At 34.9% G+C, this 66661-nt stretch overlaps 1 protein-coding gene across 4 annotated transcripts; it reads right to left on the bottom strand.

The window, feature by feature from the left end:
• Positions 1–6305: 6305 nt before the first annotated feature.
• LOC148939600 (uncharacterized) lies at positions 6306–55616 on the bottom strand. 4 transcript variants are annotated; one of them, XM_089106740.1, is made up of 2 exons: positions 55542–55616; positions 6306–7776 (listed from the first exon to the last, which is right to left on the bottom strand). In XM_089106740.1, exon 2 carries the CDS (start codon positions 7732–7734, stop codon positions 6730–6732), a length of 1005 nt encoding a protein of 334 aa, XP_088962866.1. In that variant the 5' UTR covers positions 7735–7776; positions 55542–55616; the 3' UTR covers positions 6306–6729. The 4 variants fall into 4 exon arrangements, with proteins under 4 accessions (XP_088962866.1, XP_088962867.1, XP_088962863.1 ...); XM_089106741.1 differs by lacking the exon at positions 55542–55616 and adding an exon at positions 52070–52141; XM_089106737.1 differs by lacking the exon at positions 55542–55616 and adding an exon at positions 36782–36917.
• Between the last annotated feature and the right edge of the window lie 11045 nt (positions 55617–66661).

The raw sequence follows: 66661 nt of genomic DNA, 5'->3' as shown, positions 1-66661 counted from the left end.
TTTTCATGCTAAATTTTTGTCTTTTTTTTTAAAGGAAGAATTGTGTAGAAATTTAATTCAAGAAACTATGAAAAAATTCTCAGTAAGTAACAATTTCTTTCTTGAAGTCAACTCTTGGATACACAATAACGGAATTTCATTCATTAAATTATTAAAAAATATTAACTAAGTAGCAAATTCTTTCTTGAATTCACTTGTTGAATAAACAAAAAGAAATTTCATTCAAGAAATTATGACAAAATTCTAAGTAAGTAACAAACTCTTTATTGTTATCACGAGGTAGATATACGATGTAGAAATTAAATTCAAGAAATTATGAAAGAATTCTCAGTCTAAGTAGCAAATTCTTTCTTGAATTCACCTGTTGGATAAACAAAAAGACATTTCGTTCAAGAAATTATGACAAAATTCTAAGTAAGTAACAAACTCTTTATTGTTTTCACGAGTTAGATAAACGATGTAGAAATTAATTTCAAGAAATTATGAAAAAACACACAGAGACGACAGACACAAAGAGACGACTCACACACAGAGAGGACAAACACACAGAAACGACACACACAGAGACGCCACATACACAAACACGACAAACAAACAGAGTCATAGTGAGAGAAATATCCAAAAAGTTGGGTTGATCTTGGTTCACTTAGAGTGGCGCGCCACTCTAAGTGAACCAAGATCAACCCAACTTTTTGGATATTTCTCTCACTATGACTCTGTTTGTTTGTCGTGTTTGTGTATGTGGCGTCTCTGTGTGTGTCGTTTCTGTGTGTTTGTCCTCTCTGGGTGTGAGTCGTCTCTTTGTGTCTGTCGTCTCTGTGTGTTTTTTCATAATTTCTTGAAATTAATTTCTACATCGTTTATCTAACTCGTGAAAACAATAAAGAGTTTGTTACTTACTTAGAATTTTGTCATAATTTCTTGAACGAAATGTCTTTTTGTTTATCCAACGGGTGAATTCAGAAAGAATTTGCTACTTAGACTGAGAATTTTTTCATAATTTCTTGAATTTAATTTCTACATCGTATATCTAACTCGTGAAAACAATAAAGAGTTTGTTACTTACTTAGAATTTTGTCATAATTTCTTGAATGAAATGTCTTTTTGTTTATTCAACAAGTGAATTCAAGAAAGAATTTACTACTTAGTTACAATTTTTTCATAATTTCTTGAATGAAATTCCCGTATTGTGTATCCAAGAGTTGACTTCAAGAAAGAAATTGTTACTTACTGAGAATTTTTTCATAATTTCTTGAATTAAATTTCTACACAATTCTTCCTTTAAAAAAAAGACAAAAATTTAGCATGAAAAAAAAATGCATTTTGGGTTTGGAAAATAATTCAGTTTATGTTAGGCATTTAAAGTAGTGTAAAACATTTTTTTTTTTCAATTAAATAAATATTTATATTTTCCGTTATTATCAAAATAAAATACTCATTGTTAGAAATTTAGATTTTTTAGAATGATTTTCAGCTCTTAAACTAAGGTAAGCAGCATAGATTCTAAATTGTTTTGGTTCTTCTTCTAAAGACTAAAAGCATCATTAGGCGAGCCCTACTCCCTATCTATGTACCCCATCCTTCCTGTCTGAGTATCTTGTAAAAGAAAACTTAAACCAACCATTTTGTGAATTAAAAACAAAAATGACAATTAGAATTTTTATCCACGCACTTATCGAAGACGAAAAAAGTCGTAATAGATTCTAAATTGTTTTGGTTCTTCTTCTTCTAAAGATTAAAAGCATCATTAGGCTACTATGATCTAAAAATATCACTGAAATACATTTTCCAGCAGTACATGGTAGCAAACTATAAGTAAGGAACAAACCGAAACTCTAAAAGGGAAGCTTTTGTAACAATTAATACATTAAAAGAATTAACATTTTATTCTAACCCCAAATTACCGATCGAGAGCTAAGCACTTTTTAAAAAACAACCATAAAAAGGTTAACTTATCTTTATAAAAAACACACCGTAAATGTGGACTGACCTGTAATTTTTTTCAAAAAACATTCCTAAAAAAAAAAAAAAGCCGCTGATCTTGATAAAAAGGAAGCTTTTGTAACAATTAATACATTAAAAGAATCAACATTTTATTCTAATCCCAAATTACCGATCGAAAGCGAAGCACTTTTTTCAAAAACATCTCTAAAAAGGCCCCCACTGATCTTGATCAAAATCGCACCTTAAATTTCAGTCTATAAGAGGTTTCAGCTCCTGAACAATAGGCTTCTAAGTGTATAAGTACCCTTAGTTTTAGTGTCAGTCTTAAGTAGTCAAAACTTTTTAAAAGAGGTAACCAAACAGTGTAAGGAAAGAATTTCTTCCTTAACTTAATGACAAGACAATTTCTTTTTATTATAATAATGAGAAAATTTTTACTCACCAGAAATTGCTTAGAATTATCCATTTTCTATGTAAATGTTTACAAAAATGTCTGTACTGTTAAGTTGAATAAACTATTCAGAACTGTTGAACAATCTACTCAAACTCCCTTAAAGCTCTTTTAAAAGATACAGAAACTACTTATTTAACACAAAAAATTTCCTTCCTCCATGCAACCCATCTCCCTCAAAACACTTTTCAGTCATTTCTCGTTAAATTGATCATATGCTCCAAAACATCACTTGTGTATTATACAGATGCAACTCAACCTTCCATGCAACCCATCTCCCTCAAAACACTTTTCAGTCATTTCTCGTTAAATTAACAATACGCTCCAAAACATCACTTGTGTATTATACAGTACATAATTACGGCATCTCCTCCAATTCGCAAATCCTATTACCCTTTTTTTTTGCAAAGATTAATCAAACACTTCCGATTGTAAAAGCATTAAAAAAATTTCCAATCACTAATTACCCCTTTTTTGCCACGACATCTCCTCCAATTCGCAAATTCCCTTACCCCTTTTTTTCGCAAAGGTTAATCAAACATCTCCGATTGTAAAAGCATTAAAAAATTTTCCAATCACTAATTACTCCTTTTTTGCAAATGCTAAAAAGACATGTATCATGAACTAGAAATCTAGGTCAGAAAAAACTGAAAGAGCGTAATGACCTGTAGAATAGAATTATTCGCAAATTCCCTTACCCCTTTTTTTCGCAAAGGTTAATCAAATATCTCCGATTGTAAAAGCATTAAAAAATTTTCCAATCACTAATTACTCCTTTTTTGCAAATGCTAAAAAGACATGTATCATGAACTAGAAATCTACGTCAGAAAAACTGAAAGAGTGTAATGACCTGTAGAAGTAGAATAGAAAAACCGGAAGGAACGTAAAGGCCGCAAATAAAACAGGATGGAAAATAAAGGACGCAAAATGGAAGGTAACATACTACTAGTGGTTCGGCAATAAACTAGCGCATGTGGCCTCATCGTACTGTGCCGTAGCTCCAGTCAACAAATCAGCATCAATAAATAAATAAAACCAAAACGAACAGAAATTACATTAAAATAACCGACTCAAACTCGAAATGAGCAGAAATTAACATAAATAGGGCTCAAAATTCCTATGCCTTCCATAGGCATAGTTTATAGAAAATATAATTTTCGTTTTACTGAAAAAAATAAGTGAATGTGCATTGTCATTTTAATATACATATGCTGATATTTATTCCTTAAAATCTTAATAATTTTTTAAATATTAAAGTTATAAAAGTCAAAACATTAAAAAAAAAAATTCAGTAAATTGCAAATTATGTTCTGGCCTCGGGAAGGCACAGAGTTTTGAGCCCTACTCATGTTAATTTCTGCTCGTTTTGAGTTTGACTCAGATATTTATTTTAAATTCTGTTCCTTTTGGGTTTCATTTTCTCATATTGTCTATGAGATACATATTGGGAAAATACAATTTATGTGTATGGGGGGGGGGGATACTGCCCTCCGATCACTTTAATTCTTAAAAAAGATACTAGAACTTCTGATTGCCAATCCAATGAGCCCCATTCAAATTTTATACGACCGTGTCTTCTATAAAAACCTTATATGCACCCAGGGCATAACTTACAACCCTTATCCCAAGGGCTGTGGGGGGGGGGGGATACGCCAACCCCAAAGACATAATTTCTGGACCTTTCAACTACGCTAAACAAAATGGCTGTCTCAAAATTTTGATCGGAATTGTTGGAGAAATGATATATGGGGGGGGGGATAAACTGACAATCCACGTTCATTTGTTTTTATTTTTTCAGTAAAAATTCAAAATCCTCAATCCCTTTGGCTATTAAAAAGGGCACTAGAACATCTGATATCTCTACTAATGAGCCTCCTCCAGTGTTTATACGACAACTATTTCCATAAATCCATATATGCCCTCGGGGCATAACCTACAATCCTTGCGCTGAGGGCTGGGGTGGTCATCCTCAAAGACATAATTTCCAGACACCTAAACTACGCTGAACAAAATGGCTATCTCAAAATTTTGATTCGATGGATTTTGGAAATTGATGGGCGTGGGAGGGGGGCTTTTTGCCCTCCAATCACATTTGACTATTTAAAAGGGCACTAATCCTCTCATTTTACATTTAAATTAGCCCTTTTTTGAAGTTTCTACGACAACTCCTTCTATACGAAGTGCCCTGGTCTAAAACCAAAAAAATAAAATTAAAAGAAAATAAAACAATAAAATAATACATTGCGCCAACATCGTTCTTTACATAGGTAGAACTGCCTATGATAGTCTTTTTCATGGAATTCTTTTTTTACATCTTGTTTTTTTTTCTATTAAACCATGATTTTTGATATATCTAGATACTCCAAAGAGGGGGGGGGGGGGTAATCTCCGGGGGGTATTTTCCAGGTTTTTTTCCGGGGGGTAAACGCCAGCCACCATTGAAACATACAATTTTGAATATCCTTTATTCGGCCATTTTTACCAAGAAGTAAGGTTTTTTCAGATGAAGTTTTTACAACAAATGTAACCAATTACAAAGCTATTTTATTCAAATATCTCAAATATAGTCAAAACTTATACAAAATACACAAAATTAAAGGAAGAAAGTCAAATCACTTTTCATATGACTACTTAAACTATATCAAGTTTCAATTATACTGAATTTTAATGTCAAATCATATTTCAGCATAGTCTGCAAATCAGACGAAAATATTTGGAGAAAAATTATTGAACAGATTGTATTTGATGGAAATACTAGGCAATTTTCATTTGGATTAAAAGGTACTAGTGCATTATATATAACACAGCCATGGGCGTAGGCAGCATATTGTCTAGAGGGGGGGGCAGTCAATAGTGTGATGGAGGGCCTTTTATCAACTGCTTTTCCAACCATCTGCTTTTTCAGCCATATCTAATGTAAATTTTAAGTTCTAGGGGGGCAGATACCCCCAGCTGCCCCCCTCCCTACGCCCATGAACACATCGCTATAGACTGTAGGCCTACAAGGAAAAACCAGACAAACGGATTTTGCAATCCAATAATGGATTGCAAAGCGTGATTTTTTACCGCGTTTACAATATTTAAACAGTTGTTTTTTTGTGGTTTAGGGGGGGGGGAGAAAGATACCTAGGTTAGGTTATATATTTAATATATGGTAAGCTTGAACCCCCCCCCTCCCATGATGTGCAAATATATAGCCCAAATTTGTTTCTAAACAATTATATTTTCATCCTATTTTATTTCATTAGCATTAACCGAACTTGACTTCTTTCGTATATAGCGCTGTATTATGTATAATGCACCAGTACCGATTAAAATTTGCATTCTCAATATTTGCAATTTTAAGCAAATTATGAAGATATTCAACACTTTAACTTATCACACTTAAGCTCAGCATAGCCATGTTACTGTATTACTATTTAGGCTCCAATTTCCTCAACATCATTACTAAATACAGTAATTAGTGTTATTAGTACTTAAAAGAGAAGTCTAATTTCTAAATTTTATCTTTTTCGAAGAAATACGACATTTTCATTGATTTTTCAATAAGGTACAGAATATCATTCCAAATGTTTTTGAAAAATGAAGATGACATCACAGTGGTTGAACCCTGATTAATCCACCAGTGGGGCATATGTCATCTATATAGGTCAGATATAGAAACTCGTACTTAGTTGATGCCTAAGAAAGCGTACAATGTTAGGTCTTTATTCTAATCCTATTTTCGAGCTAAATTGATTAAGAAGTATTTCGGATATTTAAATTTTACCCACTCGGAATGGCCACCTTCAATTTTGGTTTAACTAAATTCTATTCTTTTTCATTCCTACCAAATAGTGACTTAAATTGATGCATAAATTTTCCAATAGAGAGGGTCATTACTAGCTGATGTCTTGTCATTGAAATTTTATAAAACCGTATGTTACTTTTATATTAATTTAAGATTTTGTCATTTTTTTTTTAATTATTTCAATGAGATTGCCCTTAAAAAAGGAATTGTTAAAATCTGGAGGAGGGGGTAGATCCTCCTTCTATCAATTGGCATGTAATTCAAAGAAGGCAATTAGTAGCAAAACAAATACAAGCCACACACAAAGGTGTGTGGAAATGAAGCACTCATTTTTTTTTTTTTTTCACTTCCGAGGTATCGAATATACATTATATATCGATGTACGAAATCTGTCTTGGGATATCCTTTATATTCGTAATATCCCGTGCAGATGAAAAATAATAGTGGTAGAATCAGAAAAATATTCATAGAAATATATAAAATGAATCCACAAAGATAAAAGTATGATTAATAGCAAAAGATATACGAGCCACATAAAAAGGTATTATTTTGAAACTGAGCACCCAAAAAGATTTGTTTCACTTTTTTGGTACACAAAATATCTGCAAAAAGCATCGCTTTTAAAACAAAAATATTTGGTGTCCTTGAAACAATGCTCAAAGTGGTGCTTTCCCGTGCACTTCGATGAAAAATGATAAGGTGGCTCATTAATATACTTGCACGTTTCACAATAAGTTTTATGCCGGGACGATTTTAAATACAGATCATATTTTTCAACCTTCATTAAAGAGCTCCCAAATTTCTCTAGGACTAATTTCATTGTTTCAAATTCCTCTCCAAGCTTCAAATTTTTAAACAATATGAGAACTTGGGGCACTGGAAAGTTTTCCAAGTTAATCAGTGATAGGATTTTTAACGATGCATTGGATCTTTCTTTGGGATTCTCTGACGTCCAGGAGTATAATATGTTCAAAAAGCTTTCCCAACTCTCCATCTTTGATTGGTATAGCATATCACAACATATTTTCGAGAACTTCATAAAATCATCAACACTAAATGCATTGACAAAATTTGGTACGGCTTTTCCTTCTACAGCAACACACGCAAGTTCTTTTAGCGCTACCATCTTGGACTTTGGACTATCGGAAATTGAAAAATAAGCTTCAAGAAGTTTCAAATTTCCACATTGTTTGTATTCAACGATTAATTTTTCTGCAATATCATCCTTGATACCGAAAAAATCATATTTCTCAACAATATAATCAAATCCTTCCTTGTCAACTTTCTGGTAACCATGAACAGTCCCATTTTCATAATATTGTATGATAAATTGCATCGTTTCAAAATGAATGTCGTTTGCCACAACTAAGTTTGTTCTCTTCTCAATAAAGTCAGTTTCAAACATGCACTTGAAAACATCGCTTACTACTGTTAAAAGGGTTTTCTTAGCTTTAACATCGCCATCATTGCATCGTATAGTAACTATAGGACTGTCTGTATTTGTCAGTTTGTTTAAGAGTGCAATAAAAGTTGACGGAGATTCGTCCATTGTTTTCTCAGTTGAGTATTAGAAACTTGACAAACATGAACCCTATAAGAAAGAAGAAAATGACATTAAATATAGTTTGAACGTGTTATCTTTTCGAACGTTTTCATTAAAAATGCCTTATTTAGGCATTTTCGTTTAAAAAACATCCTCCCCCTCCCCATAGATATAAAATATGTTTCGGTACTTAAGTATTAAACATACTCTTTTAAATACTGCTAAAGAAGTCAAGTTTGGTTAATGCTAATGAAATAGAATAAAATAGGATGAATATATAATAGTTTAGAAACAAATTTGGGTTATATATTTGCACATTAGGGGGAGGGAGGGGGGGGGGGTAAAGCATACCATTTATTAAATACTTAACCTAACCTAACTTAGATGCCTTTTCCCTCCCCTAAACCCCTCCCCGAATTATGACCTATATTTATGACTTTTGTATTTTCTGACTGTTACCTGTTATGTTTTCGTTACAGTGGTAGGCCTAACTATGTGTTGTTATTGTATTATTTTGTTATTTTATTTTTTTTATACTAAGAAATGCGAATTCAGCCCACTAGGGTTTGTGATAGTTCTATTGGCAATAAATATCTATCTATCTATCTAAACCCCAAAAAATAACAGTTTAAATATTGTAAACGCAGTGAAAACCATGCTTTGCATTGCATGACTCTATAGCGGTCTCTTGAATTAACCTGTCTTTAGCGGTTTTTCGCGACTGGTTTCATTGCGTTATATAAAAGAGTACGTTTAATACTTAAGTACCTACATTTCAATCCCCCCCTAAATAGTTGCGAATTGACGCCAATGATCAAAGATAGCAAACAGCTCATCATCCATGTCTTCTGAAGACCACCTCTATGCCTTTTGAAGACAGAAACATAATTTACAGTTTATTGGAAAAAAACAGCAACAAATGAATGTGGATTGACAGTTCACTATACCTATACTGACATTTATTTCTTAAATTCTTGATAATTTTTCTATCCAGAGGTTAAAACATTTAAAATGTATTTTGTTTCCAGCAAAGTGCAAATCATGTTCTGGTCTTCAGAAGGCATGGGGGGGGGGTTGTCAGCCATACTCATGTTAAGTTCTGACGATTTTGAGTTTCACTCGGTTATGTATCGTAACTTCTGTTCGTTTTGGGTTTCATTTATTTATTGATGGTGATTTGTAATAGTTTTACGCTTGAAAGATCATTTGACTTTATTTCTGCTCATTTTTGATTAAATGGAGCTCTTTACTTTCCTTTGAAAAAATATTTTTTATGAAATTTTTAAAAAATTAATCTTTAAAAAGACCTTAGGAAATACAAAATTTTCGCACAAAAAATCTTTTTGTTAAGCAATTTTTAATTCAGCTACTTGTTTAACACCACCTTTTTAAGCAAAAATAACGCCCTGTCCTTGGAAGATTTAGCCCCACTCATATCTGTAGCAAAATCATTTGTTTTTTAAGTTTGGCTTGACTATTGAATGTAATCTTTGTTCATTTTGGGCTTCATTCATATTGAGAGTGATGTACATTCGTTTTAAGCTTTAACTATTACCTTATCTCTTATCTCTGCTTGTCTTAAGATCAATGCAGACGTATCAGTCTATTAATATTCTTTTCCTCAGTCAATGAGATTAATTATTCGCTGATTTTTCTTATCTTGTCCAATCATGTCTAACTGCATTTGATACGGTTGCTTGTAAAAAAATAGCGATGTTTTTACATATATGAGGTAGCACCTCCAATATATATCATGTTGTCTCTAACTTAACTCTCCCTTCGGATGAATTAAGTGGATCTGTTGCAATGGATTCTGAGCACACATTCAGCGATCACCTCGATTTTTCATTTAAATCGATTTTTCATTTAAATCACCTTCATTATTTTCCTAATAATAGGACAGATCCCCCGCAGTATTATTTTAAGATAAAGTGGGAATAGGACAGATCCTCCGCAGTATGGGAAAAGTAGATTAGATTCTCTATCAAGAAAGACTAGATGAGATACTAAAGAAAATTAAAGTGCCATTCCAGCTGTTACTCCATGGTGCAAGTGATGGCATTAGTCTTGATATATATGCTGCTAAAATTGCAAATATTATGAAGTGCGGGGAGGCAGCCTCCGTCTCAGTGGCAAAAGTGAGAAGAGGTACTCGTAAGTTTGGTTGGAGTCACGGTCACTGCCCAAGCACAGCTGAAAGACATTCCAAAACATGGCATCGTATTTGGCGTGATTGTGATGAACCAAGATCTGGTCTTCTGTTTCAGCTTTTCAGAAAGACAAAAAGGAACATATCTAGTTTTTCAGTGATCTTAAAACTGAGCGTGCCTCTGTCGAGGCTCTTAAAAGTCCAAACTTGATGTGGAAAAAGTATAGAAATATTAAAAAAAAAGGCTTAGCCTATTTTTTTATAAATAATAGGCTTAGCCTATTTTTTTACGTTTGTGCAATAGGCTTGACCTATTGCGCAAACGTAAAATATTCCTTGTTTCTAAACTTGACGTTGTGACGTTGAAATTCAGGCTTTAAATCATCGTAAATTTTCACCCGGTTTGGATTGCACACCCCACCACCTTGAAAACTTAAGTGAACTGCTGATTGAGGATCTGACACTTTTATTTCAAACTTACATTGATGCAGCTCAAGTACCTAATTCATTTGGTTCTAACGCGATAACGAATATTTTAAATAATGGAAAAATGCTAATATTGTAGCTGCCTTAATTGATTTATCCTGCCTTAATTGATACGTAAGTGTGTGGTAGATTATAGACAGTTTGGTTTCCTTAAGCACCTGAATTGTGCGTTGTCTCATCGCCTACTCAACTGAAACGTGTCCGCAGTAACGCTGAGACTTTGGGAAATCGTGTATATTTGTGTAGTGTGGATAAACAAGCAGCATTTGATATAGTACTTCGATCAAAAATATATTTGAATCGGCTTGATTTTGGAGTTACGCCCAAGATAGTTTTGTTACTTTTGTATTAGTATAGCCATAGTTATTTCAGGGTCAAACTTGAAAAGAGTTTTTTAACTGGGCCTATTCATCTTATTAGAGGAATCAGCTACAGTAGGGTTAAAAAGTAAAAACATTTATCCCCTCCCACCTCCACCCGGACAATTTATGTATACTCCCCAATAACAAAAACTACACGTAAACAACTAACAAATATCATAACTTTAAGACCTTTCCCCAGGACTTTTGGGGGGTCAAGTTATCTCAAAATATATAGTAATTGGATCTTTAAACTATGCTGAACAATATTACTATCTTAAAATTTTGATTGAACGCTTCAAAACAAAAAGGTCATGGAAGGGCGGCTAGCTGTCCTATAATTTTTTGTTCACTAAAAAAAACACTAAAACTTTTAATTTCCGTTTGAATGCGCCTTGTCCCAATATTCTAAGACCACTGGTTCGATGCGACTTCTCGTTGAAAAGCAAATAAACTCGCATCCATGATCTTTCTCCCCCCTCCCCCACACACACAAAACGAAGCTCTACATATTTGAAGATGGGAGCCTGAAACCTCTATACTAGGGTTCTATGATACAGGTCGCTTCCTGAGTGCCCATCCCCGGAGCGTCCGGTGTTACTGCGTCCACGACGAAGCGCCCACCGCTTGGAGAGCCCACCGCACTGAGTGTCCACTATACGGAGCGTCTACTCATCACAGGCTGTCATGGAGCGTCCATGATTTTAACTTCCCATACGGAGCGTCCAAAGTCGGAGCGTCCACATTTTTTTTTTACGAGATACCCTTAACCATAGCTAAGGGAACTTAGCAAAGATTCGACATAGGTCTCAGTGCTTCCACTTCTACGTATTTTGGTACTAGAATACTTATTTTCAGACTATTCTATATAGAATAGGCTGAAAATGGGCGGGGGTAGGGCTGGAGGATTTGGTTACGTGGGAGGATATTTCCATGGAGGATTTTTCCTTCGGGGAAGGACATTTCTATGAAGGGGGCGCCTGATTTCCCAGCATTATTTAAAAAATGATCAGAAATTAAGTAAAAAAAAACAAGTTTTTTCAACTGAAAGCAAGGAGCAACATTAAATTTTAAAACGAACAGAAATTATTACGTATATGAGAAGGTTCGTCCCCTAATCAATACCTCGCTTTTTACGCTAAAGTGTTTTAGTACTTTCAACAGAGCTATCTATTCTAATTAAACGACCTTTGTGTTCAGGGATTTGTGTATATCGCATATATTTTCAGGGAGGGGGACTGTAACTTACCCGTGCAAAATTTTCGACCATGTTGATCACAATGGTACACTTTTCATTTTGATCTAACGCCATTTTCGAGGGGTTTGAGGTTTTTCTTCGAAATCATCATAAATTTCTTTTCTGTAAACTTTGACTTTTAAGACGAACCGAAATAATAGTTAACATTCCTAAGTTTACTAGGCAGTTTTTTTCAAAATGCATTTTTAACTTTTGGTTACTATGGCCTGTGGCTCGCTCTTTACTAGGTTGCAGCTGCCGCTGCAACCATGATACCTTGCCGGGACATGCTCTAAAAATTAGCCTGGAAAATGACTGAAAAACAACAACAACGGATACCGATACCGATATTCCCGATACGGTACATGCGATACCAACACGCTCGATACCGATACACGCGATATCGATGAGCCCGATACCACACACAGCCCTTCCCCAGGAACTATGGAGGGCCATATCATTATCAAAACCATAAATATTGGACCTTTGAACTATGTTAAACAAAATGGCTATCTCAAAATTTTTATAGGACTAGTTTGGGGGGAGGGGGCCTGTAGGGAGGGAGGGCTACTTGCCCTCCAATCTTTTCGGTTACTTAAAAAGGGCACTTACAAACTTAATTATCTTTCAAATGAGCTATTACACACCTCTCTATGATGCTCTGGCCACCCCCTAGCCCTGGTAGGAAAAAAAAAGAAAAAAAAAGGAGACAGATCAGTGCTCCCATGCAAAAAAGTCATTTTCCTTGGTGTTCAAGGTAGGAGACTGTAATTATCCTAAAATAGGTTTTGGACCATGCTTATTACAATGGTGCACTTTTTATTCCGATTTGACGCCATTTTTAAGGGATTTCAGACTCTTTTTCGAAATCACCATAAATTTCTTTTCGTAATAAACTTTTACTTCTAAGATTAACCAAAACAATAGTTACCATTCCAGTCCGGGGCCACTAAAGCGTATCCCGTTTATTTTTAAGTTGAGGTGGTCAGAAAAACACAGTCAGTTTGACAATAGTTTTCGACTATATCAACCACGCTGAATCCGAATAAGGGCGGGGGCAAAGTTGGAGATCACGGCTTGATCTTGTAAAAGCAAAAAACACCCTTTATAGGCCTATAAAACGTGTACAGACTCTTTATTTTTTTTTCTAAGGTTGTACCATTCCGATTTAGTGGCGTGACATCTCATTTTGGCCCTAATATGGTCTTCTCATAGAATATATTAAATTTTTTCTTAAATCTTGTATAGCCCAGTCAAATTGTGTTAAGTCAAAATCTTGTGTTAAGTCAAATTGTATTTACAATGCTGACTGATTTTCAGTTTAGATTAGAATGGGACAGTGATAGTCTTCCTACAAATCCTAAGCCAAGAACCTGCCCTGGTCATCTTCAAAGATTGCCCTCTGTTAAGCCAACCTTTCAATATAGTTGTGAAACATTAAGGGATTGTGAGTGTTTGAAAACATTGTTTATGTCACGTGTGCAGTGGGCAAAAGCCCGGAAGCACTATCAACAACAAAAACAATTTTTTAAACACTGTTGCTGATTAAACTTGAGGTTGGTAGTGTGATTGAGAAGCTGTACTGTTAGGCTCGGGGCTTGAAGAAATCTTTAGCAAGGCCGGCATCTTACTCTCTGGGACTGCTAAAAAAGCTATGACTGGAAAACCCTATTACAGGTTTATGGAGGTTCACATCATCGTAGTATAGAGTATAGGCCTTGTATGGAGTATATTGGAATGCTCTTGAAAAGTATTACATTGAATCAGACAAAGAAGCATGTACTTTTGATGAGCTGTCAGATTTAATGTCTCCGTTCATGAATTGCGGAGGCTTCTTTGACAACCTACACAAACACTTGGAATCTATGAAGCCTCTGATGAACCAGTTCAACAAGTCATGTGACAAAAACCTTACAACAAGGTTTTGGATGGAGTACATGAATCTTGTACTGCTTCTTCTCCAGCTCTCGATGACAGAGCGTGGGGGAGACTGGGAATGTCATATTATGGGTGTAACCCTCATGTTGCCGTATGTGAAAGCTGCAGGGCATCATAAGTACACTGCATGCCTACTCCAGTATTTGAATGACATGAAAACCTTGCCACCTAGCTTGCATGATATGTTTGTCAAAGGACTATTCAACGTGAAGCGGAAAAATTGCTAGATGAATTGTTTCCCCAAATCATGCACTGGAATCACTCTCACCTTGAATAAAAATAAAAGGGAGGAATAAAGGGAATCACACTGAACTCAATGACAGTTGCCAAGTGGACTACCACCATACCATTCTGTGCTGAGGTTTCCTCTGCCTTTTATCGACTTGCTGGAATTGAGAGCATGAGTGAATTTGATGGTGAAAGAACCAAAAATGGAACTTTCGAGAAGCACCGAGATAAATTTGTCAGTAATTTGGTCGCTATTGTCGAAAACCATATTCATCCGTTTAGACGTGATGAGGAATCATTGGCGAACATCATTTCAAATCAAGTCACTGATAAAGCAGTGGCAAAAAGCCTTCAGAGTGCACATGCTAGTGGTTTAAAAGCATTGGAGAAATACTTCAATGGAAACCCCAACCCCTTTTCCAAGGTCAAAGTAAAGACTATTGATTGCGAAACAAAACAGGCCAAACGTTCAACGACCAAAACCGGTAGCAGCGTTTATGCTGAATTGGAAGCTGTTAAAGGGATTTTGGTTACTGTTGGCACTAGTCCAGAATCTACGCTTGAGATGCTAAGTAAGATCATGCCAAACGAACTTTTGTCCTACGCCCCAGCAATATTTGAAGCAGTAGCTAGTGAACGCATTAAACTTCGATCGGGTACGAAGTCAAGTTTTCTCGAGTTCATTCGCACCTCTGCAAGTTTAGAAAGTTGGCCTAGCGAAGTTCCGATTAACACGGTCACGGAAACTGGTTTGGTGGTGGATTTCATGCCGTTAATCCGGTCGCAAGTGCCAGACAAAACCGAAACCGTTGAGACATTGTCGAAACGAATCCTTGCAAGGCTCTTAAATCGACTCCCAAAATCAACAGCCGAGCTGCATATAGTAGCTGGTCGGTATGACGGAGTCTTCGGCCTTGTAAACATTTCCGGAAATCCTATTGTTCTAAAAGACAGTAGTAGATGTCATGAGCGGAGTGGAAATACAGTGACGAAGAGTTTTATCATTACGAAGAGCATGGTGCTAGAAAACTGGGATATTTTGCTTATGCAGTCAGAGAGTAACGCAAGACTTATCGAATGTATTTTTGAACTGTGGAGCCATGTGTCTTTCTGAATTAAGATTTACCATTTACTTCTCTGGTGGATTCAGTGACAGAATGTAGGTGCTAAAAAAGGTCCCATTCAAAATGACTTTAGATCCAAACCCGGACTACGAAGGTAACCTTTGCTGCGCACATGAAGAAGCAGACACGCGTGTTGCTCTCTATGTTGCCGAATGCTACAGAAATTGATGTTCCCAAGTAATTGTTGAAGCAAATGACACAGACATTGTCGTCGTTTTATTACAGAACTATCGCGAAATATTCCCCTGCAGGTGTGACCTAGGCTATGAGCCCGAGCTCTACGTTCAGTTCCGTGACAAAGTCTTTCCGATCCATAGAATTGTGAATAGAACATCGTGGGCTGTTGTAGAGTCAATAGGACTACTACATTGCATTAGTGGATGTGATACGGTCAGTTTTTTCCTTTTCGAAGGGCAAAAAAACATCTGCTACATCTGCTGTTAAATCACAGCTCATTCAAGAAATTGCTGATCTTACACTGAAAGTGAGGAGTGATATAAAAAAAATCATTATGTACGAACCCGAAATCTTGTGTATCTGTACGAAATTGGCTGTATCGGTATATAGCAAACAATAGTCCAAATTTGATTCTCTTATCCGAATTCATTTATTTCTCAGAAAAAAGAACTTGAACAGCTTACCCTGAACAGATGGTTCTTTCGTATATCACGTCAAGAGAGCTATACTTCAGTGGAGCATTATTCTTCAGACTGTGATTCCTGAGCCCTATGTCTTCAACCCGCTTGAATTTGGCTGGACCCATCACGACATTTTAGGAGTCAGTCCAGTGACTTCAGTACTGACCCCCCTGTCCTCCATATGTCAACAAGGCTTCAACATTTTGTTACTGTAAAACTGTGTGTGGAAAAAGTACCCTTGTTTGAGGATAAAGCCATGCGACATTCTTTGCGCATGTGGTGGGCGATGTGGTGCCGACAGCGACGATTCGGACGAGGATTAGCGGGATTTTGTTGGTATATTTGAGAAAAACGGTTGGGATGTGAGGGAATTGTATTTTGACAGGCTTTACCTGTAGCTTTACTAATTTTATTTCAACACAAGTATTTTTACATAGATGTACAGTACTTAAAAAAATAAACACTCTTTAATCATGTTACCGGTTTAAGCTTTCAGCTTCTGTCGAGCATGGTTCTTCCGTGTCCGCTTACTACCTTGCAAAGCCTCGTAGGTTCATTATAATCTGGATTTACAACTACATTTGGAAGAAAATCAGAATTTATAGCAAATTAAATACCATATAGCAACTAAAGTTGAAACACGATGACCAAGTCAACACTACCCTTGGACTTTGCGTCAAAATTTGTCATAAAAACATGTCCTGCAATACCATTTATCAAAAAAAAAACTTAGGCCTACAAATAAGTAATTAGCCTATAACAAACGTAGTTAAGATTAGGCTGCAAAGTAAAGTTCATATTCGGATTTGGCGTTAAATTCTAGCATAAAAGGTGTGTCACATCATCATTTTGGAAAAATTTATTTTTGCATATATTTTTTGGCCTACACTTTTTCAAAAAATCCTAGACGGCTTCACCGAACAGTTTAAGCTTTGAACTTTACGGCAATCTGAAGGTAAATACGAAAGGTAAATTCTGGAAAAGAATGAACAACAAAAAAATTATTAGAAAGGTCCGAGATACGTGGTTTAGTTGAAAATGAACCTTTGAATTTTGAGATTTTCGGGGAGTATTAATAAATATTAGCCTATAGCTCCTGGGCTATACAATATATCGAAAAAAATTTAACAGATTCTATGAGAAAACCATATTAGGACTAAAATGAGATGTCGCACCTCTAAATCGGAGTGGTACAACCTTAGAAAAAAATAAACTGTCAAAATAAAAAAGTTTTATAGGCCTAAAAAGAGAGTTTTTCGGAATTTACAAGGTCAAGCCGTGATCTCCAGCTTTGCCACCACCCATATTCGGATTCAGCGTTGTCTATATAGTCGGAAACTATTGTCAAACTGACTGTGTCTTTCTGACCACCTAGTTGTCACATTATAGCGGTATGGCTACCGGACTAATTCCTGATTCAGTGTCAAATGATAATTTGTTCTCACTATATAGTTTTTTCGAAAACACGTTTTTCAGCTTTTGATTACTATGGGCTTTGGTTTGCTCTTTACTAGGTTGCAGCTGTCGCTGCAACCATGATATTGTTACTCGGTATCTTCTTGATTTAGCTTGAGACCATGGTCGATTAATACACTTGGTATTAATGTTGTTCTTCTTACAAACAAAGTTGAAGATCTTGGGATGAACATCGCAGCTGTCCGACCACAGTTACACTCCGACTTCGAAGCAGCAATGATATCTAGATGTATTTCCTGGATCACAGCATAATGGTTGTTTTTTCCACTTTGCGCAGGCGACCTTTCGCAAGGTGCAGAAGCTGGGACTACAGTCGACGCATGCGAGGGCCAGGACCTTTTCTTCATTCTACAGGCAAGCTTTGGCCCTGGCTTTTCTTCCACAGTGTTGCATCCCCTTTGCGTTGATCGGATTGAAGGCGAACGCACCAAGTCTCTCGAGAATTCCTCTCTTTTTCAAAAATCGTACAAATTTTCTCTGACTCAATGAATTGTATATTTTTGGAAAAAGCCGTAAAAGTTAATTCTTATGGTGTAACAGTAGAAAGGGGGGTCCGACTCCGGGGCGACACCCCTGCTGCCACCTACAACTTTTTTTACATAATTTATGTCTGTTTTTATGGTTTTTGTCAGTGAGAATGAAAAAAACAGGAATTTTTTCACATTTATGGATGTTTCTTGGACAGTTATGTGTGTCGGTCAATTTATTTGATGTTTTTCATGGATGTCAACATCAATTCATGTCTGTTTTATGGTTTTTGTCAGTGGGAATAAAAAAACAGGAATTTTCTCACATTAATGTATGTCAACAGCAATTTATGTCTGTTTTATGGTTTTTGTCAGTGAGAATGGAAAAACAGAAACTTTCTCACTTTGATGGATTATTGAGTCTAACGGGGACAGGGTCAATGACAGTTCCTTCAAGATCTTGTTGTTGTTTTGGTCATATGTACGCAAGACCTAACGGAATAGGAAACAGTTAGATCCCGTGTTTTCTTCTCAGCCAATCAACGAGTCGGATACATCCCCCTTCTCAGCCAATCAGAGGCTTGCTTATACTTAATTTATTGATATATTAATTGGAACAAGGGAGAAAGGAAATGATATACTTTTGAAAACATTGCCAATGGATTCAATGTAGATGGCTCCCCCGCCATTCGAAAGAGGTAACGTCACAGAGCTACTCCTCTCCCCCTTCCTCCATCTTGAATTTATCCGTCGGCAGGGACGATCAGTTTCGTTTTAGCTGTGAGTGAGTCAAGTGACATTGGAAAACCATAAAAAATGTTCTATACATGTCCATTGTGCATGTACACTCTTGACAGTTGGACTTAATCTGAAAATTGTACAACTATTGATGACTAGAGTGAAAAGTGCAAATTATGTAATCCTTGTAAATTACATAGAGGCTATGCAATACAAATTAAAGGATGTAATTCATGTCTTGAGGAGGAGTGTGACTCTCACCCTAGAGGGCACCTGTGCTCAAAGTGTCACCATGATAAATATGATCAGTGGGAGAATACTTATCCCGCGATGATTGGAAAGAATCCTAAACGCGATTTTAGTTTATTTCTACGAGATTAGTATCGTTGTGGATTTAAATTATTTTGGGAAGAGGAATCTGGTCCACGATTCAACTGTTGGGCTAACAAGACAATTTGGTTTGTACGTCATCGTTGTGATGACACTGCCTACTATGACTATAAACCAAGTGATTTTTATTTGGCAGTAGCCGAATGTGATTCACCATTTGAAAACACTGTATGTGATATTGCTTCAAATAGACAGATTGAAACTCGTGAATTTCATAATATGAATGCAAATAGTATCATTGACTATACAAAGAGATATGACAAGAGTGAAGTTACATTGTACTGTAGGAAATGTGACCCTGACTTTGCAGTCAATCAAGATCAATATACAGTGAATCCAAATGATTTACCAACATTAATGGTTCACGACAGTTGCCTATACATCGAAGAAGAAGAAATCTAAAGTGAAGATTTAAAGACATTGTTGTATATATATATATATGCATTTTATTAATAAACAAATTCACAAATATTTTTTAAGCACTTTACTCTTAGGGAACTGAAATCAATACTATATAGGTCTGAGAGGATATTTTCCACTAGAAAGTCGTTCAGATATGGATTGTCACTATAAATGTGGAAAAACTTCTCGTAAGTATAACCGCGACATCCGAACAAAGAATATAGTAGTGCATGAAAGCCACAGCTTTTAGTCGTTAGATTCTGCACCCACTTCCGATTTTCAATAATAGTTTTCCCACTGCTCTCAATATAGTTGCTGATATGGGGTGTGTAAAATTTATAGGGTAGACCAAGAGGATCAAAAAATTCAATTGTTTTCACTGTTTGAAAGATGCACAGTCAATGACCCGTCAGTACAGTCGACGGACTGCTATTAACAATAACCAAGGTATTGTTGACACTTTGAATTTTTCTTAGAAAGTCCGAGGGTAGACAATAGGATTTGTACTGAGACATGTAGGAGTCCATATTAAATACATTGATTATTTGACTGGTGTTCATGGCGCCAAGTCTAGTAGAACACTGCCTTCGGGAGTGATCTCCCAATAGGTTTCATATTGATTTAGTGAGATTAGTGCAATACTCTCAGCCAATGGGTCGGCAAATGTACACTCTAAACGCACACTCTCCCGTACGTACTAAACTCATATCCTGTGTGCCAGACAAATCCAGAACAATGATACCATGTGTTTTAGGAAACATTTCTTCGGTTATACCATTTTCAAACAGTTTCGAATCATGATCTAGGGTTTGCATGGTCAACTCATACAATGTTTTATAGGATTTATCAAAAGATAAATTGTAGAGTGGGATACCATTTACTTTGCACACAAGAGATGAAAGTCCAAACATCTCGAATTTATGTGAGCATTCAGTCCATGATCCTATTGCACTGGCGCTGTTTACAAATGCCAAACGAGTTTTGACAGAATTTCGCCATTGATAAAGGATGAATCGGTGAAGGTGCGTGAGCCCAAGGCAATATGACGTTGATTGTTGATTGTATGAGGAACAAGTAGTTTAATGTTGTTACCATTGACTCTCAGTTTTTCCACTGCCAAAGCAACAGAACTCATGACCTGCTGTTTGCGTACATGAAGTATTGCTGAGGTGAGGGAGAGACTTACATCAGAATTGACAGCAAATTCTTTTCTCAATATAAAATTGGAGGGTGCAAGCATCAGTTTTATTTCCACTTTAACATTTGGCGGCAGCCATTGGGGTATATTAAATATTTCATGATATATTTTTCAAACTAGATGTAATTCACTAGTTGTAGCATTTTTAAGTTCATCTGTACTATTAGTATTAGTAATATATTCGTATCCATTGGAGATGCCTCTCAATTCCTTGTATGACTTGGGTGTCATCAGCATGAATTGCACATAGCTTGTATAATTTGAGAGATTGTTGCTTGTGCTCACCAGTGTGTCATTGATGTAGACACTAATTTGACGAAATAAATTATGTAATATACAATTTTCATAGGATATTCTATCGGCCCGAATTGGCAATGTATTATCAGTTTTCCGGACTTTCATTTGTAAAACTATAAATGTTGAAGACATGTCCACAAAGTAGTCTTTATTGGAATAAATTTGAAAGTGGATATTATCGGAGAGGGGTTGTTGTGGACAAAATTGTTCATAGTATCCATGCTTGACACTCACATCAACATTATCAACATTGAATAGATTCAATGAGGCGGGGATTGAAGGTTGAGAATCCTTATGTGGCAGGTAGGACATCTTAGGAGAAGAAATCTAGTTTCGATCTAACAATTTTCTTCCAGGGGCTTGTTCTTCTGTTTACAGCACGTGTCAGCTTTTTCCTTCTTTTCTTTGACAAGAGGGATGATGTCTTTCGTTTCCGACCTGAGTGAAGACTGATGAGTGATGCATTGTTACTCGACCTTTTTAAGCCTTTACCATTTTGTTTTAATTTCTCGCCAAGGGTTCGCGCACTGGACCTAAGATTTTCCCAAGCACTTTTTTTTTAAATCCTCGCCAGAGCCCCAATCGTATAGTGTAGAGGATGCAAAATCTGTCGCAGCCGGTACAAGATATTTTCTAGCCAGTGGTAGTGAAGAGCGAAACAGCTTAGCCAACCAACTGCCAAGACCGTAGCCAGACATTGACGAGCGACCTTTGTAATAGTCCATTCCATTGCCCTGTTGTCTTGGGCCAAGAGTATTAACATAGCCGTCAATAACAGGACAAGTGAATACCACTTTTCTATTAGACATCTTGTTGTTGAACGATGGGACGAAAATGGCATGTAATCACAGCCAAACCTTTTGAAATTGCTATGGGATCACCCAATTCAGTTCTTAGTGTTAATTGACAGAGTTCCAAATAGGAAGTGTTTACGGGAATATATTGAAGATGCTTTATATTGTAGTGGTGAATATGCTCTTGATTGGTTTTTCGTTCAAGAACTCGTAGGAGGGGAACATTTGAATTACCAACCCGAGATGTTTCCACAAATGAAGAGTAGAGAAATATACAGGTGTCCGTGGATAAGGCAGGCGGGTAGTCAGCAAAAATGAAATTAGTGTTTCCGGCACTTTTACCATTGATTATATTGAGCTTAAAGCCAAGAACATCCTTTAGGTTATCATAGAGAATAACCTTTTCACTGTCAATAGGTGAACTAATGTAGATCTTACCCTCCTCCTTTGAATAGTTGAAATGAAAAGCTCCTTTTTTACGTGCGGAAATTCTTTTATTAATAGAACGACATAAATCATTCATACAGGTGAGTTCCTCGTAGGGTAATTCAATATATGGATAATCCATCCAATTGATTTTTTGAATTTGTTCTTGATCACCAGAGGATGATGGTGGCGGCCAATCATAGGGTCTAATTTTTATTTCATATTTACGATCCTTTCTCAGGATGTCATAGGTATTTTTAGAATACAGTCGACAGGAGCCACTTCATACTTTCCATTGTTGTCGAATTTGATGGTGGGGAAGAGTTTCGTCCAAAAATCACTTGTTCTATTCAAGTCATTGTAGAGAGGTTGAGAAACATTGGACATTAAAGTCACATAGAAATCATTGGGTATTGTTAATATCTTCAGCACTGACCCAAGAATCAAGATCAGAGTTGTATCCTAGCCAGCGAAGAAGCAACTGTCTCTTGTCCCTACGAGTACGACTCTTTAATATCTTTTCAATTTGATAAATTTCACTAGTGTTTCTAACTTTTTGCAATTCATAGTCATAAAAACCGCCGAGAATCTCATCATCTTTGGTATCTCGCAAACGATAAGTTATGGGTTTGGTGTCTAGGATTTTGGACACTTTAAAAAGTTCGGTGCTCCATAAATAATTCCCCTTTTCAAAAATATTGGTGGTTCTATTAGTTCGAACAGTATCACCAACATTGAATTTCTTCTTCACATTTTTTCTTTTTCTTTTTCACCATTGGAATATTGCTTTAGAAAAGCATCAAATGTATTTTCACTGCAGTGAACATCCCGAGGGCTTGAGTTGGACAGAGATCGATGGGGTCGATGGTTGTATATCTGCATGATTTTATCTAAATCATAAATAAAAGCCGATGTATTTTTCAGGGTACAATATCTTGAAATTGATAGACGAATTGTTCTTATTAAGCGTTCAACCAATGTAGACTTTATCGGACGGTGACTCTGATAAAGTGATGTATTATATTTCAATAGAACATCTTACACAAGGGAATTAACAAATTCACCACCACGATCTGATTAAATTTTTCTATACCAATCCTGTTCAAGAATAGTTTCAATGGCCCGAGCAACTTCAACACCTCTCTTTGATCGCAGTGGAATTGCATAGGCACAGCGACTAAAGACACTGATTGCCACCAGAATATATTTGTAGGGTGCATTGTGACACAGTTGAACTGCATCTAAAGTTTAAAGATCCGTTTGCATTATATGCAGAGGGAAAAAGGCTTTAGTTTGGCGATATTGTTTGCCACAAAGCCTGTGATTCCGGTGTAGTGTATAACTCGGTTCATTCTCTAGATACTCTTTTGCATTTTTCAATGTGGTGCCGGAGACAGCTTTAGAAAGCGTTTTGGGAGAACTTAAACTTCCCGCTTCACCAATATTTTCATAAACACCTTTCAGAACTTCATCCATTTTGAATGCAAACACGTAGTGTAATGTCCACTCCCCTTTTGCACACTGGAGGATGAATCAATTCGTGTTCGCTTTTGACTAGCAGCTGCAGGTGTTTTAAAATCATTGTTGCTGCTGATAGTATTTTCAAATAATGAATCTTCTTCTTCTTTTTTATATGGCATTGATGTTGGCGTTGATGGAGGACTATATTCTCTTAGTTTCTTAAGAATTTATTTATTGCCAATAAGACTTTTGGGGAAGTTTGATACACTTAGCAAGGTATATAGATTATTGTCAAAGGATAGAAGTCCTTTACGATTCGTCACCATATCACAAACTAAATCAACCAGATTATAACATTTTGCTTGAATTATAATTTGTTTACCTGTGCTGTCAACCTGAACTTGATCACCACCAGTTTTCAGCATGACATATGATAATGCTCTTTTACTTTTTTCATGATAGGTGACCGGCAATAGGTTTCCAATTTTCGATAAAATTGAATTCAATTCTTTCTTCTTTGATGCTTCTGTAGAATCTTGAGGAGATGTTTCCTGTTTAGAGGGATCGGTGGCGACAGCGACGGTGGGTCTCTCACGATATGGTTTATGTTTGTCCACACGTCGCAATGCATCTTGAAGTAAAAGCAGTTTTTTGTCATCGGCAATATTCTCATCATTAATGAATTTGTTTAGATTGTCTTCAAAATGTTCGACGGGCGAGAGGACAAGTTCAAATGGTGTCAATTTACAGGGTTTTGCCATTCTCTAGAGAAAACTGTTTACAAGTCCTGCAATTATTGGCAGTAAAAGTGTGAAAAGGCTACCGCCCGCTTGAAGGAGCCGTTTTCTGTTATAATATTTTCCCTTGTTTTTACAAGCCAAGGCGCGTACAGTGGAACGATGTTGCTTTGTCTGTTGTCTAAAACCTTCTGGCAGTTGAAAATTGCCCTCGCTTAAATTTAAACAAAGTTCAAATATTAGATTAATGTAATCATTGTCCACACCATGTTTAAGTATGACTTTTCTAAGCAAGGCTTTTGAAGTGCTTAAAACGGAAAATAAATGCCGTTGTTCGTGTAGTTTCTTCAGTGTCAAAATGGCAACTAATAGCTTTTTCTACTGTTCACCGGAAGATATACTGTAATTTCATCGTTGAAAATGTCGGTGACTACACGTAGATCTTCGGGTGTGCTCTGATTAAGATCCAGCAAAAATAACCGTAGGGCTTGCTAGTCGCCTGAGTGTATGCTGACAACAGAACTTTTGGAGCGCCGGGTTATATCTGTTTATTGAGAGTTATTAGCGAGCTAGAATCACGAACGACACATTAGATAATATATATAGTACAAATTCAAAGCAAGGGTTCGCATACATTTGCTCTAATGAAAAAGATTGTAAAGAAATAGGGCTATGGAAATGTGGCCATGGTGGGAGCGAACGGTGAACAGTTGCAGCAGTTCCTGCGAGAACTCTTCAATGGATTCAGCCAAATCGTCAATAATCAACCAAGAGTTCGGTTCAATAATATTGAAAACATCAAGTCCCCGTATGAATTGTATTGGTATGGATATGGCAATAGCTTTTATTTGATCATAGGACTCCTGCCAAATACTATAGCAATAGTAGATTTTTTTCGGTTTTTCCAAAAATATTTTATCGCAATTCCGAATTATTCTAGTTAAAAGTGTTGTTTTCCCTGACATTGAGGGCCCACACAGAAACGACCTGAAGGGTGTTTTAAATTGATACATGTTGCTGCTGCTGCTGTTGACAACAGTTGGACTACAACTAACTGTAAATCATACGTGTCCAATGAATAAGTAGTAATAATTTCCCCTAGATCTATCTAGTACTGGTTAAAAACAAAAAAAAACAATATTTCATGGCAGCATTTATTTCGGCAACATGAAAACAAATATTTGTTCATCGTGAACTGCAACGATATGAATAACACTTGTTCAACAATAAAAACAACAATATTTCATGTCAGCATTTATTTCGACAACATGAAAACTCTTTGTTCAACATGAACAACAACATAAGAATAACACTTTATGTTCAACAAGAACCTGACAATATTTCATGGCAGTATTTATTTCGACAACATGAAAACTCTATTTGTTCAACATGAACAATGATAAAAATGACACTTATTGTCTTTAAACACTTTTTGTCCATGAAGAGCGACACTTATTGTCTTTAAACACTTTGTCCATCAACAACCACACTTTATTTACATTAGTAGCAAACACACACTTTTCTGTACAAAACATGAGCACTTGAAAAAAGCACTTGGAACATGAACTAGCACAGTTGAACATTACAGTGAATTTAAAGGTGGGGTCCCCCCCAGGGCCGCGGGGCCGAAAGCCGTTCGCTGGCGGGAGCCCCCACCCCCCTGGGCGGCCGCGGGCGGGACCCCCCAACCCCCCGGGAGTCGGCCGCGGGAAGGGCCCCCACCCCCCGGGAACCGCGAGGTGAAAAAAAAACAGTACCATAGTTGGCGTCACTGCTACTGGTTAGTGGTTGGTTAGTTAGTTGGGTCAATGGTGGTGGTGGTGGTGGTTAATTTATGAATGGGTTGGTGGTTAGTTGGTTAGTTGATTAGTCAGATTAGGTTAATTTATCCAGACCAAGTTGATTGCGATAGTCTATGCATTCAACTCGGTCTGAAATACGGTAGTGGCCATGAGGCAGGACACTCACACCATTCTCGAGCACATGGACTTTGTCGGATATACACGACTTTGCATTTTTTTCCACTCTCACAGTATAATTTCTATGCTGCAGAGAGTGAATTGCAAGCACTTGTGTTCTCGGCACTAGGCTACTTTCTACACAGTCTCTGTACACGCTCAAGTTGAAATTGCTCTTTACAAAGTGTGTAGGCACCCCTTTACATGCCTGCTTTTCATCTTCACTATGAGTTTTAACGCAATAAACTTTGGGACCCGGGAACACCCCCCTGGATATCAAATCACTCCCCGTCTCTGATTTTAACATTAATAGTTGGTTGGGGGCTTGACGTTTCACCAACTCGGGGTAGAGTGATGGATTCCAGTTGGTGAAATCCATCCTCGAGCTGATGTGTTTCCCCTTTTCTAAATCACTCAATAAATGTTCGACCCGATTTATCTTGAGCAGGAGATAATCTGTATCCCCATACTAAACTTGAGCCTTACACTCCCTGTGCTAGTGTACCTTACGCACATTATAAAAGAACGACAATATGAGTTTCTTTGAAATTCCAGGTTCTGAACTGCCGTCTGTTATATTCTTGCTCAGCACCACATTTCCCTTTCGCCTGTGTAGAAGAACCATGCCAGTCTCTATGCTCGTGAACGATGTAAAATTGGGATCGGCAATAATTCGTGCACACTCTAGAGCGTCAGTCACAACATCACAGCGAGATCTGTTACATACGCTTTCACACATTTTGCCAAACGCTGAATTTAGGATGAGTTTGTACGTTTCCTTCTCCACCTTTGAGTTTGCCCTAGAGCGTTTATCGACAAAAGTATCGATAAACGTTTTCAAGTATGGTCGCTGATTGAACTGCAGGACCCTGTGTATTTTGGAAATTTTGAAACCATTGTTTACCATCCAGTGCAAAAGTACATGGTGAACAACGATATTCTCCTTAGGGTCCAAGTCAGCAATCAGTTTCTGTTTAGAGGGAGTCCAGTGCATCCCCATATCCTCAGCCAATGATCGATTTTAGGGGCTCAGCGAGTCCCTGCTCACTGGCCGATTGATACAGGGAAAAACAAAATCTTTGACTGAATCGTGAAGCGCCAGCGGAATGTGACCGTCAATTTCAAAGAACCATCCTTGTGGCCCATTGTCCTCGACGGTGGTAATGTAGGGGAACTCACAAGGATTGTCAAGCCATTGATAGTTCCCACACGGCAAAGAGTAGTGAGACATTGCCGAGGGGTACAATTAGTTCATGTCCAAGAACACTGCATTTGACTTTGCACCGGTGCTTTGTCCGCTCGGATCGATTGACAAGACGCGGTCCCCATGAAAAACACACACCCCCCTCATTGAACGCTCTACAAAAAGGTGCTGATCTACATCTGTGATTAGGCCTATTTCCTCCCTACTAATTTTTAAAATCAAATCTATCACTAAATGGGGTGTGGAAAAATAATAGCCTAAATCTAACCCAAACTCTGAATAGATTTGGTCTGTGTTCTTACAGACTATATCCAACAGAGTTAAAATGTCACTGGCCAAGTACAGTCTACAATAATCCCACCCATTTTTACAATTCCCCATAGACCACACCTTCTTGGCAAACTCATACTCCTCGGCTGTGCATTCACTGCTGGTCAGTGAATTGTAAAAAGCTTCAATTGGAGGTAGTTTCACCTCGCTTAAGCGAGTGCCAGAACAGTAATAATCATATGATTATTACAGACTAATTTACTCGGAGTTTTCAATAGCTCTTTCCGTAATTTTATGTATTTGATAGGTATTTTTTTTTGCCGTTCATGATGATGCAAAGAGAAAAAAAATATCTTATCCAATTAAATTGATGAAGTGTCCATTATAACAAATAAATGGTCAATTGAATTTATCAAGTATTTTGGGCAATAGGTTGCATCAAAACTGGGCTGGGTAATTGTAGACAGAGAAAAGCCAAGACAGATAGTCCAAGTAACGTTTGCGGGGAAAGAAGACCCTGTTGAGGGGGTAACATGTTCGGCACGCTAGCAGTCCCAACCGTTTACATGATGTCCAAAAAAAAAATTATTAGATCATAAGTCGTTTCTCTCTCTCCCGTTGATTTTGAATTGAATTTATCAAGTATTTTGGGCAATAGGTTGCATCAAAACTGGGCTGGGTAATTGTAGACAGAGAATAGCCAAGACAGATAGTCCAAGTAACGTCTGCGGGTAAAGAAGACCCTGTTGAGGGGGTAACATGTTCGGCACGCTAGCAGTCCCAACCGTTTACATGATGTCCAAAAAAAATATTGTTAGATCATAAGTCGTTTCTCTCTCTCTCTCTCTAAGTTCCCCTACACAGGGATGTCTAGGACTCATTAGCTTAATTATTGTAAGCCGCGTGTATGTTCCGATTTCCAATACTGAACTTCAGATAAGGAAAATACAACAATTAAATGTTGGAAACCGTTAATTCAGACATTGTCAGAATGATTCCCATCGCTAAAATCATGGCGGCAAGTTGTAAGATTGAAAGCTATTTTAAAAATATTCAGTGCAAATTAGACAGTCCATATGTGCCAGATAGATAAATGAGATAATCTCTCTCTTAAAACTATGGAATATTCAATTGTGAAATGAATAGCATTCACAGAGTTTCAAATGGTGAGCATTAGCAGTAATTGACTGCACTTTTTAAGTGACCAAAAAGATTCGAGGGCAACTAGGCCCCCCCCTTTCAGCAATGTCATAAATAGCAATTATTATTTTTGGGGATATAACTTGTTTCGCTCTTACATAGAATTCCATTTTCCTAAATATCTATTGCTAATTTTGCAAACAATTCCGCTATTTTCAGAAATAAACACAGAATTACGTAAAGGCATTGAAATCCTAGACTTGGCCTAATCACTAATGATAGAACTAAACCGAAAAAGGGGTGAAACAGATCTATTTATATGCTTGTGCGGAGCTTTAAGCCAAAGATTAAAACAATAATATTCAATTGTGAAAAAATAGCATTCACAGAGTTTCAAAGGCGGTGATTATTAATTGACTAGAAAATTACCTAAAAATATTCGCTTATGAGATATCGAAGCGATAGCAACAGAGAAAATAGTATAGATTAGAAAAAAAGAGCAGTTTGACAAGCAAAAAAAATTACATTATATTTAGATATCTCCGAGGGAGGGGGGAGCAGAGAAAACAAGGGTTGGGGGCGAGGGGTTAATATTTTAATATCCCGCTGAGATACACTTTTACACAGTGTTGAAAAATAGTGAAAAGAAAAGACTAAAAAACATTGGAAGAAATAGATATATATTTCTATAATATAGGTAGGAAAAAAAGGCTCACATTTGCAAATCCTGGCTGCACTTGGGTGCCAGATAGTCCGGCTAGTGCGTGTTGGAGGGCGGACGGGCCGACGTCGTTAATTTCTTGCGCATATTGGGCTGCGGCTTGTACAGTAGGACCTGTGACGGTTCGGACTTGTGCTTTCGAGCCAGTGATGTCATGGGCTTGCACAGATGGCTGCACTTGGGCAGGCAGTGTGGAGCTGGGGGGTTTCGGCCAACGGCCATATCGAACAACTGTTGCAGATGTTTTACCTTGACCCCGTGCTTTCTTACTGGGAGGTGGGGCACATTCTTCACCATTGTCCTTAAAGAAGAGAAAAAATTTAGTATAGAAAATAATTTCATCCTTTTTTTTACAGAATGAAAATTAGTACTCCCTTCTACAGAATTTATTGTCAGACATAATTTGTCTAGAAAAGAATTTATCTCAAAGAAGCCCCCCCCTCCTTCACCCTTTTTCAGCAAAGCAGAAAGTAAAAATGCATATGGGTTTACCCTCTCATTGAGTTAATCTTGCGTTTTTTTTTGCAAGCGCAATGTAGATCAATAAAGAATATATCTTACTACCTTTTATTCAAATGCTATTATTAAAATCGCTAAAATATCAAAGAGAAATGGTTTGACACTGAAATAGAAAACAATTATGATAAAAACAATTATCTTTTCATTTCTATTTTGTCACCATTAAAAGCGTTAACCCATTCCCCAACAAATATCCTGGATTCAAATTGACCCTCTCCCCCTAAATTTTGGAAAATTAAGCCATCCCTAGGTTTACCCTCTCATTGAGTTAATCTTGCATAACTATTCAATAACCTATTTTAATTTTGTAGGAAATTTATTCCCCTTTTTTTCAGACATCATTGAAATGCGCACACAAGCTTAATTAAGAGTAATCTTTCTTTCCGCGGGAATGATGTTTATGTAAATCACCCCTCTTGTCGGATATTCACACACGGCTTTTACTGCAAAGGAGAGCCAGTTCATTTGATAATTTTAAACACATCAAGGGGAAAAGATAATTTTGAGTAATAACTTCAATTGAAAGAATTAAATGGAGATGAATGGTGGGAAAGGAGGGAGGGAGGATGAGGTTTACGTAATGGAAAAAAGTGTATATTTTCAAGCAATGTATAAAGAATTTTTTTGGGGGGGGGGGGGGAGGGCATTGACCTGAATATACTGGAGGGTGACCATGAAAAATAATTTTATTTTGAAAATAAAAAATGTACTAAATCAGAACTTACATGGTAAAATGAAGTTGCCAAGGCTTCTAATTCATCAATATTATCCATTCTAGTTGTTTGCACTGTGTCTAAATACTTTCTGATAATTTAATCACATTGCATGCCCGTTATATACGAAATCTCAAGGGTGAATTGTTACGTAACGGGGAAAATCATGCAAGCAAGCCTCTGATTGGCTGAGAAGGGGGATGTATCCGACTCGTTGATTGGCTGAGAAGGAAACACGGGATCTAACTGTTTCCTATTCCGTTAGGTCTTGCGTGCACATGACCAAAACAACAACAAGATCTTGAAGGAAGTGTCATTGACCCTGTCCCCGTTAGACTCAATAATCCATCAAAGTGAGAAAGTTCCTGTTTTTCCATTCTCACTGACAAAAGTGAGTTGTTTTGTTTCTGTTGTTTTTCTTTTCTCTCCACTGGCCACAGTCTCGTTTGTTTGTTTTTTTTTTAGAGATTTTTATCTGTTGGTTTTTTGTCATTGCTGGCCAGTTAGGCTTTAGATATTTAATTCGTAAATTGTAAGGGAAACAAATATACGCTTCTGTCAATTATTATTTGTATTTATTTAAAAAACATGCAAATCTATTAAATAAACAAATTTTAATTAGAACTAGAAAGAAGGGATAAGAGCGTCCTATAAAAATTAAAATAGGTTTACAGTTTGGTACTGAAATAGAAACAAAACAGAAAGATATAGCAAGCCGAATATCTTGCACTTACGTAAATAAGTTGCAAAAACAGAGTTGAGTTCCAAAGTCAAATATCTTAAATTCTTTCTAAAAATTTTTAATAAATAACCTTCCATCTGATATTTTTATAAGAATTAATGAAATGTCCATTAGATCTCTTCGCCATGATTTTCATTTGTCCAAGGTTCGTTTGTTTCACAAGTTTAATAAACTTTTGTTTGAGAATTTCCAAGATTCAGATGTTTTTTATCCTCGTCATTGTCTTGGTCCAGCAAATAAGAATTTGTCTTCTAAGCCTCTTAATATTCAACAGGAAGCCGTTTTGTCGAAGGGTTCTAAGTTTTGTTTTTCAAAACCAGTCCCCTATTCAAAAATAATTTCAAAGGTGGAGTCAGGAATTATTGCTTTTATAGATAAGGTTGATACTCCTCAAGAACTCAGAGCTGAGATCATAAGAAAACTAAACACCTTTAATATGAACTTCATTGGTAAAGACATTTCACAAAAAAATGACATTAAAATCCTTTCTGATTTGAAAAAGGATAAATTACTTACTATCACCAGAGCCGATAAGGGAAACACGATCGTAATTATGAACACTGAAGACTATAATAATCAAATGAAATCCATTATTTTGGACACTATTAAATACAAAAAAATTTATTTTGATCCTACAGATAAATATGTAAAATCAACAATAAAGGAATAAGAGTCAATTAAAAATAATTTTCACATTACCCCACAGTTTTATAACAAATATTATCCTAGGGGTTGTTCGGCACCCAAGATCTATGGTCTACCTAAGATTCATAAGACTGGATCCCCCCTCCGCCCCATTGTGTCAACTTATGTCACCTGTTTCAAAATTAGGAAAATGGTTGTCGGTAGCTTTGCGTCCACTTTTGGGAACACAAAAATCATATTTAAAAAATTCGACTGATCTTACTAATAAATTGCGCAATTTCACGCTGGAGGAGAGTTCAATTCTTTGCAGTTTTGATGTTGTGTCAATGTATTCAAATTGTGATTTAAAAAGGTGCGAGGATATTTTAAAAAGTAAATTAGAAAAACACTTTGATTTAATACAGGATGTGACGTTAGCCAGTTTGGATATTGATGTCATTATGAAACTAATTATGCTGGTAAATGAATTTCCTTTTTTTTATTTTGGTTTTCGAGGGGGATTTTATAAGAAATTTTTTGGGCTATCAATGGGGGTTTTTCTCTTTTTCATTTGGGCAAATCTATAGGTAGATATCATTGACTAATTCGCTATCAGTAGATCTAGAACTTCCACTTGCTTTGAAGGCAGTTTCAAGGATGATATGATGTACGTTTGGAAACATGGGTTGGATTCCTTAAACCTTTTTTGTAAGCATTGAAATAGTTTTGATAATAATATTAAATTTACAGTTGAATTTGAGGATAATAATAAATGACCTTTTCTGTATATTTTATTAAATAAAATAGATCTCCATTTACTTGACTCGAATTACGGAAGACCTACGCACCCTGAGAGTTATTCCGATTTTCATTCTTGCCACCCGAGGTCTGTAACCTGGCGGGTTGTGCTTTCACTAGTGTATAGAGCCTTTAATATTTGTTCGTAGGACTGTCTGGATTCGGCCTTGTTATACTTGAGGGATATTTTATTTTGTAATAGTTATTCAATTAAGTTCATTGATAACATAATTGAAAAGAGACGGGCCAAACATAGTAATAGGGTTATTGAGGTTTCTCAGTCTTTAGATTTAGTTGTATCAAAAAGCTTCATTTCATTACCATATGTACCTGGTTTGGGGGAGAAACTTTCACGGGTTTTACGTAAATTTGGTATTGATACATGTTTCCAATCGCTGAGGTCAATGAGTAGTTTTTTTAGTTCTGGAAAGGATTTAACTCGGGGAAATTTAGTAAGTGGGGTGTATAAAATTCCGTGTTCTTGTGGGAAGTTCTATATTGGTAGGACTCACCGTCAATTTGTTGAAAGGTTTATTGAACACCGAAATTCAATAGAAAAAACCCTACAATTAAGCAAGCCTCCAGAAACTTTCGTTTCAGCTTTAGCAGAGCATATTTGGCTGCAACCAGATCATTTTGTTTAATTTGATGAAGCCTTGGTTATTTCTAATAATAAGGGGTACACCCAATGGGTCAGGGAAGCCATAGAAATTAAAAAACATATGTTTGCTAACCTTTCCATAAATAGGGACACGGGTAATTTAAATATTGACCCAATTTATGATAACCTTCTAAAGAGTGAATCAATTTTCAATAAGGGAGTAAAGATTTTAAATAATCACCAGTGGACTATTTTACCTGTTAGACCACTACGATTTGCTTCAGTAATAGCTAACAAAAGGATTATTTCGCAACTGAATAATAAAAGTAATGTACAGTTTTTATTTTTCCTCAGTTACTCGGGTGTCATCACTGAAGTAACTGTATATTAGCATCTATTCCATCCGCGGATCAGTTTGTACCGTTTGGACTTTTTTGTTTTTTTTTGTGGTGGTTTTATTGGTTTTTAGTTTTATATAGTTTTTTTTGTGTCTTTTGTGCTGAAGACGCCTTGTTTGTATACAGGCGAAATATCCGCGTTGTTTTGTTTCTGTTGTTTTTCTTTTCTCTCCACTGGCCACAGTCTCGTTTGTTTGTTTTTTTGTTTTTTTTTTTTTTTTTTTTTTTTTATAGAGATTTTTCTCTTTGTTGGTTTTTTGTCACTGACAAAAACCATAAAACAGACATAAATTGCTGTTGACATCCATAAATGTGAGAAAATTCCTGTTTTTTCATCCTCACTGACAAAAACCATAAAACAGACATGAATTGATGTTGACATCCATGAAAAACATCAAATAAATTGACCGACACACATAACTGTCCAAGAAACATCCATAAATGTGACAAAATTCCTGTTTTTTTCATTCTCACTGACAAAAACCATAAAAACAAACATAAATTATGTAAAAAAAAAGTTGTAGGTGGAAGCAGGGGTGTCACCCCGGAGTCGGACCCCCCTTTCTACTTGTAACCTAACTATTTTTGTAAAAATTCAGTTTTTATAGTTTCAGTTACTGTTTTGCAGAGTCATTCCTTTTTTACAGCTCGTTACCAAGAACTATTTGAAAAACTGGCGCTCAACTGAAAACACAAACCTGACAGGAAAAGCAGAGTTCTGTTAGGAGCAAAAAATTTGATAAGACGCCCACGGAAATTTTTTTTACACGGATCTCAAAGCATGTTTCTGGGTAAAATATCGATAGCTTTTAGAGTAAAAGTTATCATTTTCACGGCCAAAAAGCTCTGGATACGGCCCTGGGAATTATAAATCAATTTCTATCTCTACCCTCCCTCGTTTCTCCCTTAGAACTAATTTTGTACTTGTCTGAAGGTTCAATAAAAGTTGGGATCTGTGTCATTATAATGCACCCTTTTAGATATCTTCCTCCCTCCCTAATTACTAAATAATAAGAGAACCCCATTGTTGGTGTTTAAAACCCTTATATGCAAATGTTTGGAATTGTAAAACAACAGGGAATTTACCTTAGACTGTGAAATTTGTTTAGACCTTATAACTATTTTGGCTCTATATACATCAGCCGTCCACAGCGACCTACGTATATAAGTTAAATAAAACCTACAATTAAATGGGATCTTTAAAACTGAAATTGAAAAATTAAAACAGTCCTAAGTTTGTTGATTCTATGATCGAAAAGCAATCTGTTCTTCAACGTTATTTAAAGATTGTGGATGTGTGTCGTATTTTTATTGTTTCCCTCAGGATCCTAGAAGATCGGGAGAGTGCTTGTTCGAACAAAAACTAAAAATTTAAGCGACCAATCAGGATGGGGGCAACTAGAACCTTTCCCTTGTCCCTTTTCCCCTGAAGATAATCTGGATGAAATTCTGAAACAGTCATTTGGTTCGTACTAAAAAACTTTAAAAAAAAACGGATCAAAATCTCAAATTGATATTTAATCCCTTTTGATTTCTAGAAATATTTCTAGTCAATAGTGTTGTTATGAAAGTAAAGAGCAGGGGCAGATTCAGCGTTAGGAACAAGTTCAATTAACGTCAACTTGAGTTGATTAAGTAAATTACACTAGTTTCGACTACGCAAGGGGGGGGGGGGGGCGCCCCCCCCCCCTGGATCCGGCACTGGTAAAGAGTAACATTACACCATAAAATGAGCAAAATGTATTCCTTGTGGAAGGGGGGCTGTCCCTTCTTAATCCCCACCTCCACCTCGTGGTCACAGAAACTTAGGAGGGTGCTAATTACATGAGCAACTGAGACTTCAGTTCTTTTTTTATATGTGGGAAGTATTGGAGACCAAACAGCTGTGAGGGAGGGAGGGTAAAATTCTACTTTAACTATTTTTGTCTTTCTTGGAAAGGGGTTAGGTAAAGAAAATAAAACTTTCAGGGATGGGTCTACAGGCTAAAGCATGACCTGGGAAGGTATTTTGAAGTACCTACCTACAATCGTTCCCCCTCTAGAGGGTACTGAAATTTGCCTACGTGACAGGTCCTATTGAAATTGAACTTTTGACCCTATTGAAATTTTGACAAAACAACATTTTACCCTAATTTTCAGTTATTAGTTTCTTTCTCTCTGGCTTTAGTACTGAAAATACATTTCCTGTTATTTGAGTAGAATTTTAAATCATATTAATGTGTTTTTTTTTCAAAACTTAGGAAATGTATTTCCATATCTTTCAAACCTTACAAATTGGGATTGAGCGAAGTTGTGTAGCTGAAAACAATTTTGTTGTAATTCATTTAAGCAGAAGATCTATTTTTCAAGGTTTTGCTTTTATAACACACATATTTTTAAAGGTCACCAAAGGTCAGGACCCTCTAGGGGGAGAAGGATTGGAGGTATGTACTTGAAAATACCTTCCCGGGACATACTTTAGCCTGTAGACCCATACCTGAAAGTTTTATTTTCCTAACCTAACCCCTTTCCATGATAGCCAAAAGTAGCTAAAGTGAAATTTTACCGGGAGGGGGGTATATCGAGGATTAAACTACGGATTCCATCTATTGATATCAAAATTACGTTTTTGGAGTTTTGGTTGCTATTGAGCCGCGAGGCGGCTTATTTACAGTTCTCTACTACCAACTCTTTTAAAAACAAGTTTTGAACTAGCTAAAAAGCAAATAATAATAAACGATATTATAATACAAAAGTTTCGTAGCAACGACAGCAGAAAGGTAAGGAAAAATACTCAACTAGACGCCAAACTAGAATCTTTCCCCAAACATATTATATTACCTAGTACTTGTAACGTAGGTTATACAAAATATCAGTTATCCACAATTGGCTTTGCAAAACGGAAAAACCAACTAATTGACAATTTTCATAGATGCATGGTTTGGTTTAAGAAGTGAACACAAATGTCAGGTTACCCAGATAAACGGTGTACATAGTTCCTCTTCACGGAAATCAATTTGAATTTTGTCGTGACATACTAATCTACAGCATTCTCCTGAGGGAAAACCCTCACCTCATTTATCATGATCAAACAGTTCCTGGAACTAACTGTAATTAAGGAGCGACACGGCTCAATTGTGACTGAAACTCTAAAAAATATAATTTTGGTATCAATAGATATATCAAAAGAATCGACTTGTTATGCTAATTCCAGATATAGAAGATTACTCAAGTTTAAAGATACCCATCAAAAGCTAAGCACCTGAGAAAATTTGCCTGATATTTGAAAAAGAAGGGAAAGACCCCTTAAGAGTTAAGAGATCTTAATGAACCCATCAGATTTAGCGTATCCGAGAACTCCTTTGTAAAAAATTTCAAGGTCCCATCTGCAAACATGTGGAATTTTGTATTTTTTTGCCAAAAGAAAGATCACGGATGTGTGTTTTTTTTCCTTGTTTGTTTTCTCCAGGGGTGATTGCATCGAGCCAATTGTCCTAGAATATCGGAAAAGGCCTAATTTGAACGGAAATCATAAGTTCTAGTGCACTTTTTAAGTGACCTAGTTGCTAGAGCTTTTTAAGTGACCTAGTTTCTAGGGCAACTAGAGCTAGTTGCTAGGGCAACTAGAGCTAGTTTCTAGGGCAACTAGAGCTAGTTGCCCTCCAATTTCTTTTTACTCTTAAAAAGTGAACGAGAACTTTCAATTTCCAATCAAATGAACCTTCTCCGAAGTTTATACAAGCATCCTTTCCGTTAAAACGATATATGCCCCCAGAGCATTACTTACAACGCCCGTCTCCGGGCCATGGGGGGTTGCGTCAACACAGGAGTTTTTCTTATCTGACCTTTGAGCTATTTTTAATGAAATGGCTATTTTAACAATTTTATCGGATAGGCTTGGGGAAAAAAGAATGTGGGGTGGGGGGGGCAGGGTTTGTTGCCCTTGGATATCTTTTGACTCTTAAAGAGTAAGCTAGAACTTTCAGTTTCCAATCAAATCAGCCCTCTCTGATGTTTATTCGAGCATCCCTTTCATAAGAACCATACACACCCCCAGGACAACACTTACTACTTACACCTCTTACCCCCTGAGCCATGGGGGGTTGAGTTTGACACCGGAGTTTTTGTTATCTTATTTTTGAATTTTTTTTTTAAACTGGCTATCTCAATATTTGTAGCGGATGGGTTTTGGAAAAAAGGGCAAAATTTCTATCTCAAAATTTTCATCAGATGGGTCTGGAAAAAGAAGCCGTGGGGGGGGTTAGTTCCCCTCGGATCTCTTTTGACTATTGAAAGATGAACTAGAACTTCAATCAAATGAGCCCTCTCTGAAGTTTATACGAGTATCAGTAGTAAGTCGTATAAAGGTTGAAACCCGACCCGCAAACGTCCGTCAGAGGCAGCGGGGAGGCGTGTAGTTTTTCAATGAATTGGGGGTTACCATGGTCATTTGCATAGAGGTACCATTTCTATAGATGCTATAGTAATTTGAAATATCATGTGGAATTTGCTTGAAGGTATATACTTTGCGTACGTGCCCATACCAAACAGGTTGGTTATAATCTGTTCTGCTTCAAGTTTTTTCTGGCACAATTAACTGAATTTCTATTTCATGATAAACAAGTTTTTTTTTTAGGTTACATCCGTGTTGGAAAAACCGGTGGATCTTTTAGAAGTATGTTCAACTTCATATTTGACTTTCAATCAGTTTTGAAATTAGTAAGAGAATTGAATTCAAAGAGAATAGTTTTTATTTGCAAGGATATTAGTAGAGGAAAAAATGAGGGGTGCATTTACATTATTGGAGATTAATGATGGAGCTAACAACAGTGATGTAATTATCTTTAGTTTACGAGATTTGCGAATTTTTTGCGAAGAGGTATTAGCGCAAAAGTATGTGATGGTTAAGAATGCTTCACGGGGTAATTAAAGAATGGGGTGCTTACATCAGATACTTAATAGATTTGACGATTACAAGAGACATTGCTAGAGTCAAATATATTTGGTGTTGGTGATATTATGACCCTCCAAGTCCCCTGAGGAAAGGTTGCACAGTGATGGTATCGGACGTATTATTTTTGGGCGTATTGTTATCGCAGGTATCTATACAGATTTTTAGTAGCTCGTATAAAAGATATTACTCATATCTACGTTCTTCCTATAAATTCAACCATCAGCAACTTCGATTTTAAATTTTACAGGCTTAAATTCCAATCTGCTTAAACTCGTAAAAAAAAAGCCAGTCCTGGATAGAGCCTAAGCTATCTATATTTTAAATACGATGCATAAAAATAACACAATTTGGTCTGTTTGATATTTATTCAGAATATTAATGAGGGTGCCGTTCCTCCCCAAAACCAAAGCTCACGTAGGATAAAATAAAAATAAAATTGTTTGTCTTTTTCAATTATGAACGTCACGATTTTAAAACTTATAGGCTTAAATTTCAATCTGCTAACCTCTTAAAAAGTCCTATATGGAGCATTATTTATCTATATTTTAAATACGATGCATACAAAAATAACACAATTTTGACTATTAGGTCCATTTGATATTAATTTTCAATACGATGAATAAAAAAAACACAATTTTGACTATTAGATCCGTTTGATATTTATTAAGAATATTAATGGGGAGGGCCATTCTCATCCCCAAAACCAAAGCTGACGTAGGATAAAAATTTCTATTTCTTTTTCAATTATAAACATCACGATTTTAAAACTTATAGGTTTAAATTTCAATCTGCTTAAAGTCGTAAAAAACGACAGTCCTAGATAGAGTCTAAGCTATCAATATTTTAAATACGATGCATAAAAAACACAATTTTGACTATTAGGTCCGTTTGATATTTATTCAGAGTATTAATGGGGCGCTGTTCCTCCCCAGAACCAAAGCTCACATTGCGATGAAAAAGAAAAAAAATGTTATGTCTTTTCAATTATGAACGTCACGATTTTAAAATTTATAGGCTTAAATTTCAATCTGCTTAAACTCATAAAGAACGCCAGTCGTATATGGAGCTCTAGGCTATCTATATTTTAAATATGTTGCATAAAATAACAGAATTTTGACTATTAGGTCCATTTGATATTAATTTTAAATACGATGCATAAAAATAACACAATTTATACTATTAGGTCAGTAAGATATTTATTCAGAATATTATCAGTGCTCTTACTCCCAAAACCAAAGCTCGCGATGAATAAAAGAAAAAAATTGCATATCTTTAATTATGAACGTCACGATTTTAAAATTTATAGGCTTAAATTTCAATCTGCTTAAACTCGTAAAGAACGACATCCTAGATGGAGCCTAAGCTATTTATATTTTAAATACGATGTATAAAAAATAACATGGTTTTGACTATTAGTTCTGTTTGTTTTTTATTCAGAATATTAAAGGGGGGACTGTTCCCCTCCCCCAAAACCAAAGCTCACACAGGATAAAGAAAAATTGTATGTCTTTTTCAATTATGAACGTCATGATTTTAAACTTATTGGTTTAAATTTCAATCTGCTTAAACTCGTAAAAAGAACACCAGTCTTAGATGGAGTCTAAGCTATCTATATTTTAAATACGATGCATAAAAAGTAACACAATTTTGACTATTAGACCTGTTTGATATTAATTTTAAATATGATGCATAAAAAATCAACACAATTTTGACTATTAGGTCCTTTTGATATCTTTTCAGAATATTAATATTCCTCACCTCCTCCGCAATATTAAAACCCATCCCAACACATTAAATATATTGTGCATATTTAAAGGAGACGCATTGCTTGTTAATCAATTTTTAGTCTTAAATATGATATATTTCTGCAAGCTAGTTAAGAATTGCTTTAGCTAAAATACTCTATACCTGAATAGCTGTCAAAAGCGTTTGAATTATGTGTTAGATATGTGGTCCGCTTTCAATCAGAAACTCAATCTGATAAGATAGTTAAAAGTAGTTATACGAAAATTTGAACTTCGCTTTCAATCAGAAACTCAATATGATAAGATAGTTAAAAGTAGTTATACGAAAATTTGAACTTAGCGCGAAAGGCGAGGTGTTGAGGAGGAGGGAACCCTCATATACGTAATAATTTTGGTTCATTTTATGTTTTTAGTGTTTCTCCTTACTTTCAGTGGAAATTTTTTTGAATATTTCTAATACACTAAAACATAGAGCGCTACAAACATCAGAATCAATCTTTAGAGGGACAATTTATCTGTAAAAGAGGGGTTATTATTTCCTTACTAAATTTTTCTTCTTTTTTTTAAGGAGGAAGTGGATTCATGCAATTATCTCCCTGAAAATGACCGAGATGGAACGATACCACATCGATGCAAGCTACCAAAATACATGGTGAAATATCCCTTTACACATTGACAACGATTCGAGTGAAACAAGAAAACAGTTAAGGGCACTTTAAAAACACAGAAAAAGGACAAACATACCTTATGTATAATTCTGGAGATGTGAGACGCTTTAGTATATTAAATCACTCAATGAAAGAAACATTTATATCTTTATACCTATTTATATCTAATATTATCTAATATACGAGACTAAGAGTTTATTTATTAGAAAACATCATATTCTATTTAATATAATTTATATGCCAGTGTTCTATTAAATGACATTGAGAATAAGAAGGAGATCCCTAATATCACCAAGGAAATTAAAGACATTGTGTTATAGATTTCAGAAATAAAGTTTCATATATTTATTATTATTATTTTCTTAGGCTTAAGGGTCGAGTCTTGTGATTTTTAAGAGGATATTTCCCCTATTTTAATATATTTATTCAGATGAAGACTGACTAAAAACGGGGTAAAGACAGATAACCAAATACAATATTATTTATATACCATACAAATAAATTACAATTAAAATATCAACATTTACTTTTTTACAGCTTGATCATTTTCAGACTGAAAAGATCAAAAGATATAAAAACTTTTTCTATCTTCTACGGAAAAATTTAGAATAGAACTTTAAATTTCTTTATGTGTTGATGAACTTAAAACTGATGTGGAAGATTTTTATTTTTCCTGGAGAAATTAGAATTGAAATGTAAGTTCTTTAATAAAATTCGGAATTGAGTTAACTTTTCATGATCACAGAATAACTTTTACTATCTTCTACGAAAAATTTGATCACTACTTTAAATTTTTCCATCTCTTTGAGAAAAATCTGAATTGAAATGAAAAATTTTTAGTTTTCTGGGAAAAAATTGAATTGATCTGTAAGTTATTTCTTTTCATTGAGAAAATTCAGAAGAGAACTTGAACTTTTCTTCACCTCGTTGAGAAAATTAGAAATTAAATGAAGCTTTTATCTTCCTGAAAATATTCACATTCATAGTATAACTTTTCGTATCTTCTACACTCAAAATTTAGAACATTACTTTAAATTTGTTTATGTCTTTCGGAAAAATTACAGAATTAAAGTGGAGCTCCTTATCTTCATAGTGAAATATTCATGATCAATGTGTAACTTTTTATATCTTCTACAAAAAATTTGGATGAAAGCTTTAAATTTATATCTTTGGGGAAAAATCTGAATTGAAGTGGAACCTTTATATTATTTGGAAAAATATAATTGATCAATAACTAATTTCTTTTTTATTGAGAAAACTCAGAAGAGAAGCTAAACTTTCTTCACTTCCTTGAGAAAATTTAAAATTGAAGTACAACTTTATCTTTCGGGAAAATATTCACACTGGAGTTTTTTATCTTCATTGAAAATATTCAAGATCAAAGTATAACTTTTTCTTGCAAAATACAAAATACTTGTTACAAAACCAAATGATTTCTAACAACATTAAAAATGGTTCTTACAGAATATAAAAGTTCAGACAAAATCCAAAGCAGTTCTTACAAAACAGAAATAATTCTTAAAAATACAAAAAGTTTTAAGAAATCCGAAATAGTTCTTACAAAACAAAAATTATTCGTAATAAATACAAAAATACTTTACACAAATCCACAATAGTTCTAACAGAATATAAAATACTTGGTGCAAAATACCAAATACTTGCTTCAAGACACTAAATTTCTAACAACATCCCAAATAGTTATTATAGCATACAAAAATTCAAACTTATTCCAAAATAATTCTACAAAGCAGAAACAATTCTTGCAAAATACAAAAAGTTGTAAGAAAATCGAAAATAGTTCTTAAACAACAAAAACTATTCTTAAAAATAGAAAAATCTTTACACAAATCCAAAATAGTTTTAACAGAATTAAAAATATTTCTGCAAAATATGAAATACTTGTCACAAAGAATGAAAATTTAACAACACTGAAAGTATCTTACAGAATACAAGAAGTTCAAACAAATCCCAAAATAGTTCTTAAAAACAAAAATCATTCTCATGAAATACAAAAATATTTTAGACAAATCCAAAATAGTACTAACAGAATAAAATATTGTTGCAAAACTTGAAATACTTGTTACAAAACAAAATATTTCTTAAAACATCAAAAATAGTTCTTACAGAATATAAAAGTTCAAACAAAATCAAAATTGTTCTTACGAAACATAAATAATTCTTAAAAATATAAAAAGTTCTAAGAAATCCAAAATAGTTCTTACAAAACAAAATTATTGTAGTAAATACAAAAATAATTTACACAAATCCACATTAATTTAACAGAATAAAAAAATACTTGGTGCAAAATACCAAATACTTGCTTCAATAAATTAAATTTCTAACAACAAATCCACATTAGTTCTAACAGAATAAAAAAAATACTTGGTGCAAAATATCAAATACTTGCTTCAAGACACTAAATTTCTAACAACATCCCAAATAGTTATTATAGCATACAAAAAAAATTCAAACATATTCAAAAAATAATTTACAAAGCAGAAACAATTTGCAAAATACAAAAGTTGTAAGAAAATCAAAAATAGTTCTAAACAACAAAAACTATTCTTAAAAATAGAAAAATCTTTACACAAATCCAAAATAGTTCTAACAGAGTTAAGAATATCTTCTGCAAAATATGAAATACATGTCATAAAAGCACGGAAATTCTAACAACACCGAGTAGTTCTTACAGGATACAAAGTTCAAACAAAATCCGAAAATAGTTCTTAAAAAACAAAATTATTCTTACGAAATACAAAAATATTTTAGACAAATCCAAAATAGTACTAACAGAATAAAAATAGTTGTTGCAAAATTCGAAATACTTGTTACAAAACAAAAGATTTGTATGCCTTTCACTTCCAGATGAGGACTCCCACTGGTTCCTACACATTGCAAGAAAGTGAGCAGTACGAAAACTCCACGTCTTCAACCAGACTGGTTTCTTAGGGACCAATCGGGAGAGATATAAAGTCGACATAGCTTTATTTCATTTTTTAAGGTTCATTTAGTCCAGGGTACGGGCGCCCCCGTACCCTGGGCTCGCAGACCCTTAAAAAAATGAAATAAAGATCTTGAGACTGTAAATAAAAATAAACCTTTTGCCCACCGAACAAACTAGTGGTTTCCTATTCTAGTGGTAGGACTGCTCACATTCGTGCACGTTGTAGGAACCGGAGGGGAGTCCCCGCTCGTTTGGAAAGGTGCCCAGGAAATGCATACAAATCTTTTTGTTTTGTAACACGTATTTCGAATGTTGCAACAACTATTTTTTATTCTGTTAGTACTATTTTGGATTTGTCTAAAATATTTTTGTATTTCTTAATAATAATTTTTGTTTTTTAAGAACTATTTTCTGAGTTTGTTTGAACTTTTTGTATCCTGTAAGAAATACTTTAGGTGTTGTTAGAATTTCCGTGCATTTTGAGATGTATTTCATATTTTGAAGAAGATATTCTTAACTCTGTTAGAACTATTTTGGATTTGTGTAAATTATTTTTTCTATTTTTAAGAATAGTTTTTGTTGTTTAAGAAGTATTTTTGATTTTCTTACAACTTTTTGTATTTTGAAATAATTGTTTATGATTTGTAAGAATTATTTTTTGAATATGTATGAATTTTTTTTGTCTGATATAATAAATAGTTTTGATGTTGTTATAAATTTATTGTCTTTAATCTAGTATTTTGTATTTTTCTGCAAGTATTTTTTTATTCTGTTATAAATAATTTTGATTTGTTTTTAGAAATATAGTTTATTGAATAACTAATTTTTTTTTTTTAACAAAGTATTTTTTTTTATTCTGTTATAAATAATTTTTATTTGTGTAAATTATTTTTGTATTTATTATGAATAATTTTTGTTTTTTAAGAAATCTTTTGGATTTCTTAGAACTTTTTACATTTTTTAACAATTATTTATGTTTCGTAAGAACAATTTTGATTTTGTTTGAACTTTTTATATTCTTTAAGAACTATTTTTGCTTTTTTAAGAAATGTATTTATTTAGTAACAATTACTTAAAGTTTTGCAACAACTATTTTTTATTATGCTAGTACTCTTTTGTATTTGTCTAAAATATTTTTGTATTTAGTAAGTATGAGTTTTGTTTTTTAAGTAGGCTTTTTTGGATGTGGTTTTAATTCTTGTATTCTGTAAGAAGTAATTTCTGTGTTGTTAGAATTTTCGTGCTTTGTGACAAGTATTTCATATTTTGCAGAAGCTATTTTTAATTCTGCTAAAACTATTTTGGATTTGTGTAAAGGATTTTTTATATTTTTAAGAATAGTTTTGTTGTTTAAGAACTATTTTAGATTTTCTTACAACTTTTTGTATTTTACAAGAATTGTTTCTGCTTTGTAAGAATTATTTTTGGAATAAGTTTGAATTTTTTGTATGCTATAATAACTATTTGGGATGTTGTTAGAAATTTAGTGTCTTGAAGCAAGTATTTAGTATTTTGCACCAAGTATTTTATATTCTGTTAGAACTATTGTGGATTTGTGTAAAGTATTTTTGTATTTATTACGAATAATTTTTGTTTTGTAAGAACTATTTTGGATTTCTTAAAACTTTTTGTATTTTTTAAGAATTATTTCTGTTTTGTAAGAACTTCTTTGGATTTTGTTTGAACTTTTATATTCTGTAAGAACTATTTTTAATGTTGTTAGAAATCTTTTGGTTTTGTAACAAGTATTTTTTATTTTACAAGAAAAAGTTATACTTTGATCGTGAATATTTACAATGAAGATAAAAAACTCAAGTGTGAATATTTTCCCTAAAGACAAAGTTGTACTTCAATTTTAAATTCTATCATGTAAGTGAATAAAAGTTTAACTTCTCTTCTGAGTTTTCTCAATAAAAAAAAGAAATTAGTTATTGATCAATTATATTTTTCCAAATAATATAAAAAGTTTCCACTTCAATTCAGATTTTTACCAAAAGACATAAATTTAAAGCTTTCATCCAAATTTTTTGTAGAAGATATAAAAAGTTACACCTTGATCATGAATATTTCACTATGAAGATAAGGAGATCCACTTTAAGTCTATAATTTTTCCGAAAGACATAAACAAATTTAAAGTAATGTTCTAAATTTTAGTGTAGAAGATAGGAAAAGTTATACTATGAATGTGAATATTTTCCAGGAAGATAAAAAGCTTCATTTAATTTCTAATTTTCTCAATGAGGTGAAGAAAAGTTCAAGTTCTCTTCTGAATTTTCTCAATGAAAAAAGAAATAACTTGCAGATCAATTCAATTTTTTCCCAGAGAAACTAAAAATTTTTCATTTCAGATCAGATTTTCTCAAAGAGATGGAAAAATTTAAAGTAGTGATCCAAATTTTTCGTAGAAGATAGAAAAAGCTATTCTTTGATCATTAACAGTTAACTCAATTCATAATTTTATTATAGAACTTACATTTCAATTCTAGTTTCTCCAGAGAAAAATAAAAATATTCCTAAGAATAGTCTCATTAAGACACACCAGACATTAATCAAAATTGCTAGTATAACTATGTCAGTAGAGTATCGACAAAGTTTTTATATCTATTTGTCTTTTCTGAATGAACGTGTTCAATATGTCATAATGTTACGTTTTTGATGTTCTGATTCAATTTAGGGTATACTCGATAAAAAATATTGACTTTGTTTCTCTGGTTGTATCACGTATTGAGTCAGTAGTCATCTTAATAAATATATTAAAATAGGGAAAATAGTCTCTTAAAATTCTCAAACCTCGACCCTTAAGACTAAGAAAATAATAATAATAAATATATGAAACTTTATTTCTGAAATCTATAACACAATGTCTTTAATTTCCTTGGTGATATTAGGGATCTCCTTCTTATTCTCAATGTCATTTAATAGATCACTGGCATATCCATTCTATTGAATATCCTCTTATGTTGTCTCTTAAATAACCACTTTTTCTAGTCTCTTAGATCATCTTCGATATCACGGGGTATAACGATATCACAGGGTATTTCATTGCGTGATTTAATAGACTAAAGCGTCTCACATCTCGACCATTATACAGAATGGTATGTTTGTCCTTTTTCTGTGTTTTTAGAAGTGTCCTTAACTGTTTTCTTGTTTCACTCGAATCGTTGTCAATGTGTAAAGGGATATTTTCACCATGTTTTTTGGTAGCTTGCATCGATGTGGTATCGTTCCATCTCGGTCGTTTTTCAGGGGGAGAGTAATTGCATGAATACACTTACTACATAAAAAAAAAGAAGAAAAATTTAGTAATGAAATAATAAACCCTCTTTTAAAGATAAATTGTCCCACTAAAGTTGATTCTGATGTTTGTAGCGCTCTATGTTTTAGTGTATTAGAAATATTCAAAAAAATTTCCACTGGAAGTAAGGAGAAACATTAAAAACTTAAAATGAATAAAAATTATTACGAAGCGGAGGGGGGTTCCCTACTCCCAAACACCTCGCCTTTCGCGTTAAGTTCACATTATCGTCTAACTCATGTTAACTATCGTATCATCGTTATATTATTATTGAACGCTAAGAAAAAATTTTATTCTCACTACTTTTAAATATCTTATCATAGTGAGTTTCTGATTGAAAGCGGACCACATATCTAACACATAATTCAAACGATTTTTGACAGCTGTTCAGGTATAGGGTATTTTGGCTAAATCTGTTCTTAACTAGCTTGCAGAAATATATCATATTTAAGACTAAAAATTGATTAAAGAGCCCTGCGTCTCATTTAAATATGCACAATATTTTTATTTTTTTGTGTTGTGTTTTATTATTGTTGAGGGGGGGTGAGGAATATTAATATTCTGAATATATATCAAAAGGAAATAATAGTAAAAATTGTGTTATTTTTTTATGCATAGTATTTAAAATTAATATAAAAATTGTCTAATAGTCAAAATTGTTTTAATTTTTTTATGAATAGTATTTAAAATATAGATAGCTAAGGCTCAATCTAAGACTGGTGTTATTTTTTAAGAGTTTAAGCAGATTTAAATTTAAGACAATAAGTTTTAAAATCATGACTTTAATAATTTAAAAAGAAATACAATTTTTTCTTTTATCCTGTGGGAGGTTTGGTTTTGGGGGGGGGGGAACGGCCCCCCCTTTAATATTCTGAATAAAAAAAAAACAGAAGTAATAGTAAAAACAGTGTTATTTTTTATACATCTTATTTAAAATATATACAGCTTAGGCTCCATCTAAGACTGTCGTTCTTTTTTACGAGTTTAAGCAGATTGAAATTTAATCCAATAAGTTTTAAAATAGTGACGTTCATAATTTAAAAAGATATTCAATTTTTTCTTTTTTTAATAAAGAGCGGTGGTTTTGGGGTAGGATGGAATGGCGCCCCCATTAATATTCTGAATAAATATCTTACTGACATAATAGTATAAATTGTGTTATTTTTTATTCATAGTATTTAAAATTAATATCAAATTGACCTAATAGTCAAAATTCTTTTATTTTTTATGCATCTTAGTTAAAATATATATAGCCTCGGCTCACTAGAGGACTGTCTTTCTTTTTTATGAGTTTAATCAGATTGAAATTTAAGCCTATAATTTTTAAAATCTTTACGTTAATAATTTAAAAATAAATAAAATTTTTTTTTCTTTTATCCTGTTTTTTAGGTTGTTCTGGGGAGGGGGACCAGCGCCCCCATTAATACTCTGAATAAATATCAAACGGACCTAATAGTCAAAAGTGTGTTTTTTATGAATCGTATTTAAAATATTGATAGCTTAGGCTCTATCTAGGACTGTCGTTTTTTTAAGACATTAATCAGATTTAAATTTAATCCAATAATTTTTAAAATAGTTATTTTTATAATTTAAAAATAAAAAATAAATTTTTATACTAAGTCAGCTGTGGTTTTTGGGGTGGGGTAATGCCCTCCACAATAATAGTCTGAATAAATACCAAACGGACCTAAGAGTCAAAATTGTGTTTTTTTATTCATCGTATTGAAAATTAATATCAAATGGACCTAATAGTCAAAATTGTGTTATTTTTGTATGCATCGTATTTAAAATATAGATAACTTAGGCTCCATATAGGACTGGCGTTCTTTTTTAAGAGGTTATGCAGATTTAAATTTAAGCCTATAATTTTTAAAATCGTGACTTTAATAATAGAAAAAAAGACAAAAACTTTTATTTTTATTTTATAATAAGTGAGCCGTTGTGTTGGGGAGGGGGGGGGGGAACGGCACCCTCAGTAATATTCTGAATAAATATCAAACAGACCACATTGTGTTATTTTTTATTCATCGTATTTGAAATATAGATAGCTTAGGCTCTATCCAGGACTGGCTTTTTTTTTACGAGTTTAAGCAGATTGGAATTTAATCCTGTAAAATTTAAAATAGAAGTTTCTGATGGTTGAATTTATAGGAAGAACGTAGATATTAGTAATATATTTTATAAGAGCTACTAAAAATCTTTATAGATACCTGCGATAGCAATACGCCCAAAAATAATACGTCCGATACCGATACACTGTGCAGCCCTTTCCTCAGGGGACTTGGAGGGTCATAATATCACCAACACCAAATATATTTGACTCTAGCAATGTCTCTTGTAATCGTCAAATCTATTAAGTATCTGATGTAAGCACCCCATTCTTTAATTACCCCGTGAGGCATTCTTAACCATCGCAATACTTTTACACTAATACCTCTTCGCAAAAAAAATTCGCAAATCTCGTAAACTAAAGAAGTAATTACGTCACTGTTGTTAGCTCCATCATTAATCTCCAATAATGTAAATGCACCCCTCATTTTTTTTCCTCTACTAATATCCTTGCAAATAAAAACTATTCTCTTTGAATTCAATTCTCTTACTAATATGGATAAATGTAAAGTTGAATATAGCTTAAAAAGATACACCTGTTTTTCCGACACGGATCTAACTTAAAAAAAAAAAACTTGTTTATCATGAAATAGAAATTCAGTTAATTGTGCCAGAAAAAACTTGAAGCAGAACAGATTATAACCAACCTGTTTGGTACGGGCCCGTACGCCAAGTATATACCTTCAAGCAAATTCCATACGATATTTTAAATTACTATACCTTCTATAGAAACGGTACCTCTTTGCTAATGACCCTGGTAACCCCAATTCGTTGAAAACCTAAACGCATACCCGCTGCCTCAGACGTAAGTTTGCGGGTAGGATTTTAACCTTTATACGACTTACTACTAGTATCCCTTTCATAAGAACCATATATGCCCCAGACCATAACTTAAAACGCCTACCCCCGGGCCCTGGGCCGTTGTGTCGACACCTGAGTTTTGTTATCTGACTTTTGAACAATTTTGAACTTAATGGCTATCTCAAAATTTTTATCGGATGCATTTGGGAAAAAAGCGACGCGGGGGGGGGGGGGGCTAGTTGCCCTCCAATCTCTTTTGACTCTCAAAAACTGAACTAGAAATTTCAATTTCCAATCAAATTAGCCCTCTCTGAAGTTTTTACGAGCATCCCTTCCATAAGAACCAGACATTCCCCCAGGGCATAATTTACAACGCCTGCCTTTGGGCCCTGGGGGGCTGTGCCGACCCCAAAGTTTTCATAATATGGTCTTTGGACTATTTTAAAAAAAGTGGCAATCTCAAAGTTCTTATCAAATGGGCTTGAGAAAAAACGGGCGTGGAGGGTGGGGGGGGGGCTAGGTACCCTTCAATCCATTTTGACTCTTAAAAATTGAACTAGAACTTTCAATTTACAATCAAATGAGCCCTTTGTGAAGTTTATACGAGCATTCCTTACCATATATACCCCCAGGGCATACCTTATAACCCTTGCACTGAAGACCTTGGGGGGGGGGGGATGTCATGCTCAAAGATATTATTTCCAGAATTTTCAACTACGTTTAACAAAATGGCTATCTCAAAATGTTGATTGGATGTGTTTGGGGAAATGGTGGGCGTGGAAGGGGTGTTACTTGCCTTCCAATAACTTTCGATTATAAAAAGGCACTAGCCCTTTCAATTTCCAATTGAATGAGCCCTTTTTGAAGTTTCTACGAAAAAGCTTTCTCTAAAAAGCTTATATGCCCCCAGAGCATAACTTACAACCCTTGCCCTGAGGGCTGTGGGGGTGTTTCCATCCTCAAAAACATAATTACTATCTGGAAATCAAGTACGTAGAACAAAATGGCTATCTCAAAATTTTGAGTGGATGTGTTTGAGGAAATGGTGGGCGTGGAAGGGGTGTTCGTTGCCTTTCAATCACTTTTGATCCTTAAAAAGGGCACTAGAACTCTCGATTTCCAATCGAATGAGCCCCCTTTGAAGCTTATGCGACGACCCCTCCCATATGAAGTGCCTCTGGGAAAAAAATAAAACTTTGGAGCCGTATGGCATTTACTATAGGCAACACTATAGCGTTGCCTCTGATAATCTAATTTCTCGGACTGATTTGCTGACATCATCTTCAAGTAAACCTTTGAGACAATATGGCAATGCTCAATCTTTATTTCTTTTTCTGAATTCATGATCTCTAATTTTTTATTCGCTTGCAAAACCATATATTTGTCATTTGTATTTTTAAGTCAGAACTTGATAAATTTATCATTTTGTTTCGTGATTTCAAAATCACATCGAACACGTAATTTCAGCAATTGTTCATTAATTTTATCATGACTCTCTTCTTTTGACGAACACTTTAAATTCCATGCAATAATATTATTTCGCCGTTCAGCATTTTCTAGTATTAGTATTTTGTTTGAAAGTGGCCCAAGTCTAGAATTGTCAACCGACTTACTTCACGATATGTCTTTAACCTCCTCTTTTAACTTTGAGATAGCATCATCATTAGCTCGACTTGAGCTTTCCAATTATACGGGTCTTGGAGGATACACTTCTTATTTCAGATCTAATGTCTGTTATTTCATTCCTCAGACCTTGCACTTCATCTTGACTAATTTTAACAGGTGATAAAATCTGTTGTACTGATTTTGGTGTTTGATAATGCATTAATTTTTATAAACACTGAGTGTAAAGGCATTAGATATTTTGGTGTTTGATAACCAAGTTCAAAACTGTTGATATTGTTGAAAAATATCCGTCCAACGCTTTGGCATTGCTCAGCAGAACTTAATACTGGGAGTTTGTATCTTAGTTTTTGTTAGTAGGCTATTGTTTTCTGTATGTTTTGTAACTACTTATTTTTTTCATTTTTAAATACTTTTACTTTAACTGACAAACTTCTTCCGTTGCCTTTAGAAAATTGTTTGTCTCTAAGCTTTATTAAATAAAGAAAATAAAATAAGTTTTTTCAACCAAAAGTAAGGAGCAATATTAAAACTTAAAACAAACAGAAATTATTACGTATATGAGGGTGGTTGCCCCCCCCCCCCTCATCAACACCTCTCTCTTCAAGCTACAATTTTTTTGGTACTTTAAAAAAAGTTACTTATTGTTCTAATTAAACGACCCTTGTATTTTAGGAATCGTTTTTAAAGAATTGGGACAAATATTAAACTTTAGCGCAAAGAGCGAGATATTGAAGAGGGGGCGACCCCCTCATATGCGTAATAATTTCTGTTTGTTTTAAGTTTTAACGTTGCTCTTAATAAAAATAAGTTTTTTCAACTGAAAGTAAAGAGCAACGTTAAAACTTAAAACCAATATAAATTATTACGCATATGAGGGGGGTCGCCCCCTCTTCAATATCTCGCTCTTTGCACTAAAGTTTAATATCTTAAAAGCGTAGAATTAAATATTTTTTTAATAACCGCAAAGTAAAACAGCATACAGATTATTTGGATTGATTTATCAGGTAGCATTTTGGAATAATATTCAATAGTGCTTTAAGCTATAATATAAATAGTGATTAATAAACAATCTTCAAATGTAAGAAATATGCTTTAGTATTACTTGAAATGAAGATCAAATAAGACATAATATGAATTCTGAAAATCGGGTCATTTGTCTCTATACAACGGTGAATTTCAAGCTATGATACAAATTCTAAAGCTAGTCTATAGTCCTAATGCTATCAAGATAGATTTACTTCGAACTTGCCTACAAAGTAATCATGACACGTCCTTTTTAAAACCAAAACGACAGCCAGGCATTGAAATGACCAATCGTGCATAAGTGATACCAAATTAAACGAGAAAAAAAAAATAAGATCCTAAAGGGGATTGATAATAGTTTTATTCTGTAAAAACTGTCCTTAATTGGTTTGCTTTTACTGTACCAAAACTCCTATATTGTTTTGTGTTTTCAGTAAAGCGCTAGTTTTCTATAATCCTAGAAACACAGGGAAATGTAATTAGTTGGTTTATTTGTACTAGTTTGATTGATATATATTAGATAGGCTGTGAAGCAATAATTTTTGTCCTTTTTAAGTTTCATCTTCGCTCGTTACTTCCCTTGGAAAAACTTGTTTTTTTTAGATTAATCTTTGCTCGTTTTTTATTCAAATTTAATGTAGAAACAACCCTGCCATGATCTTTTTAATTTATACGGAATAATTTTTGTTCATTTTAAGTTTTAATGTCATTCCCTAGTTTCAGTTTGAAACTTATGAAGGTGTTTAAGGGCGCATTTAGAAGCTTATATTTATGCCTAGTCACTTTTTATAAATTTGACTTTGATTGCACATTCCCATAAAGTGCACTTTCTGTTTTTTCACCCATTTTTTCAAATGAAAAAAGTGCCTTTTTCAATGAAATAACCAAAAAAGTGTTTTTCAAAACCTAGGCAGGAGCAAAAAATAAGGGGGCAAGGACGTCCCTTCTCCTCAATTACCGCCATTAGATCTAACACACAGGCTTCATCGCAGAGTGAAGTTTGAAGGTTCATTCAAGCTTGATTTTCGGTAGATTTTTAGTTGAAAATATTTTAGCTTTAGTTAATTTGTTTTCGCAATAATCTTTTACTTTTAAAATGAGTAGAAAATTTATGAAACGTACACAGGGGGTTTGGAAGGGAGAGTATATGTGAAGGGTTCTTACAAACCTCCAGTTAAGGGCTTTGGACTATAATTGTTGCAATGGTACCGTCTTATGCTTCCAAACTCTTCAACTTAAGAAGTGGCACAAAAAGTGCCGTTTTAGTGCTATATGGCACCTATAGATGGTAAAATTGATAAAAATCACGTAGATATGAGTAATAGCTCTAAAATGAGTCTTCCCGGGATATGCTTGGGAAAATGAGTGCATCACATTTGCAAAAATGTTTTCAGTGCTATATCTCACTTATGAATTGTAGAATTGATAAAAGCCCGTAGATATGAGCAAACGTTTTCAAATGAGTCATTAAACATCACTCTAAGAAGTTCTGGTGGCCACTAGCCCCAACTTTTCCACTTCAGACATGGCACAAAAAGTGCCGTTTTTAGTACCTTTTGAAACTTGCAAATGGCGGAATGCATAGGAAGAACGTAAATATGAACAACATTTTATATATGAGTTATCAAAAATCTATCTACGATGTTATGGCTACCCGCTAGCCCTACCCCTTGAGAAATGGCATAAAGTGCCCTTTTTTGTGCCATATGGCATTTGCGGATCGTGGAATTTATATAAACCACGTACATATGAGAAATAGCTTTTGAATGAGCTTTAAAGCATCTCTCTATGACTTTCTAGTAACCCGCTAGGCCTGGAAAAAAAAGAAGAAAAAAAGACCGTTTTAAAGTTTTTTTTAGCTTTTAGTCACTATGGGCTGTAGTTCGCTCTTTACTAGGTTACAGCTAATGCTTCAACCATAACAACGAGCCCATTACGAATTCTCTAGAGAAACTAGTTCCTATTGAAATCTGGGAAATCTAATAGATGGTAGAATTTGTAAAAACCTAGTGAATATAAGCAACAGCTTATAATTGAGCCATTTAACATCTATATACGATGATGTGGTAGCCTGCTAATGTACCGGTAGCTTACTGGTGAGCCGACAATCTATAAAACTTACTAAGGGGGTGGGGAGGGGGCGGGTGCGGGAAGGGTTCTTGTAAACCACCAGTTAAGGGTTCTTCACAATAGTACCTGTTTTGTACTTCGGAGCTTTTCCACTTATGAAGTAGCACCAAAAGTGTTGTTTTCAGTGCTATATCGGACTTATGAATGTAAAATTGGAAAAAAAATTCATTTATATCAGGTGTGTTATACATTTTGATAATACGGCAATTACGAAATTACAACGGAAGATACAAAAAAATTTGCAATTCTGATAATAGCCTTTCCCTAATTTAGATAGGTAGTTCTTCCTAAGCAAAATGTAAATACCTGAAATAGCATGGTCACAGAAAACAGAATACAGCGACACTAAAGCTTTGCGATTGTATTTAGACCGATTTGCAAACAATCCTGGATTACCCACATTCTTATCTTGGTACATGCGTTTCTTACAGCTGACTGGCGAAACCAAAATATATTATTACACAGAGTAATACCAAGCCAACGTAGGCTATCAACGGAACGTATAGAAGCATAATTTCAATTCGAAGGAGATTTCGTAGCATTACCATTCAGATACTCACACTTTTCAAAATTTAAATTAAGTCCAATATCTAAAAAACCTTTTCTCACATTATCCACCATTTTAGACAAAGAAAATTTGCTCCTACTAATAATTAGGATGTTAGCCACGTAAGCAATATACGATACATAAGAGAAACAAAGAAAGCAAGTATCAGCTATCTTAGAGAACGCTATAGCAATACAAAGTTTAAAAACATTAGGGGATAACCCGCCTCCATGGCATACTCCACATCGAACACGAACATCCACTTGGATATTAACCCCGTTCATGGACATTAACCCCGTTACCATTCGTTAATCAGTGTCAGATGGCAATTTTTTTCACTAGGTAGTTTTTTTCAAAAAGCATTTTTTAACTTTTAGTCGCTATGGGCTTTGGCATGCTTTTTGATAGGTTGCAGCTACCGCTGCAACAATGATACTGAACAATCAAGAAGTTACTGAATGTACGATCTGATCAAACCGATTTCATAGCCACAAGGATAAATGACGGGCGACAGAATGCATTGGACTTGTATAATTTAAGCTATATATTTGCACATTAGGGGGGTGGGGGTTAGGTTAGGTTGAATTAGGTTTTTAACCCCTTTCTGAGATTTATTTTATCCCTCCCCTTAATGTGCGAATATTTAGCTCAAATTATATTATTATATAAACTAAAGTATCATACTTTCCTCGTGTTATGGCATCTTTCATTATGATTAACCTAACAGCCCTTCTTGAGTGTGTTTGCGCAATAATAAGTACCAGTAACTTTTCTTTCAAGAGGGCATAGACTAATGTTACCAATTTTCTGTGTGTTTTTAAGTTAATCGGTGATGGTGGAATTTATAGGAAGGGCGTAGAAGGGGTGTAATTTATATGGGGCTGGGGGGAGGCAACTGCCCCCTTCAGAACCAAGTTTGCCCCCCCCTGAAATTTCGTTTCTGCAAAAAAAAATCTTGTCAAAACTAAGATAAGCTTTCATAATTCAGGCACATTCAGAGAAACAGGTCAGTTTTCTTTAGTATATCTTTGCCTCGATGGTAATATGTGGCTCATTTTTCCATTTTCACTATGATTTTCACTTGATTTAAAAAAATTGGATCCAACTTTGCCCCCCCCCCACCTCGGGATTTTGATGAAATTATGCCACTCACGTAGATATGAGCAATATCTTTTATATGAGCTATTAAACATCTGTCTAGACACTTGCGCCACCAATGCATCCAATAACAATACACTCACACCGGTACAGGGTATGTAAATATGCCCGATACCGATACAGTGTGCAGCCCTGTCTCCAGGGACTACGGAGGGTCGTATCATCACCAAAACCAAAGATATTTGATCTTTGAACTATGTTGAACAAAATATCTATCTCAAAATTGTGATTCGATGACTTTGGGTGGAGGGGACCTCCGGAGAGGAAAGGGGGCTAGTTGCCCGCCAATATTTTTGCTTACTTCAAAAATACACTAGCAAATTTGATTTCCGTTCGAATGAGCTATTATACATCTCTCTGTGATGTTCTGGTCACCCCCTAGCCCTGCTAAAAAAAAGGGAGACATCACTGCTGTAACAAGAAAAAGTCATTTTCTTTGTTGTTAAAGAGGGAGACTTTAATTTCTCTCTATAAAGTTTTTGACCATGGTGATTCCAATGGTACACTTTTCATTTTGATCTGACGCCATTTTTAAGCGGTTTCAGGCTTTTTTTCGAAACCATCATAAATTTCTTCTCGCCATAGAATTTTACTTTTAAGACGAACCAAAATAATAGTCACAATTCCTCAATCAGTGTCAGATGGCAATTTGTTTCCACTAGGCAGTTTTTTCCTACACACGATTTTCGACTTTTGATTCTGACAGTGTTAAAGAGTTTATAGTAAATTCTCCCAACAGACTAATGAGACTTACTAAGGGGGCTGGGAAGGGGGGTATACGGGAGGGGTCCCTTGTAAATCTCCAGTTAAGGGTTTTGGAACATAATTATTACAATGGTACCGTTTTATACTTCAAAGCTTTTCAACTTAAGAAGTGGCATAAAAGGTGCCATTTTTTGTGCTATTTGGAAGCTACGAATGGCAAAACTGATTTAAATCACGTAGATATGAGCAATAGCTTTCAAATCAACCATTAAAAATCTCTCTAAGAAGCTCTGGCAGTCCACTAGCCCCTAGCTTTTCCACTTGGGACATGGCATCAATAGTGCCATTTGGCAGTTCCAGGTGGTAGAATTTATAAATAAAATGTAGATATGAGTAATAGCTTTAATGTGAGCCATTAAACATCTGTCTACGATGTTTTTGTAGCCCACTAGCCCCACCCCTTGAGAAATGGCACAAAATGTGTCATTTTTGGCATATGGTTCATGCAGATGGTGGAATTTATTAAAAGCATATAGATGTGAAACAAACCTATTTAATGAGCCATCAAACATCTCTATATGATATTCTGGTAAATGGCTAATCCTGGAAAAAAAGGGAGACAGATCAGTGCTACCCATACAAAAGTGATTTTTCTTGTTTTTCAAGGTTGGGGACTGTAATTTCCCAGAATTAGGTTTTCAACTATGCTGATTCCAAAGGTACACTTTTCATTTGCATCTGACGCGATTTTGGAGGGGTTTTAGGCTTTTTTTCGAAATTATCATAAATTTCTTTTCACAATAAACTTTTATTTTTAATACAAACTGAAAAGATACTTACCATTCCTAAATCAGTGTCGGATGAAAATTTTTTTCACCAGGCAGTTTTTTTCTAAACTTGTTTTTTAACTTTTGCTTACTATGGGCCATGATTCGCTCTTTACTAGGTTGCAGCTGCCGCTGCAACCATGAAAGAGTAGGTATAACAAAGGAGTACCTCTTTTTCAAAGTGAAAAATAGATAAATACAATGACTCCTAAGAGACAAAAACAAATGATAATAAAACAGAAGAAAACGTATCCGTTCAGGGGGAAAATACAGAAATTCTTAGCACTCCGTTCAGGGGAAACATTTCTGATTATAGTGGCTTCATATATCAGCTCATGTGTACTCTTGCAATGCAAGCAAAAGTTGACGGCATATTCTTGCCGAAATTGGCCCTTATTAAGTTGTTTTATATAATTATACGAACTTTCTTGTGTTCTAGTAACTGCACTAATTACTAAGAAACATATACATATTTAAGATCACCATAAAAAGCTGATTCTTTGACTGAATGATATTGATAGTTAGGCTCTTATAGTTTCGTTATTGACAAGGACCGTTATTTCCTTACCATTCTTTACTATGAAGAATTTGTTTTTATGTTTGTTTGCTCCAACCAAATCATATAGAATTTTTTTGCGGAAAATTGGTTAGGGGTTAGTCAGTCACAAATTGGAACTTACATTTTCCTTATTATGGGTCAAAATCTATTGGCAGGCAGACACCAATGGAGCAACAAACATTTTTTCCTTGGCTTTTCCCTATTCTGTTTTCTTTCCTTTGGTTTCCTTATAATTACTTTATAGTCCCAAATTTCCAGGTTGGGCATGGCCCCCCTGCCCTCTTTGCCGGTGCCCATGTCACCTATGAACTGAAACGTGCCCGCAGGAACGCTGAGACTTCGGAAAGTCCTGTATATTTATGTAGTGTGGATATACAATCAGTATTCCATTCAGTAGTTCAATCAAAAGCATTTTTGAATCTGCTTGATTTTGGAGTTACGCCCAAGATTTGGAGTTATGCTTTTGTATTGGTATAGCCATAGTTAGGTCAGGGTCAAACTTCAAAAGAATTTTCTAACTGGGCCTATTCATCTTATTAAAGGACTCAGCTAAAGTAGGGTTATAAAGTACAGAATTTTATCCCCTCCCCCTCTCCGCACGGAAAATGCATGCATACTCCCCAATAACAAACACTATACGTAAACAACTAACAAATTTCATAACTTTATGACCTTTACCCAGGAGCTTTGGGGGGTCAAGTTATCTCAAAAGGCATAGTTATTGGATATTTAAACTATGCTGAACAATATGACTATCTTAAAATTTTGATTGAACGCTTCAAAACGAAAAAGGTCATGGAAGGGCGGCTAGCTGTCCTATAATTTTCTGTTCACTTAAAAATGGCACTAAATAAATTTTAATTTCCGTTTGAATGCGCCTTGTCCCAATATTATAAGACCACTGGTTCGATACGACTCCCCCCTCTCGTTGAAAAACAAATAAACATGCATCCGTGATCTTTCTCCCCCCCCCCAAAAAAAAATACATATTTGAAGATGGTAGCCTGAAACGTCTACACTGGGGTTCTCTGATACAATGAATCAGGTGGGATGATTTTCACTAAGAACTGTTGATTTTGTGGATGTGCTTCCTCTATTTCTCGAAAATCGTACAAATTTTCTTTGAATCGTAGCCTTTGATGTTGTAACATTAGACTTAATGAATTGTATATATTTAGAAACAACAGAAAAAGTTAATTCTTGTGATGTAACCTATCTATTTTGTCAAAATTCAGTTTTTATAGTTTCTGTTACTGTTTTGCAGAGTCATTCCTTTTTTTTCAGCTCGTTACCAAGAACTGTTCTAAAAACTGGTGCTCAACTGAAAACACAAACCTGACGAAAAGCAGAGTTGTGTTAGGAGCAAAAAATTTGATAAGACACCCGTGGAAAAAAAAATTACAAGGATCTCAAAGCATGTTGTTGGTTAAGATACCGATAGCTTTTAGATTAAAAGTTATCATGTTCATGACCAAAACGTCCTGGATACTGCCCAGTGGATTATAAATCAATTTCTACCTCCACCCTCCCTTGTTTCTTCCTTAGAACTAATTCTGTATTTATCTGAAGGTTCAATAAGAGTTGGGATCCGTGTCATTATAATGCACCCTTCTAAATATCCCCCTCCCACTCTAACTACAAAATAGTCAGCAAACCTCATTGTATGTGTTTAAAACCATTGTATGCAAATTTTTGGAATTGTAGAACAACAGGGAATTCATCTTAAACAGTGAAATTTGTTTAGACCTTAAAACTATTTTGGGTCTGTATACAACAACCGTCCACAGCGACCTACGTATTTAAGTTAAATAAAACCTACAATAAAATGAAACTTTTAAAACTGAAATTTAAAAATTAAAACAGTCGCAAGTTTGTCGATTTTATGATCGAAAGCAATTTGTTCTTCATCGTTATCTAAAGATCCTGAATGTGGTCAGTTTTATTATTGTTTCCCCCATGGATGATCATATCAAACTAAGGGTCCTAGAAGATCGGGAGGGAGCTCGTTCGAACAAAAACTAAAAATTTAAGCGACCAATAAGGATGGAGCGCAACTAGCACCTTTCCCTTGTCCCTTTTTCCCCTGAAGATATCTGAATGAAATTCTGGGATAGTCATTTGGTTCATGCTAAAAAACTTAAAAAACGTATCAAAATCTGAAATTGATATTTTATCTCTTCATTTCTGGGAATCAAGCAAGTTATTATGAAAGTAAAGAGTAACATTAAACCATAAAATGAGCAAAATTTATTCCGTGTAGAAGGGGGACTGTCCCTTTCGAATTAAACGACGGATTCCATCTATTGATATCAAAATTTCGTTTTTAGAGTTTTGGTAACTATTGAGCTGCGAGGCGGCTTACTTACAGTTCTCTACAACCAACTCTTTTACAAACACGTTTTGAACTAGCTAAAAAGAAAATAATAATAAATGATATTATAATACAAAAGTTTCGTAACAACGACAGCAGAAAAGTAATAAAAACATAATCAACTATATGCTGAACTAGAATCTTTCCCCAAAGCATGTTATATTACCTGGTACTTGTAACGTAGGTTATGCAAAATAACAGTTTTCCAAAATTTACCTGGCCATACGGCAAAACCAACTAATTGACAAATTTCATAGATGCAAGGTTTGGTTTAAGAAGTGAACCCAGATGCAGTGTTGCCACTCGACCGGCACCGCTCCGTGGCGCCGGCCTCGTCAAAAGCGGCATTTCCGCGGCATCCTTGAACCAAAATGCGGTAAAAACCGCGGCATGCCCGAAATTCTCGGAAACGCTGTGTTTTGTATTTTTGAGAGAGAATCGGTGAAAAATCTCGCTTTAATAAGAATGTTGATTCAGTGTCAAGTGAAGTGTGGTGAAGATCTGTCATAAATTTGAGAAAACACGTACAGTCTATCCTTCTTTTCAGCGGTCAAAGGTAAGCATGGTCAGCTCAGTCCGTGAACACACATTTGTCGTTCATCGTTTTCGTCAAACACGCAACAGAAGTTAAAAATGCAGAGGTACCACAGCAGGGAAAGTCCACGGTGGGAAAACCGTATAAATGTGAAGTGAATAGTGAAGAAATTAAAAGCGATTTTGCCTTGGGCCTTCAAGCCTATCCAATAGAATAATTGATGGGTACCTAGATTCTCGTATCTCAACCTTTTTCGATTAATGTGTAATGAAAATCAATATCAAAAGCTTCAAGAAGGAACATTAAGATAAATAATACAAGACAAACAGACAAGAGTAATTTCAGATAAATAATTGCAACAGACATTTGCGAAAGATGAGAAACAAAGTGGGACAAATTTTACATACGGAAACAAGTGTGATATAAAAAACCATTTCGTGGCATAATCTTGGCGTGCGGCATGATAAAAATTTTATGCGGCATTTCTCTCAGAATCGCGGCGTAATGCCACGAAATGCGGCATAAGTGGCAATACAGTCCAGATGTCAGGTGACACAGATAAACGTTGTATATAGTTCCTCTTCACGGAAATCAATTTGAATTTTGTCATGACAAACAATCTACAGCATTCTCCTGAGGGAAAACCCTTACCTCATTTTATCATGATCAAACAGTTCCTGGTAACTGACTGAAATTAAGGAGCGAAACGGCTCAATAGTGACTGAAACTCTAAAAGACATAATTTTGGTATCAATAGATATATCAAAAGAATCGAGTTGTTATGCTAATTCAAGATATAGAAGATTACTTAAGTTTAATGATACCCATCAAAAGCTAGACACCTGAGAAAATTTGCCTGATTTTTGAAAAAGGGGGGAAAGGCCCCTTAAAAGTTAAGGGATCGTAATGAATCAATCAGATTAAGCGTATCCGAGAATCCTTTTTAAAAGTTTCAAGCTCCCATCTGCAAACATGTGGAATTTCGTATTTTTTGCCAAAAGAAAGATCTCGGATGCGTGTTTTTTTTCTCCTAGTTCGTTTTCCCCAGGGGTGATTGCATCGAGGCAATTGACATAGAATATCAGAAAAGGGCTAATTTGAACTGAAATTCTAAGTTCTAGTGTCCTTTTTAAGTGACCAAAAAGATTGGATCGTAATCTTTTTTGCTCTCAAGCTTGATTGGATCGCAAGCCCCCTTCCCACCCCCTTTTTGCTCAGAGTCGTTTGATCATAATTTTGAGATATCCATTTTGTTCAGCACATTTGAAAGGCCCAATAACTATGCCTTAGGAGATAACTTGACCCCCCACAGCCCATGGGGAAAGGCCTTGTAAGTTATAAAATTTGCCCATTGTTTACGTATAGTATTTGTTATTGGGAAACATGTATACATTTTTCGGGCGGGAGGGGTGGAATTTCCTGCTGGGCGGATTTTCTACGGGGAGAATTTTCCATGGGTAAAGAAGTTTCTGGGGGGTGAGCTTTCCAGGCGAAATTTAACACTGGGGGAATTCGACAGAATTTATGTATGAAATTCTTTTTATTAGTATTACTTTCTCTTTACCGACTCAAGTTTACATGTGGAGATATTAAGAGGAATTGGAAGGAAGATATTAAGGGAAATTTTTGTGAATTGTCTGGGGGAAATTTTACCGGGTAGCAGCTGTCTAGAGTATCTTTCCATAAGGGGAGGATTTTTCATGGGGGAAATTTGCCATGGGGGAGTTTATCGTGGGATAAATTCTCCAGAGGGAATTTTCTGCTGAAGCAACTTTCTTCTAGGGGGCGGGTTATTTGCGGTAAAACTTTTTCACGGAAGAGGGGGATTTTCGGCATGATTTTAAAAACAATCTTTTCAAATGTAAGTCTTTTTCAAGAGAAATTTTCCTAGCAGGGGGGGGGGGGGATATTTTACATAGGAATATCTTACCGTAGAGGGATTTTCAGTGGGGAGAAGGAATTTCCCATGGAGGGGAAGCCGGATTTCCTGGTACTATTTAAAACCAATCAGAAATTAAATAAAAAAACCGTTTTTTTCATCTGAGAGTAAGAAGCAACATCAAAACTTAAATGAATGAAAATTATTACTTATATGAGGGGGCTGCCCTCTCCTCAATACCTCACTCTTTACGCTAGAGTTCGAGGTTCTGTCCCAATTCTTTAAGAACGAACACTGAAACACACTGTTTAATTAGAACAATAGGCTTCTTTTAATGTTCTAAAAAGCTTTAGCGTAAATAGTGAGGCATTAAGGAGAAGATAGCCGCCTCATATAAGCAATAATTTTTGTTCATTTTAAGTTTGGATGTTGCTTCTTACTTTCAGATGAAAAAACTTGTTTTTTTGTTTGATTTTAAATTACAAAATTTACCTTTCTTGCCCTGGGGACTGTGGATGAGTGGTATCCCCAGAGACATAGCTATTAGATGTTGTGACTATTTTGGATAAAGTATCTTTTTAAAAGATCTATTAGGGTCAAGTAGGGATTCAAAAAGGGCAAGAGGGGAAGGGTGCTCTTCTTACCTTTTTCAACATCCCTGTGAACATGCCTTTAAAGTTTTAATTTAATACCCTTAGCCGTTCCTTAGATTAATTAAAAAAAACTGTTTCTACAAGATAAGTTTTTCAAAGAAAAGTAAAGAACTCAATTAAACAAAAAAAGAGCAAAAATAAAATCAAATAATCAACCAATCGTAAAACTACCACAGATCAGCATCGATAACTAAATGAAACCCAAAACGAACAGAAATTACAATAAATAACCGAGTCAAACTCAAAACGAGCAGAAATTAACATAAGTTGGGCGCAAAACCCCTATGCCTTCGCAAGGCCAGAACATAATTTGCATTTTTCTGAAAAAATATAAATTTTTATACTTTTATAACTTTAATAAATCAAATAATATTAACATTTTGATTACTAAATATCAGTATATGTATATTAGACTGACAATGCAAATTCATTTGTATTTTTTTCAGTAAAGTGCAAGTTATGTTCTGGCCTTGGGAAGGCATAGGGGTTTTGCGCTCAACTTATGTTAATTTCTGCTCGTTTTGAGTTTGACTCGGTTATTTATTGTAATTTCTGTTCGTTTTTGGGTTTCATTTATTTATCTATATTGATTTGTGGTAGTTTCACGCTTGGTATATTATTTGATTTTATTTTTGCTCTTTTTTTATTTAATGGAGTTCTTTACTTTTCTTTGAAAAACTTATTTTGTAGAAAAAGTTTTTTTTTAATTAATTTCTGTTCGTTTTATATTCACATAGTCTTTTCAGGTAAAAGGAAAATAATACTTTAAATTTTTTCGTTTTTTAAGACTTTATAGTTTGGCCTTCTATCTTTATGCCGGAGAAAAATTTTCAGCAATCTTTAACAACATACACCCTTTTAAAAATCTGGACACAAATAATAGTGTTTAATTTAGTTTCATACCTCCTCTAGTTGCCCTGAAATGGAAAACTTGATACCATTCGCAAAAAAAATTTATTGATACCTTGGATACACTTACGCTATTTGGAGTAGGTTAAATTTTAAGAGCAGAAGTAGCTCAGAAAGTTTGAACATAATGCCCTCAGTCGCTCTTGGGATACTGCTGAGATGCCTTATTGGGAAATAGCATTATCACAGTACATTTTGAGATAATCTCATAATAACATTTAGTTTTTAAAGATAATGGGAAAATGGAAGGGTGGGAGTAGAAGGGGGATTAGTTGCCCTCCAGTCACTTTCGACTATTAAAAAGGGCATCAGCCCTTTCTATTTTCAATCGAATAAGCCCTTTTCGAAGTTCTCACGACAACTACTTCGATACGAAGTGCCCTGGTCTAAACAACAACAACAACAAAAATAATATATTATACCCACATCGATCTTTACTATAAAAATTTCAAGCCTTCCAATCACTTTCGACTATTAAAACGGGCACTAGACCTTTCGATTTCCAATCGAATAAGCCCTTTTGGAAACGACAACACTTTCTATAAACACCTTATATGCCCCCAGGGCATAAATTACAACCCTTACCCTAAGGTTATTCTCATAGACCTATTTTCCAGAACTTTCTACTACGCTGAACAAAATGACTATCTGAAAAATTTGATTGGATGTGTGTGGAGGAAAGGTGGGTGTGAGAGGGACGTTAGTTACGCTCCAATCACTTTCGACTATTACAAAGGGCACTAGCCCTCTCAATTTTGGATTGAATGAGCCCCTTTTGAAGTTTTACGACAACTCTATCTATAAAAATCTTAATCTACAACCTTTGCCCTTGGGGCTTTTGGGGGTTTGTCATCCTTAAATACATTATTTCCAGAACTTCCAACTATGTTGAATGAAAAGGCTATCTCTAAACTTTGATTTAATGTTTTTGGGGAAATGGTGGGCGGAAGAGGGGGGGGGGGTTAATTACTCCCCACTCACTTTCAAATACTAAAAAGGTAAATTTGAATTTTCAAAAACCTTCGCCATATCTGAAATTAATTTAACAATTTTTGATGCAAACATTAAGTCCCATTGAGCATAACTTCCAACCCTGACAGATACAGTTTTGAGGGGGTAATCATCCAATAAAATCTAATTTTCAGTGTTTTAAACTGCTTTGAACAAACTGGATATATCAAACTTTTGATTGGATGTGTTTGGTAAAATGGTGGGCGTGAGAGGGGCGTTAGCACTATCCAGTCACTTTCAACGATTAAAAAAGGCACTAGCCCTTTCAATTT

This window comes from Artemia sp. Qi Xiang Cuo, chromosome 21 (genome assembly GCF_049724085.1).
Source record: "Artemia sp. Qi Xiang Cuo chromosome 21, ASM4972408v1, whole genome shotgun sequence".
Classification (NCBI taxonomy): domain Eukaryota; kingdom Metazoa; phylum Arthropoda; class Branchiopoda; order Anostraca; family Artemiidae; genus Artemia; species Artemia sp. Qi Xiang Cuo.
Note: the sequence above shows the minus strand (reverse complement) of the source record. Positions and strands in the feature narration are given on the sequence as shown.

Bases quoted from the DNA above. Each gene is read 5' to 3' on its own strand.
- LOC148939600 (XM_089106740.1), bottom strand. From the start codon at position 7,734: ATGGACGAATCTCCGTCAACTTTTATTGCACTCTTAAACAAACTGACA.